The sequence below is a fragment of the Rhinatrema bivittatum genome, chromosome 1 (assembly GCF_901001135.1).
Source record: "Rhinatrema bivittatum chromosome 1, aRhiBiv1.1, whole genome shotgun sequence".
NCBI classification, from domain to species: domain Eukaryota; kingdom Metazoa; phylum Chordata; class Amphibia; order Gymnophiona; family Rhinatrematidae; genus Rhinatrema; species Rhinatrema bivittatum.
Genome location: NC_042615.1, coordinates 443,540,468 through 443,612,556, shown reverse-complemented (window position 1 = coordinate 443,612,556; position 72,089 = coordinate 443,540,468).

Sequence of the window (72,089 nt, the reverse complement as noted above, 5' to 3'; positions counted from 1 at the left end):
TTCTTTATTACCTTTCACCTGTCTACCAGCTTTTCATCTTCCACTCTCACTCCGCCCAGTCAGAAGAGGAAGCTTAAAAATCTCTCTGGGATAAGGAGACATCTGGCATATGGCCACACTCTGTTAGACAACTGGAAGATTTCATTATCAATGAGGACAGTATAGCTCATGGATTTTTCCTCTTCTTGTCTGGTACCAGTTCTGGCCCAGTCTGCTTAATCAGGATTAGAACTGGCTATATACACAGCAGGGGCCCTCATATGCCTCCAAGAGAAACACTTATTGTGAATCAGAAATAAGTGAGAGCATGCAATGATTCTTTAGTTAGGAAACTGGGATAGAAAGTACTTAGGTTTGTAACTAATGCACACAGGATGTCCTTTACCAGGAGACATCACTACAATGGCACGATGGGCCCACAAGCCCAACTTCAGAATTGACACTGTGCAGTTGGTTGATCAGCTGATTGAGGTGGATAAGATAACACACCAAAGAGACTAACCCTCCCTTATACTTAATCCAAATAATTACAACGATAAGGGATCCTTTTTGTCTTCTTTTCATAACCAATATCACGTTTACTACATGTACATTCTTTAATTACACATCAATTCATAAAACAGCATTATTAGTGATAGATGCATAGAATGTATTAGTTATATTAACTTGAAAATAAGAAAAGTTGTAACAGGATATTGGGGGATGGTATGTATTTTAATGTATCCCGTAGAGGGATTGGAAGTATGAATGTGTGAGTGAATGAGGTATATTTTTATTGGGGTGTATATTTAAATGGTGATGAATTAGGGTATGTATATACATATAGAGGGTGTCTAGAGTGTCATAGGACAAAGGGATATGATAATATGTTTGAAAAGTTGAATATTTAATGCTGTTTTATGAACTGATGTGTAATTAAAGAATTTATATGTAGTAAATGTGATATTGTTTATGAAGAGAAGACAAAAAGGATCCCTTATTGTTGTAATTATGAGGTGGATAAGAGACACCACTTCCTTACCCTTGGTGTCAGAAGAAGGCAGGGGAGGATGTCCCAAACCTGGCTTGATATTCTCCACCACTTTAACTCCAAGGCCAAGGCAAAGGACTGGCCGACTGCATCTTGAAAAATGGTGCCCACCGCCCATTGCCTCTACCGTGTGACAGGGGCAGCAGTCACATATGATAGGGGCAGCAATGGCGCTGGTAGTGCCTATCACATGATGGAGCAAAGGGTGGCCTGTACCATTTTGAATAATTCAAAAACAAAAATAAATCCCACCTAATCACAACTAATTAATATTATTGTGGAAATGACTGCATAATTAATCAATTCAGACACACAAAATATAAAATGATGGACAGTGGTTGTTTCATATATTAATTTTCAAAAGTACTATTCAGGTTACCCAATGTATAGTTTTGTGTAATCATTAACTTACCAACAACCACCTTATATTCTTATTAAATGCAGAACCACAAGAACATGATTATATTCCCAAAAAAGTATATTTTTGAAGTATTTCATTATGCACTTAAAATTGACTGAAAAAGTCTTCAATATAGTTTTCTGAATACGCTGATAATCATGTAGCCGCACAAACACTATAATGCTGATTTTTATATCAACGCTAAAAATGTTTTTTTTTAAAAAGAAGTTATTTAAGCCATGACTGGTTGTAAAACAATCCCGAATTATTACAAAGTTCTCCTTCAACCTCTCTCAAAATACTTAGCTCAAATAATGGCATTCACTAGTCCCAGAAACAGGAGGTCACTCCCGGGTCCCCACTAGACTACCAGGGACATTTTGGTGAGTCCTGAAGGGCTCGCGAGGGTGGGTAAGGGGGTCAGCTGATGGGAGTTGAATATTTTATTAAAAGGTGTGCGCATGGCACTTAGGTGTACATCTTTGGTTCATACACCACCCAGACCACACCCCACCCCTTTGTAAAATATTTGGAGATGTGTGTGCTGTGGGAGATACATATATATATCTGGGCAGCTTTTAAAATCAATCCACTTGGCATGCATGACTTATTTGCATATCCCCTAATTAATGCGCGCACTGGGCTTTTAAATTTCACCTCATATTGAGTGCTCTCTGGCTAAGCTAACATGCACAAGTCTAGTCGGAAACATTTCTGTCCTAATTATACCAGGAGGAAGTTTGGAGTGTAACTCTTTCTGAGTATATTTATTGGCAGTCTTTTGCATGTAAGTCCCCCAGAAAATCCGTGAAAAATTATGTGCCTCTTTCCCTGAATATTTTTGCTGCTCGCCAGCTTCCTGAATATTGAGCTTTATGTTTGCAATCTTCTTGCTGTTTGACAGCATCTTGGCACTGATTACTATTTTCCATGCAATCTTACCAGAGTAAAATGATGCAAATTAGTTTTACTGCAGTATGATAAAGAATATCATAATGGCCATTTTATTTTCTTTCTTTTTTTTTTTTTTTCATTTGGAGTAGTATGAGATGTTATACATCTTTATTCAGATGTATGACTTCATCACATAAACACTACCTCACTTGAAAAATCTCCTGTTACCTATGTTTAGTCAACATTTAAGGGCTTGTTTATCCAGCATTAACAGAGATATGGATGGGGAGCACTAACACTATTTTTTTTCTCGGTTTAGAACTGTGGGCTGTGTTAGTGTCAGTGTTAGTACTTTATTCCCTAAGTACAAATTGCTGACCATTAAGACCGGCTTGTCCTACTCCCTTATCATAATATGGAAATTCAGATAGAACAAGCAGTTATATCAAAATTAATGGAACAAGAAGGGGAGTGCTGGTCGCTAAGTGGTGCATAATGATATCTATCAACCCCAATTGGCTGCAGAAGAAACTGCCAAGGGCAGGTTTAGGATGGCATTGGCTAAAATGCCATTCTTTGATTTGTAGAATTCTCCTTTTTTGTGTGTGTGCTTATAGTACTGTTTAGCTTTGCAAACTTCGAGTCCCACTTTTTCAGCAATATTAAATATGCATAGTATTATATATAGAACAGAAAACAATTATTACTCATTTTCTATATTACAATGTATATATTAGGAGGGCAATTTTCATACTGTTTGCATATCTGCAAAATCCATGGGTATTTTTTTAACTGTAGAATTTGAAATTTGCTGAAGAAAAACTTTTCTGCACACACTTGCAGATATTTTTTCTAGTAAAAGTAGATGCATACTTTTGAAAATTCAGAAGTAGGTGTGTAGTTCCAAACCTTGCTCTAACCAGACCCCCATGAATGCCTCCCCATACTGTTAGTAAAAATACCCACATAGTGACACTGCATGCACACTTCTACCTGTATGTAGGATGGGCAATTTTGAAAAAGCCTATTTCTGCAAGTCAATACTCCTTTACTCATGGAAATGACTTTGATAATTGCCCTCATAGAATGCATAATAAATGCACTCTGTCATGTATACAATGAGGTTGATATTCAGCTGTGGAGTAGCTAGTTAAGAGGGTCATTTATCAATTTGCAATAGGCCATTATCGCACACGCTACGGCATTTTCGCACGCGATAACACTATAATACACGCGATAAACAGTACATCACAAATTGCATATGCAAATTGGAAATTTGTATTCAAGTGGGAGGAGTTTGGACTGGGTTATTGTTAAATAGGGTCTGCTAGTGCTGCATGCGATTGCATATTACACATTATTACAGGTTTTATCGTGGGAAATAACTACACATTTTTTCTTGACGGTACGGTAAAAAAAGTAATTATCGTGGCTGGTATCATGGATTGCGCTATTAGCGCAGCGAGTATCATGCACGATAAAAAAGCCAGTGATAAGGAATAAACCTAGCAGGCCTTCCTGGCCCAATAAAAAGATCTGTTCTTACCAGGTCAACCTTCCTAAAACCATATTGTTTGTGGCAAGCGTACATGTAGAGGCAACCTTTATGCCTTGTCAGGCTCGTTGCAGATGACAACATGTGGAAGAAGAACAACCTGAACAACAGGCAAGGGCCTACCAAGACATCCCAGGGAAGAACCAGCAGTGCAAGCAGTGCCACGGGCTCAGGCCCCAGCCCAGCGTCCGGCATGCAGGTGGCCACAGCACTTGAGATTCAGGGAGTATATCTTTCTTCAATGAACATCCTTGCTGGGCATGCCAGAGGTATCAGCTCAGCTGTCATGCAATCCTGGAATTATATGAAGAGATACGAGGGGATCTAGATCCAGTCACCAAAAGGTCCCACGTCATCCCTGGCCTCACTGAACTCTTGTCTGCCCTGCATTTCATGGCAAGTGGCTCCTTCCATACCACAGTAGGATGGATGCTACCTGTAAGGTCAGCCTTACCTTACCCGTATTAAACAGACTCCCAAGCCATGCCAGTTCAGAAGTGGGAGGCGGTCTGGGTAAGGCTGCCTGGTCCCAGGCACCAGCAGCACAACTCTAAGCACTCTGGTGTTTGCCGGTGGACAATGTTCATCGGATGGCGCTCCCTTCCTCCTCCTCCCTACTTGTCACCCAGCAGCTGACAGTGTGTTGCTACACTCAGCAAGTACACATCGTATTAGGTTTACAGTGTAAGCTACAAATGTTTGTGTTCACATACCCTTGCACTCCTGACAGAAATAAGGGGGTAGAAAATAAAATCTTGTGTCATGATGACTCTAAGTTTGACCTTATACCATCCACGCTGTATATGAACACTATATTATGTCTTGCTCATGAAAGTACTGAGCAGGTCATATACAGGTGCATGTAAAGGGTATGGTGTATGAAGAAGGTAATAAGAGGCAATAGTGAAGGTCCACAGTAATGAGCTTTTTCTTTGTCTGTGGGTGTCTTCCTTACCAGCATACACGCAGCTTTCATTGTTATGCCACAGCCCATATGGTCTTGCATGCTTAATAACTGCACAACTGGAAGGAGGCAGGGCATTCTAGCATGCAAGGTCATGTGGAGAGCAAACTTTTAACCTTTGGAACCATGAACAAAAAACACACAATGAAAGGACACAACCAGAAATTTTTTTTTCTGAACAGTGACCACTTTATTAGTAAACACATGTAGTGGAGTATTTGAAATAAAGTCAATGTCTTAGGTAATCACATTCTGCAAGGACAAGATAGCAAATAGAAAAAAACATTGTACATTTCATGAACAGCACATTCAGTGTACACCTGTACCTAAATAGATTGAAATGGCATAATTACATATACAGGCTTAGCATCTTATCCTTTATGCACAATCATGATTACAACTAACACAGAAAAAGGAAGTGGCACACCAAGCGTCATAGTAGTGCTGAAAAGTAACAGCTACATGCAGCACTACTATGTGTTGTCATCCCAAAGACGGTCCATGTTGAAAGAGTGCACTAAGAGGGCAAAGACTAAGGGCCACAGCAGCAAAGTTCAGCATGAAGGCAGCAAGATGAAGACCAAACAGGTCAGTATGAAGGCAGCAGAAGCAGGACCAGTGAGTGCTACATCAACACAGAAAGAGCAGCAAAAGACCCAGCAGCACAGAGGCAGGAGGCACAGGAGGAGAACCAGCAGTGTGGAGGCAGGAGGCATCGGAAGACACCCAGCCGTGTGGAGGCACCACTTGCAGGAGATGAGATGAGATGACACATCAGCAGCATGGAGCAGGAGATGGGGCATAATGACAAGAGCCAGCAACATTACCTTACCTACCAACCCTTCAGTAAATTGGCCAGCATTTGATACAATATCCTCCATTGAAATTGTTAATCTCATCAAAAAGATGAAACCTGCTAATCTTCCATTGGATGAGATGCCCATTAAGGGGTAGATTTTCAAAGGGGTACGCGCGTAAGATACATGCGTACCCCCCGAAAACTTACCCCAAACCCCCCCCCTGTGCGCACCGAGCCTATTTTGCATAGGCTCGGCAGCGCGTGCAAGCCCCGGGACGCGCGTAAGTCCCGGGGCTTGCAAAAAGGGGCGGTCGGGGGCGTGGCCAAGGGCACGGTTAGTGATTGGGGGCGTGTCCGGGAACATGTGGGCGGTCCGTGGGCGTGGCCGAGTACCCTGACACAGCAGCCTGTGTCGGGGCCTGCCACGCCGGCGCGCGTAAGTTACTACTGCCCGGAGGCACTAGTAACTTCTCCGATAAAGGTAGAGGGGGGGTCTAGATAGGGCCGGGGAAGGGAAGGGAAGGTGCGGGGGATAGAAAAAAAGATCCCTCCGAGGCCGCTCCGATTTCGGAGTGGCCTCGGAGGGAACGGGCAGCGCGCGCAGGGCTCGGCGCGCGCCAGTTGCACAAATGTGCACCCCCTTGTGTGCGCCGACCCCGGATTTTATAAGATATGCGCAGCTACGCACGCATCTTATAAAATCCAGCGTACTTTTGTTCGCGCCTGATGCGCGAAGAAAAGTACGCGCGCGCGTATGTTTTTAAAATCTACCTCTAAGTACCTTAAATCTGTTCAAGATATCATAGCCAAACCTTTGGCAGATATCATTAACATCTCGTTAGAAGAGGGCAATTTTCCAGATCCTTTAAAGTGTGCATTAGTGAAACCTATTTTGAAAAAAGCTCAGTTAGACCCTGATACTTTAGCAAACAATCGCCCTATCTCAACACTTCCCTTTTTTGGCCAAATTACTTGAAAAGGTGGTTAACCAGCAGCTTATGGATCACTTAGAAGAAAACCAGTTGCTCTTTCCTTCCCAATATGGTTTCCAGAAGTGCCATTATACTGAAACCCTCCTGATTTCATTATCTGACACCATCCAAAGAGGCTTTGACCAGAACATCTCTTATCTCCTAATACTTTTGGATATCTCAGCAGCATTTGATGCTGTCAATCATGAAGCCCTCATTGTAAGACTCCAAGAAATTGGCCTTACAGATACTACACTTTGGCTTGGTTTAGATCCTATCTTATGAACAGATCATATACAGTCAAATTGGGAATGAAAGAATCTGATAGAGTGGATTTTCATACAGGAGTTCCACAGGGCTCTTCCTTGTCCCCAACTTTTTTTAACATCTATATGGCCCCTCTTTGCAGGTTCACAGCAGGTCTCGGCCTAGTACATTTTTTATTCGCTGATGATGTCCAAATTTTATTACCTATCAAAGATTCTCTCCAATCTACATTGAAATTATGGGACATCTATCATAAATCTATTAAACAGCTTCTTACACACATGTCTTTAGCACTTAACAATACTAAAACGGAAATAGTGCTTATTACTAATAAAGTTACTGAAAAAACAGTCAGACATCCTAGCTTGTGCTTCATCATATAATATCCGACGAGAAGCAAAAGATTTGGGCTGTATCCTTGATGCAGAGATGAGTATGAAAGCGTCCACAAAAGCTATCTCTAAAGATGGCTTCTATAAATTACAAATCTTAAAAAAATTGAAGCTGCTATTGCACTCTAATGATTTCTGTATGTATTGCAGGCTTTGATTCTACCAAAACTAGATTATTACAACGCCTTATTGCTGGGAGTGCCAATGTCAACCATTCGACCTTTGCAGCTATTGCAAAATGCCGCAGCACGGCTTCTGTCCAATACTAAGAAATTTGATCATGTTTCTCCTGTTTTGATGAAGTTGCATTGGTTGCCAGTACAGTTTCGAATTCAATATAAATGTCTTACTTTAATCCATAAAGCTGTATACGGTAACAATACTGAATGGTTGAATGCATCACTTTGTATTCATGTTCCATCTCGTAATCTGAGATCAATGGGGCAAGCTTTACTGACAATACCTTCATCAAAACTAGCCCATCTTGGTTCAGTGAGGGAAATCATTGTCTCTGGCAGGGCCTAAGATGTGGAATTCACTCTCTATTGATATCCACACAGAGTCAAATATTAATAGCTTTAGGAAACTGATAAAAACCTGGTTATTTGAACAGGCGATCAACCAAGCTAATTGACTTATAACTGGATTCCCTGTCAGAATATGTATTTATCTTTTCATTTATTATATTAATATTATTTTATTTTATTTTAGGTTGTTTTTGTTTTTTGAAATAATAAGATTTTATTTTTACATTATTTTATTACATAATATGAGTCATTGAAGTTTAGTTTTATGGATAAGTAATAATTTTAGTATTTAGGTTTGACATTTTTTAACATTAGAACTATGGATTAATGGTAGGGTATTATATTTTAGTTTATGTATTGTTAGGTTTAATTGTATTCTCTGTTTTTGCTATACGGAATTCTGTTATTGTAAACCGACCTGAAATTAATTTGAATGTCGGTATATAAAACTGACAAAATAAATAAATAAATAAATAAATAAACTTAAACGACCCTGTAATAAGGGCTGAGGTTCGAGGAGGCCTTCTTAGTTAGTGTGCTGCATGAAAATTCTTGACAGAACACCATCCATTTTGCATGCTGGCACAGCAACTCTGTAGTGAGGACATGCAGAGCAGGTTTCTTCCATCTAGACGGCACAGGAACTCTGTATTGAGGACACACAGAGTAGGTTTCTTCCATCTAGATGGCACAACTCTGTAGTGAGGACACGCAGAGCAGGTTTCTTCCATCTAGAAGGCACAGCAACTCTGTGAAGAGGCTGGCCCAGTCTTGTCCAAAAAATTGTGTTCTTCCCCCTTACTAACCATATAAGTCACATATTCAAGGCCCCTTGCATGTCATGGCTTGCCACTTGGGGGGGGGGGGGGGGTCGGGGGCATGCTTTTTGCGTGCCTACCCCTTCAGCATCTTACCTCACTGGGACTGCTGCGTGATGTTGATTCCAGTGACAGAGCAGAGGACTCTTAAGGCTCCTCTGGCATCCATTGCAGTATTTAGGTGAGAACATTTGTGATGTTGCCGATGGCAGTAACAAGGGTGTTGATGTTTTGAGTGCTGGCAGCTGTATCTTGTTGCAGGATGTGATTCTTCCAGTCAACCAACCTTCTGAGGCCTCGTATCTCTCCATGTAAATGCCTGAGCTCAGCTACAGGCATGCTTGTTGCTGGTACCGGTGCTGGTGCCAGTTCTGCTGGCAGTGTTGGTGCTGCTGGGGGTGTCGGTGCTGGTGTTGGTGCTGGTGTCTGAGGGCACAAGATGGGCATTAACGGGCTTGTCCCTTCCACCTGGCTTGGGGATGGTGGTTCCAGATGCTGCAGTGGTATGCTGGCTCATGATAGATCTGGTTGAGAAGGGTCCCACTCATTATTGCCTTTGTCTATCAATGAAGACAGATTCAGGGAGACTTGAAGTGGGCTTGGTGAGCCCATCGCTTGCAGCAACACCAATGGCAGTGAAGGGTGTGCCTGCTGCTGCTGCTGCTCTTCCTCATCGCTCCACTGCATTTCTGCATCCATAAGTTAGGGCCTCTGTAATTCAGGTAGTGGCTGGCTGGTCCAGTGGACATACCGGCTGGTCCCTGGGGCTTCCCAGCTGGGCCCTGGGCCTTCCTGGCTGGGACCAGCATCTTAGCACTGGAGAGCTGTGGAAACAAATCAGAAGAAACAAAAAAGAAGACATAAGTACATATGCCAGCAAATATCCTTTTTTTATTTGGCATGAGAGGTGTACTTTGCTTCATGGCATAGTGAGCATCTTATACCAAATGATGTGTGCATCTGTTGCACCCTGCTCATTTTGGGGTGAGGTGAACTTACTGGCTGCAGCTCGCGTCGTGTCCAGCTTGTCCATGGGTTGAGCCTCCATCTGCGTCAGTGCGATTGGAGAGGGCGCTTCTCCTCTGGTCTGGGATTGGTGTTTTGCTTGGGCCACCACCTTAGCCTTGAGCTGGGCCTTAATGTCACGGTATAGACGGGCAACCTGCTCTCTGCTTCTTGATACCCCACTCCACCTTCCGATCGACTGTGCAATGTTGCACCATATCTGCCCCTTGGATGCTTTGGAGGTCTTGGCCGCCCGGTTGCCGAAGAGCATGGGATAAATGTGCAGGACCCCTGCAGTGACCAGTTTGTTCTCCTCGGTGTTGAATTTTATGGCCCTCAGATGTACATGTTGTGTTGCCTGGCTGCCTGGTGCCACTTCCGCTTAGGAGAGATGTCCCCCCCTTCCCTCACTCTCCGCCCTGCTCCCCTCTACCCTCCCTTCCTCCCCCACTCCTGCCCATGCTCTACAGACTCCCTTCCCATCTTCCCTCTCTGCCTATCCCTAGCCTGCCCTCCTCCTGCTGCCAAACTCACCTACCTAGCCCGTTCCCCCTCCTGCACCCTCCTATCACTTCCATCTTGCCTCTCTCTACTCTTGCACCTGTTCCTACTCCTACTCTTTCTCTGGCACTCATGCCCTCATCCTCCTGCACCCTCTGTGCTGTCCTCCCTCAAATATCCTGACTCCTCTTCTTGCATCTCTCCCCCTCCCTGACACACTCCATCCTCTCCTCGCTGCACAAACAAACACACACAACACCTCAGTGCACACACACACACACTCCTCCTCACCACCACTCCCTACCACCTCCACCACCACTTCTCCTCACCACCACTCCTCCACACAAAAAAAAGACAGACAAACTGGACGAACAAACAAACATTTTCACTCCAACAAAAAGACTAAGGTAAAGGGAAACAGAGGACAATAGCAAACAAGACAACACAATCAGCAATCACTCTAAACCACCTCCAACTAGCCACCAACAACTAGGGATGTGAATCATTTTTTGACGATTTAAAAAAATCGTCAGATATTTTTTAAATCGTCAAAAATCGTTAGTCGCGATACAATAGAAATTCCCCCGATTTATCGTGAAAAATCATAAATCGGGGGAGAGGGGGAGGGCGGGAAAACCGGCACACCAAAACAACCCCTAAACCCACTCCGACCCTTTAAAACAAATCCCCCACCCTCCCGAACCCCCCCAAAATGTTTTAAATTACCTGGTGGTCCAGTGGGGGGGTCCCAGCGGGATCTCCCGCTCTCGGGCCATCGGCACCATTTTGGCTGCCACTAATATAAATGGCGCCGATGGCCTGATAAAAAAACCCACCCCGACCCTTTAAAATTACCCCCTTAGCCTCCCCCACTCTCCCGACCCCCCCAAAAACTTTTTACACATACCTGGTGGTCCAGGGGGGGCTGCAGGGAGCGATCTCCCGTTCCCAGGCCATCGGCTGCGCTAAAAAAAAATGGTGCCGATGGCCCTTTGCCCTTACCATGTGACAGGGCAAAGGTAGCACCGGCGCCATTTTGAATATTGGCAATACGGCCTGAGTGCAGGAGATCGCTCCCGGACCCCCGCTGGACCCCCAGGGACTTTTGGCCAGCTTGGGGGGGCCTCCTGACCCCCACAAGACTTGCCAAAAGTCCAGCGGGGGTCCAGGAGCGACCTCCTGCACTCGGCCCGTATTGCCAGTATTCAAAATGGTGCCGGCGCTACCTTTGCCCTCAGAATGTCACAGGGGCCGACAAGGTTGTGATAGGGTAAACATTGCTTCATCTCTGACTGTTCCATGATTGGGCTTCACCGTAAATAGTGCCAATAATGTGTAGCAAAAGGGTGAGTCATCTATCAATGGCATCCATCATTAGGGAGACCGTCTGCACTAGTGGCAGAATCACCAGCAGAGGCAAGCCACAAAGGCAGCAGGGGAGTTTGTGCTACTGCAATGATGGAGAGTTTAGTGTTATGGTGGCCATAGTGGCAGCTGTAGTAAGAACAAAGGCATTGCTCACATTGAGCTTTAGGGCAGTGTAGGGCCAAAGCTGGTGTGTTGCTGGATTGATGGCAAATGCCTTGGAGACTGCAAAGCTTCATATGATAGGCAACAGGTAGAGACATTGGAGGGAGTGTGAGAGCGGATTGGCAGTGGTTGGGGGAATGTGAGAGTGGATCAGATGGTACAGTGTGAGAGATGGTTGGCTTATAAGGATGGCGAGAGAGGGGAATGTGAGCAATTTATTTATTTATTTATTTAATAATTTTTATATACCGACTTTTCATGCGAGCATATCAAATCGGTTTACAGTAGTTAGCAAATATTAATTTAAAAATATTTGCATTTCCAAAGAAGAAAGGCAGTAGCTACATAGTTTCATAATGTAAAATAAATAAAATAGTAAACTAAAAATAGTAGGCTAAGTAATCATAAAATTTAAACAATTAGGGAGGCAGAATAGTAAGAGTAGAGGGGATCAATTGGTGAAAGGGAATAAAGTGTATGTGTGTGTGTGTGTGTGTGTGTGAGTGTGAGAGAGAGAGTGTGTGTGTGTGAGTGAGAGTGAGAGAGGTAGAGAGAACGGCAGAGAGAATTGATTCTAGAGATATGTGTCAGAGAGGGAATTGGTACTAGAGGATATTGTGAATTTGAGATGTTACCAGGGATGGGTGGTGAGAGGATACTAGGGATGGTGGCTGGAAGGGAGAGAAAGACAATGATTGAAGGTAGGGAAGGAGTGAGAAGATGAGTATGCAAGGAGAAACAGGAATAGAGCTGAGGGAGGGATACCTTCCTCCACATAATCAAGATTCTCTCTTCTTTTCCAATTGCTAAAAGTTTTAAGACCATGGTAACAACACTTGATGTTACTAGGCAATATGGAGTTAATTCTAATTTTGTGTATTTTTTGTAAAACATATTTTACCACAATATTGAAATAAAAGTACTGAACTATAGCTTGATTTTCTGTCTTCTTTGATGAGTGCCATTGTGTCAGTACATGCAGAACAAAGGTTCTCAACCCTATTCTCAGGGCACACCTAGCCAGTCGGATTTTCAGGATAGCCACAATGAATATGCATGAGAAAAATTTGCATACAATGGAGGCAATGCGTGCAAATATATCTCATGTATATCCATTACCTGAAAACCTGACTGGCTAGGTGTGCCCTGAGGATTGAGTTGAGAACCACTGGTGTAGATGACAATCTTCAAAGCCATTTATGTGGGTAAATTATCTGAAAATTGCTCTCACTCAATCTGGCAAAAAGTAAGCATGAGATTCCATAGGGGTAGATTTTCAAAGGGGTAAACGCGTAAGATACGCGCGTACCCCCTGAAAACCTACCCCAAACCCCCCCCGCGCGCGCCGAGCCTATTTTGCATAGGCTCGGTGGCGCGTGCAAGCCCCGGGATGGGCGTAAGTCCCAGGGCTTGCATGGAGGGGCGTGCCGGGGGCGTATCGGGGGCGTGGTTCCGGCCCGGGGGTGTTCCGGGGGTGTGACAGCGGCCCTTGGACCAGTCCCCGGACCGGAACATGGAGCGCGGCAGCTGGCCCGGCGTGTGCAAAGTTACGCCTGCTTCCAGCAGGCATAACTTTCGTGATAGAGGTAGGGGGGAGGTTTAGATAGGGCTGGGGGGTTGGGTTAGGTAGGGGAAGGTAGGGGAAGGTGGGGGGAGGGCGAAGGAACGGAGCAGGCTGCGCGGCTCGGCGCGCGCAGGCTGCCAATTTTTGGCAGCCTTGCGCGCGCTGACCCCGGATTTTAATGGATATGCGTGGCTACGCGCATATCTATTAAAATCCCGCGTACACTTGTTCGCGCCTGGTGCGCAAACAAAAGTACGCGTGTGCGCAGATTTATAAAATCTGCCCCATAGTGTATGAATTTTTTTTTATTTAAGATTTACAAAATAAACAATAGGAAAATAACTATCACAGCATAACAACCCATTAAAAGAAGTACAACATTCTATATAAACCTATATTGCTAGTGTTATGATTCTGCACTTACCTCCGCAACACAAGAGCCGCCGACTTTCGCGGCAGGAGACGTGGACTTTAATCTTCAGCGCGGCATGGAGCCACGCCTATCGGGACCCTCTTGCGGCAGGGAATGCCGCCAATGCCCTCTTCAGCCTTGCAGCCTGGAGGCCGCAGTCCCCGGGCTTTCCTGGCAGCTGGAACCGTCCTCGGTGCCTCCAGCAGTGGCAGGAGCCACTGCTGACATCAGGGCCTGTGCAGAGGCCTGGCTTCTCCCTGCACTGCTCCTGCAGCATGGCTGCTGGCCATGGTTCTGCATACTTCCTGCTTCCTGTCTCCTAGGGTGCGGGCCGCTTCTCTTCATGGATTTAAAGGGCCAGCCTCCTGGCCCCACCTGGACTCCTCCTAGGGCATTTCCTGATCTTCAGCCCTATATAAGGGCCCAGCTTCCAGTCCATAGTTGACTTCACAAGGAGTTAGTCTCTTCTTGGACTTCTTGAATTCGCTCCTGCTGGTATTTCCTGTTCTTCGTAGGATCCCTCATTGTTCTTCATGTTTCTGATCTCTTCTGGATTATCCCTTGTTTTCCTGATGTCTCGTGGTCTTCCTGATATTCCTTCCTGGTGCCTCGTCTTCACCTCTGCTTCCTGGACCCTTGGTTCCTCATTGCTACCTTTTCTGGCGTGTCACGTTGTGTCTCATCACCTCGTGGATTGGGCCTGCCTCTTTGTCTCCCAGCACTAGTCTCTGGAGGGTCATCTTCACTTGAAGCCAAGTCTCGTCTTGGTCCCATGTTTCATGCCTTAAGCCAAGTCTCTCCTTTGCCTCCTTCCCTTTGCTCAATGCCAAGTCTCATCTTGGTCCCTTACCCTGGAATTTGTCTCAGCCCTCGGATGTCCTGGTGGCTGCACCGTCCATGCCTAAGACTCTGACTGAACCTGTGCCATTCCAGCGTGGTCTTCGACCAGCCACGGGTGGCTGTGTAGGGCGCGCCTTGGTACAGGCCTCTACTGAATCTTCGCCATGTTCTGGCTTCAACTACCATGTATTCGTCTGGAGTTGCTTCGCACTCAAGCGTGGTCCGCGACCAATCCATGGGTTGTGGGCTGTGTAGGGTGCGCTGCGTCGCAGCCTCAAACCAGTACTTGTTCCTAAAACCTTGATCCTGAGTCTTCGTGCTCAAGCTTCTCATCTGAGTCTTCACATCTCAAGCTTCTCGTCTGAGTCTTCACTCTCCAAGTCTCCTGTCTCAGCCTTCATGTTCCAGAGCCTTTGTCTGCCCTTGTCTCCTGTCCAGCCTGCTGCCATTGCCGTTCCCAGCGGCAGGTCTGAAAGAGCTTGGAGTAGTCGGAGGACCACTCAGCGACCAACCAAGGGTAGTTGGTCTCACTGAGGTATGCAGGTCGGCAGGGGCCTGGGCTTGGTCTCGACCCAGACACGGATCTGACTCACCAGCCTTGGTGTTTCCCTGGAGCTCCTCTCTGGGTTCACCGAGGTCCAAGGGCACACATCTCCTATTCTCGCGCAGCAGCCTCTCATGGCATCTCTTGCTACATCTAGCCAAAGCCTACATGCACATAACAGAAGGCAAGGCCTCTCAAGGCCGCCGCAAACATAACATCTAGATTGTGTTTAGTCCCCACACTTGAAGAATGGTCAAAGTAAGGAAATTATTTTGTGCCCATACTGAAGGAATCACTATCATCACTATAATAATACTGTACAAAGAATCATATTTAATTATATAATATACATATAAGAGAAGATTTTTTAAAAATACGCACGCACCTCTATGTGCATGCGCTACCCAGTACGTGCAATTTTATAACATGCGTGCGCCGGTGCGCGCATGTTATAAAATCTAGGCTGGCGCATTCAGGGGGCGGTAGATTTGGCCAGTTTACATGCAGTGATGAGATCAGACCTTCCCCAGGTCCCTCCCAGTTTGCTCCAATTAAGGAGTGGACTGGGAGGAAACTTTCCTACTCCCCCTACCTTCCCTCTTCCCCTCTCTTTCCCGACCCCTTTTCAGGGCCTAACTTTTTAATTTTCTTTATTTCCGAAATTACGCCAGTAGTTGCGTGCACTGGCAGGCTGCCGGCCTGCGATCCCTTGGCACAGCGGCAAATGGCCACTGTACCAGTCACCTCCAGCTCCGTCCCTCCTCATCCCCTGGACTGCTCCTTTTCTTGGGCCCAGCACTTCCCCGCATAACAGAAGTTACGTGCGTGGCCGGGCCCATTTGAAGAGGTGTGAGGCACGCACAAGACCCGGTCACGCACATAACCCCCGTTTTCCCCACATGCAGGGGATTTAAAATGTAGCCGATAATGAATACTTTATTAAAACATGTCATACATATATCAAAACAAACATGTTACACATATAATTATGAGTGGTTGGTGAGAATTAGAGTTTGTATGCCCGATTTTATAACATGTGTGCGCAGCCACGCGCATGTTATAAAATCAGGGGTCAGCGCGCACAAGGGGGTGCACAGTAGTGCAACTTGCACACACCGAGCCCTCGGGGAGACCAGCTGGCTTTCCCCGTTCCCTCCCCCACCTTCCCTTCCCTTCCCCTACCTGTCCCGTCCCCCAGCCCTAAACCCCCACCCCGTACCTTTGTTGTAGAAGTTACGCCTGCCAGAGGCGTGCCAGCCCATTGCCCGCCCCACCATGGGCCACCCCACCCCGCTCCACCTATTTTTTCAAGTCCCAGGTCTTTGAAAATAGGCCTGGTGCGTGTAACCCCCCTAAGCGCGTAAATCTTTTAAAATCTGCCCCTTAGTGACTGTGGCTTTTGTAGAGTAATGGAACTACAGAATAAAGTCAGCCAACATATTCTTGATCCTAGTGACGGTTCCCCAGACAGCTCCTTGGATGTGTCTCTCTTAATAGTCTTGAGATCCCGATTTGATGGTCAGACTGTGTGCGGGATGGGCAAACATTCACATGAAATGGGACCACATCAGAAGGAGAAATGCCCAGACAAACTTGAGTCGATATGCTGACCTCACAAGGGATAACCTGTCCAGAGTTGCTTCCCTCCATCTAGGCAGATTGAGTGTGTCCTCATGGTTCAGCTGCTCAAAGTGACACCAAACTAGCAGCCGCTGTTCCATCCTGCACCATCTTTTCTCCTCATATGCTCAGCAATAACGACTGCAGAGTTATAGGGAATCAATCAAGTAACAAATCATCGGTGAAAGCGTGGTGGAGTTGGAATGCCCTAGATCAGCAACACACCTAAATCCTGTGATGCCAGTGATGTTCTCATCCACTCACTGCTCGTAACAGCACTATTCTTCAGATGCTGATGACCAACAACCAAATGTCTATTCATTTGGCCCCAAATAATTCTAGCAGAGTGAGCTGGATGTTTCTACTTGCCCGTCCTCTTCCCCCTAATGAAAACTGAACAGGAGAAAGTTAAAAATAGAAGGAAATGCAGCACTATACTTTCTTACGTTAGAGCTGTTTTCAGCATCTGTTCATGGTGGCATTTCCAGTAGTGCATTTTAGGCAAGATCAGAAAATAACATGCATTAATTGTATTTTCAAGTCTACAAGGGTTATTTTCCATAGAAATTTAGGGATTTGTATTCATTTTATTACTTTGCATGCATACATTTGTTATGCATTTAAAATCATATTAATGCACATAAAATTGATTTTACATATACAGTATATGCTGTTTCATGTGCATAACAGTGCAATTCACATTCATAAGTAAGAAACAAAATAAAATTTAAAGAAAAGGCAATGACAAAAAAAAAAGAAAAATTAATATTTTCCTTTACATGTCTATAGAAATAATATCCCTCCCTCCCCCCCAAAAAAAGCTGATGCAGAAGTCTGCAAGTGCTTGAACCCATGGCAGTTTTCAAAGGAAAAGCACAGATTTAGTTTCCCTGGAAGTTTGGTTCAAGGTCCACATTGCACCTAGGAGGACAGTTTGAAACTTGCCCCCTTGGCTGTTTGCTTTTCCCAGGCAATGTGGAATTACCTATCCAACTTTGGAGCTCGGGCATAAATCACTTCTAGAACATGCAGTGCATTAACAGCCTGTTGGAGAAGGTATTATTATTCATTCTTCCTCTTCTGCCACACAGGACCCAGTATCTCTGATAAAGGACCAGGGGAAACGTCTCCATTCCCCTTATTCCTTTTATTATTTATTTTTGGTAATTTAATACAGCTTTAGTGTAGAGTGACTAATGCATGGCCATATTACATACGATAGACACACATTGAGAACTGTTACTGTTGACTTGATTGCCTACCTTTCAAAATGACGATGAGTCATAAATTCACATTCTTTCTGCATAAATCTTTGGAACTGAACAGCAGGAATCCATAAACTTCTGGAGATAATAAACTTGTCAAGAGAAATAAGTAATGGAATTAATAAAAGCAAATGTTACATTCTTAATCCCCAATCTCTTTCTCACTCTGGCCCTAATCTTTCATTTTTATCTCTGCTGGTGCCTGCAATGATGTGGGAATGCTTAATTCTTATGCAACAAATTAACTTAAGAAAGGCACACAAAACAGTTGTAGTTAAAATTTCTGTAGTTTTATGGAGGGGAGGATCATGTTCTGAAAGGAATATGTATTTGGACTATCTTGGTTTTGAGAGCAGTTCTTTTGTTGCCTTGGTTCTGTGTCAGAAAAGTACCAATAGTGTAGCATGGGGAAATGTGACTTTACACTGTGTATGATAAAGTAAAAAAAGAAAAATATTCTAGGTGAAAGGTTGGTGGATTAAAAAGAGTGAGTGACTGATGTAAAGATAATTGAAGTCACGTTCTCATACTACATAGACAGGAGAGTTAAAGCAGAGAGCAGAATTCTAAAATAGCATTTTAACATGCAGGAGTTGATTTACCCATGGCCAGTTTTCTTTTCCAGAGGCCAAATAGCTGCGGAAAAATGATTTTTCCCCATTCACCTACTATCACAAAAGGGAATATGAGGCTTCTTTTTGGTGTGTTTTCAAGCACCCCAAAAGTACTCAAAGTCCCCCCCCAAAAAAACCATAGTAACATAGTAAATGATTTATTTATTTATTTATTTTTTAAAATTTTATACCGGTATTTGGTTATTACTGTCATATTGGTTTACAATACAGTAAGCTTATCTCACTAATAATACATAAAATAAAATAAAAAAATATAGTGAGTCAATGTCTTCATTCGCAGAAATAGACTCAAATTCCCAGCAAGCTCATTCTTTTTTAAGGTAGTAATGTTGCTCCATGCTGGTTATTACAATTAATACAGGTTACCCTTCTTCTTTATTTCTATCTTTTAGCAAGGCATCATAGTGGATAATACATTGAAATTGTCAGCTCAGTGTGCTGCAGCAGTCAAAAAAGCAAACAGAATGTTAGGAATTATTAGGAAGGGAATGGTGAATAAAACGGAAAATGTCATAATGCCTCTATATTACTCCGTTGTGAGACCACACCTTGAGTACTGTGTACAGTTCTGGTCACCGACTCTCAATGAAGATATAGTTGCACTGGAGAAGGTTCAGAGAAGGGCAACCAAAATGATAAATGGGATGGAACAGCTCCCCTATGAGGAAAGGCTGAAGAGGTTCGGGCTATTCAGCTTGGAGAAGAGACAGCTGAGGGGGGATATGACAGAGGTCTTTAAGATCATGAGAGGTCTTGAACGAGTAGATGTGAATTGGTTATTTACACTTTCGGATAATAGAAGAACTAGGGGCACTCCTTGAAGTTAGCAGGTAGCACATTTAAGACTAATCAGAGAAAATTATTTTTCACTCAATGCACAATTAAGCTCTGGAATTTGTTGCCAGAGGATGTGGTTAGTGCAGTTAGTGTAGTTGGGTTTAAAAAAGGTTTGGATAAGTTCTTGGAGGAGAAGTCCATTAACTGCTATTAATCAAGTTGACTTAGGTAATAGCCACTCTTATTACTGGCTTCAGTAGCATGGGATCTTCTTAGTGTTGGCCTCTGTTGGAAACAGGATGCTGTGCTTAATGGACCCTTGGTCTGACCCAGCATGGCAATTTCTTATGTTCTTATGCTCTTATGATACCTTACTCCCAAGCCTTAATGGTAACAGAACAAAAGGTCTGTTACACTTTGAACACCATACATGAAGGATTGCCATGAAATCCAGCTATCCATGGGTGCTGTAAACAAATCTCTGGTCAAATAGTGTTCAGGAACCATTTTTACTGCCGCAGGGGGCCAAACAGTTCTCTGGGGCTTTCAACTCTCTTGACATCTTTTAATCAGAAAATCTTACTCCTGAGCAAACATGTCTTGCCCCCTAACTCTCAGAGGCAGCATTATTTCCTAGTCCTGCTCCTTTCCCTCAGTGTCACTTCTTTCAATGCTGCAAATCCCTTAGCCTCAATTCATACCTGCCAGAGCAGATCCCGCTCTCCCATCCCTCACAGGTTTTATAGCCAGCTGGGCAGTTACTTCACAGACCTCCTGTCTCTGCCTGCCTCTTTGCTGACTGCCATCACTTTTTATACTCTGCCTGCCAACTCCCCTGAATCTTGGAACTTCTCACTTCCAGTTAGCATCTTTAACAGTAAGGCAATTAATAAATATAATAGATAATTAAATAAATCCCTGCTCTTTTTTTTTTTTTTTACTTTAGCTTTCTCTTTGAAACTTTAGTCAGGTGACTTTATGTTGCAGTGTGGAGGCAGTGATCACAACTCCTGGGAGAGAGTCCCAGCCACTGTTCCCTCTAAGATAGATTATTGTAATTCTATTTTATTAGGTCTCCCTGCATCACATACCAAACCGCTACAGATGGTTCAGAATACAGCAGCCAGAATTCTGACTAACTCTAGGAGAATTGACCACATCTCCCCAATTCTCAAAGAACTTCATTGGCTTCCAATTCACTACAGAATCATGTACAAGGCCATCACCACCATTTACAAAGTCATACATCACCACGCTCCGCTATACTTACAAATTCCTCTCAAAAAGCATACCTCCTCCAGACCCATCAGAGAGTCTTATAAAGAATCACTTCATGTTCCTCACGCCAAAACCTTTCAACACAAAACCCTCAAAGACAGAGCATTCTCAACAGCAGGACCACCACTATGGAACTCTATCCCATCTGACCTGCGACAGGAACCGTGCCTACCGACGTTCAGGAAAAGGCTGAAAACATGGCTTTTTAAAAAAGCTTATCCAGACCTCAACTGATCCTTACCTTCCAACCATTTATCACCAGACATTACAAACTCTCCATTAACAATCTCCTTCACTACTGCAAATCCACGTCACTGTATTTAATTTTTATGCATCATTGTAAATAATGTTTGCTTTCAGTTAATCTCCTTCTTCGCTCCCTTCTTCTCCCAGTTGTGCACCTCCCTGTTTTAATGTAACTGCAATTTTCTTACCATGCACTTGTTATAACTTCAGTTCGCTGTATATATCACGCCCTGTTAAATGTAAACCGGCATGATGTGATACCTTTCATGAATGCCGGTATAGTAAAAACACTAAATATATAAATTAAATAAATAAGCAGTGTCAGGAACCTTGCACACATGGCAAAACAGCACGTGCACATGAAATCCTGCTTTAGTTTGCATTTTGCTGGCTCATAGTGCTGAAATTTGAACTCGGCTTATAAAAAAAATTGCACAAGAGAACATTTTTGCACATGTAGCCGCCTTTCAAAAATTAGAGGGAACAGCTATCGATCAACAGTTGTATTTACTATTCTGGCTCCAAGTGCACATATTCTGGATTTGGAAGGAAACCATGGTCTGTGGTCCCTGGCAAAAGGACTGTTACTGAACTAGCTGGGCTAGAGAGGGTGGTAGAGAAGAAAATTGAAAATATCTGTAGGATAAAAAGAACAAAAAAAATCTACTCAAAAATCAAGTTCTTTTGACATAGGACAAAATACCTGAATTTGGAGCTACAGTAGAGAAATGTTTCCTAATGCTTTCTAATAGGATTGTTATATCATTGCATTATGTGATTTTTAACTTACTTGAATTACTTGACTGCTTTTTAACTCATTTTTATGCAACAGTTGACAGAATTCTGTGCAGTGCAATATGTTAAACTGTCAATTAGCAATGACTTATATTGTTGGAGAATTAACCTAACTTTAGCTCTGATTAAAGCTTTTCTCTCATTCTATGGGGAAAATGCTTAGTAAAAAGAGCCCACTTAGTAGCTGACAAAGGCCTATTTTCTAAACTTGAATTTTAAGCTATAGCCTCAGGCTCTCTGATTTCAAGGTGAATTGAACTGAAATGGAATTGCAAAGGCTCTTCTCTCTATGATATCAATTAGAGTGGATTCACAACAGATTCGCCCACCCCTAAAAAGGTACTTTGATGTGAATTAATGCAACTCAAACTGTAATGAAGGCTGCAAGTGTTCCCAAGTTCTTGGGCTGAATTGTCACTAAATGCTTCTTGGTTCTACTCAAAAACTCTGAAATACAAACTTGTGATTTCTAATCAATAATGCTCAACTAAACAGGTAAAATAATTTGAATACTGAGGTGGTCTTTAATGCAATTTGCCATGAATACAGCAGTAACAGAAACAGCTCTATTCCCAACTAAGAAAGTTCCTTATACATTGTACATGAAAAGCAGCAATTAACCTTAGGTTGAAATTTTTAACTAGGTCAAATTCATCCAATAATAACAATAAAGTTAATCAAAAGCAGATGTTTCTTCTCCTTTTTAACAAAAAACTTTGAAAGTTCTACATAGCTGATAACATCAATAAATATAGGGGTAGATTTTAAAAATTTGCGTGATCGCATACTTTTGTTCGCGCACCAGGCGCGAACAAAAGTATGCTGGATTTTATAAGATACGCGCGTAGCCGCGCGTATCTTATAAAATCCGGGGTCGGCGCGCGCAAGGGGGTGCACATTTGTGCAACCTGCGCGCACCGAGCCCAGCGCGCGCTGCCTGTTCCCTCCGAGGCCGCTCCAATTTCGGAGCGGCCTCGGACGGAACTTTCCTTCGCCCTTCCCCCACCTTCCCCTCCCTTCCCCTACCTAACCCACCCCCCCCCCGGCCCTATCTAAACCCCCCTTACCTTTGTTGGCAGACGTAAAGCTGCGCGCGCCAGCGAGCTGCTACCGCGCCATCACCCGATCCGTGGGCTGGTCTGGAGGCCTCGACCACGCCCCCGGGCCGTGCCATGCCCCCAGGCCCGCCCCCGAAACACCACGTCACGCCCCCGAAACGCAGCATCATTTTGGGCACGCCCCCGGCACGCTCCGACACGCCCCTTTTACAAAGCCCCGGGACTTACACCCGTCCCGGGGCTCTGCGCGTGCCGGCGGCCTATGCAAAATAGGTGCACCGGCGCGCGCAGGACATTTAAAATCCGCCCCATAATGAGGTAGGTTTTGCATAGTGCAAAAAAATGTCTGGTCCTGTAAGGATCTATTTTTAAAATGAGATTTAGAGGACTAATTAGGCTATCATTTCCTAAAATGATTTTTCAGTGAATTCAATGTGAGTGCTAAACTTGTCAATCAAAATAGGTATTTTGGGGACATGGCCAAACACACGCCTAGGACTTAACCAGACAGGTAAAATTATCAGTGCTTTCTGGGCATTCATACTATGATCCTTAACATCAACATTTACATAGTAACATAGCAATGATGGCAGAAAAAGACCAAATGGTCCATCCAGTTTGCTCAGCAAGCTTCCCATGGTAGTAAATGCCACTCCGTGCAGGTTACCCCCATGATTCTGTTGGTAGTAACTGCCGCTCCGTGTAGGTTGCCCACATGATTCTGTTAAGGGTAGTAATTGCCCTCCATGCAGGTTACCCCCAGGCCCACTACCCCTATGCTTTTTTCATTCATTCCCATCCTCTAGCCTTTAGTGATCCACAGTGTTTATCCCATGACCCTTTGAAATCCTTCATGGTTTTAGTCTTCACCGCTTCCTCTGGAAGGTCATTCCAGGCATCCACCACCCTCTCCATGAAGAAATATTTTCTGACATTGGTTCTAAGTCTTCCTCCCTGGAGTTTCAAATCATGACCCCTAGTTCTACTAAATTGTTTCCAATGGAAAAGGTTTGTTGTTGACCATGGATTATTAAAACCTGAAAGTATCTGAAGGCCTGTATCATATCACCCCTGCTCCTCCTCTCCTCCAGGGTATACATATTCAGGTTCTTCAACCTCTCCTCATAAGGCATTTGATGGAGACCACCCACCCTTTTGGTCACCCTTCTCTGGACTGCCTCCATCCTGTCACTGCCCTTTTGAGATACGGTCTCCAGAACTGAACACAGATATTTAGAGCAGGTATTTAAGTAGCAACATGAATAATCTGTTTTTTTTTGTTTTTTTTTTTTGGCATGGAGTTAGCAGTGGTATAGGAATTTAATAGTGTTTTTGGAGATAGGTGTGGGGGCTGTTGAGTTATCAGAAGGAGAATAATTCACCTTTTGTGGGTCTAGACACATGCATGACAGAGGAAATAAAGCCAGCAGCAAAAGCAGAACAGGAGGAGGAGAAGGAAGTAGTGTCTTGCAGGGTCTACTGGGCCAGAATTCATTTTTAGCACCAATCTGAGTAGCAAGTGTTCAATAGCATAGGTTTGATAAAGAAAAAAAACTATTTTACATCCCTGTCATGAGTTCTAGAGGCATTTTAAGAGTCCAACGCAGAGAAGTCATGCCTTGCTTGTGGATTTAAAAGCACAATGCAGTAGCCGATCCAGTAGGCTGTGTAACAGTGAAGACAATAGGAATCGGATGATGAAAACAAGCCCTTTATTTAAAATGCCCGACTCTGGCCGAGTTTCACTCTTTTGCACAGAGCTGCCTCAGGGGCAATTAATTGAACCAGGACTTGGATGGGTCAACATTGATGATATCGCATTGATATTCAGCGTAGTTGCTCGTTCATTTGGATTTTCAATTCATTGAATATTATTGACTTCACTGCTGGTATCACATGGCAATGCTGTGTGCATAAGAAAAAGTTCTTCTGATTTTATACGAACTCAACTACCCTGAATATCAATGCGATATCATCAATGTTGACCCATCCAAGTCCTGGTTCAATTAATTGCCCCTGAGGCAGCTCTGTGCAAAAGAGCGAAACGGCCAGAGTCGGGCATTTTTAATAAAGGGCTTGTTTTCATCATCCGATTCCTATTGTCTTCACTGTTTAAAAGCACAATAGCAACCTTAGCTTTTTTTTCTGTGTATCTCACTGAATGTCAAATATTCTTTATATATCTTCAGACACCTGGATGTCCTTGCTGGAGACAAGTGCCCCTCCCCCAGTTTTGATGGGGGGGGGGGGGAGTATACTGCTAGTTTAAATGAACTGCAACACAAAAGGGCAGAGTTATATGAGCCATCAGGGATTATCAGGTCCCTGCTGTGAATTCCTGTAGAGGTATAAATCAAAGCTCTCTGGCTAAGGATTTGCTAAGGACAGGAAATGTTAATTCCCTGCTTAATTCTGGACCCTTACTGACAAATTGCAATCCAATATCACTATAAAGAAAAACAGTTACATAATTTTAAGGCTAGGACTCATAAAATGGGAATTTATTTTGGGAAAAGTGAGACCAGGTATTTAGAAATGCTTTTGCCAGCAGGGAGATCCTTACCCTGAACTGTAAGGGGCAGTTGAAAATCTTGGGGAACTGCTTTTAAGGAAAAAGAATAAGGAAAAAAAAGATGGTATGTATTCTCTTCAACTCACTTTTAGGCTTGTGACTAAAAACAAATCTGGTTATCTGGTTTTATGTGTATGTCAAATCGAAAACCATTGTCATAAATATTCAGTAATGAAAAGAAACAGATGTTGTACTATGACCACCACATGGTCTGTATTAAGGGAAAAGAATAAGACCTTTTCTTAACGATGGGTCCTACGTTTTGACATTAAGGTTGTTCCAGCAGGTTGAGGTCATTTGGAGAGTGTCTATTCAATATAATGGGGATTCTTCCAGACCAGGAAGGTCACCAAAAGGGTAAGGGTAAGGGTACATCTCCTTAAACAATTTATAAATAGTATTAATAAATAAGGGGTGTGAGGGTCATTGAGTAGATTGACAGACTAGTTACTAATAAAGAGTATAAAATATTTTCCTCACGAGGATCTGAGGGAACTGAAGATGGGAAGTATGAGGGAGTGTATAGAAAACTACCTCAGACTACCTTAAAGGACTGTGCAAAACTATCTCACTTGGTCCTCCTTAAGATTGAGACCCACAGGGAATCCTGGTTGAAGGGAGGAGCCCTTCACCAGAGTATAAAACCTCAGGGCCTAAAAGGGTTAGATGGGCCCTGGGAAGCAGGGAGAGACAATACATACCATACACCAGAACCTGTTATGTCTAAAGGTGAGCTGCACTAAATGTTTTTGAGACCTGAAGTTAAGGTGAACTGCACTAAGGGGACGATTCAATATCACACACAGTAAAACAGGCATTCATATTGAGCACCAATTTTCCTAATGCATGCACAGCCACCTCTCCTGGACACCTGATGTAATATTTAAATGAGCTGGTGTGGCAAAAAGGATGCCTAAGGTATACATTCTGTGTCCCTGGCACTCAAAAGCATTGGGCACCTGTTTGCTGCAGGCGCTCAGTAAAATTGCTGTGGACCTTCTTGTTTCCGGAGGGTCTTAGTTAAACTACTCTGTTTTCCATTCAGGCAGCAAAAGATATTTTAGCCATGAACAGTGTGGACTTCAATCCCCATGGATCATGCAGTATAGCAAAAACCTCAGTAAAGTCTTAAGGCTTTCAGGATTTGATTTTTTTGTCTTTTCCACCAGAGCCAGAGTCTGCAGTCATAGGCTCCATGGATCAATTGCGCCTTGAAGTGGGAAACCCCTGTGAGTAAAAGCCATGAGGAATGACTTATCGTCACCTCCGGGGCTGGCATTAAGTTTGCCACATTAATGAGAGTGCGTTGTGTGCCAGGGGATTTTCTGCATCATGGGTTATAGCTAATAGGAATGTGCATTTGTTTATAATGAATTAAGCAATTTCAATAAAATTGCCTAATTTGTCCTGGTTCGGGAGACCGAATCCCGAAACGGATTTTCCACAAAATTCGGGAAAAATGTGTTTTTCAAGATAGTGCGGGGGGAGGGGCACATTTATTAAAAAAAAAAAAAAACCCCAACCCAACCCTTCAAATTTACTTAATTGCAAACCCCCCCCCCCCAATCATCCCGATCCCCAGGTTGTTTCCGAAAACAAAATGAAAAAAGTTTTTGGGTTCGGGAAGTGGACAGAAATGGTCCACCCCAAACCCGAAAATGAACCAAAAAAATCCTGTGCACATCCCTAATAGCTAATTGCCTCATCTACATTTAATTAACGTGTGATGAGCCCTTTTGGCTACTCATTTGTTTGGACTCGTATTTTGTACCCACTCATCCCCTTATTGTATTGGATGTTAGTCTAGTGCATCCAAAGCAGGTGTCCAACCACGGGTTAACCTGGACGCTAGGCTGAGCACACGTTACTTCATCGGTCCCTAAATGGTTTTTGAGGCCTGAAGTTAAAGTGAACTGCACTAATTGTTTTTAGGATTGGAGTTAAGTTGTGCTGACATTTTTTTTTGTGTGTTTATTTTTCCCTGAAAATAAAGTGCACTTAAGGAATAACCAGAATCTACCTCCTTTTTCAGATGGCTGTTCCCAAGCTGCTGCACTCAAGTTACCACATATGTTGGTAGCAGTGGGATGGGATGTCTTTCCTAAGCAGCAAGCACAGCCAAGAGACCACAGAAACAGCATAAGAACATAAGAACATGCCATACTGGGTCAGACCAAGGGTCCATCAAGCCCAGCATCCTGTTTCCAACAGTGGCTTATACAGGCCATAAGAACCTGGCAAGTACCCAAAAACTAAGTCTATCTCATGCTACTGTTGCAAGTATTAGCAGTGGTTATTTTCTAAGTCAACTTAATGAATAGCAGGTAATGGACTTCTCCTCCAAGAACTTATCCAATCCTTTTTTAAACACAGCTATACTAACTGCACTAACCACATCCTCTGGCAACAAATTCCAGAGTTTAATTGTGCGTCGAGTGAAAAAGAACTTTCTCCGATTAGTTTTAAATGGGCCCCATGCTAACTTCATGGAGTGCCCCCTAGTCTTTCTATTATCCGAAAGACTAAATAACTGATTCACATTTACCCATTCTAGACCTCTCATGATTTTAAACACCTCTATCATATCCCCCTCAGCCATCTCTTCTCCAAGCTGAACAGCCCTAACCTCTTCAGCCTTTCCTTATAGGGGAGCTGTTCTATCTCCTATATCATTTTGGTTGCCCTTCTCTGTACCTTCTCCATCACAACTATATCTTTTTTGAGATGTACTGACCAGAATTGTACATAGTATTCAAGGTGCTGTCTCACCATAGAGCGATACAGAGGCATTATTACATTTTCCATTTTATTCACCATTCCCTTTCTAATAATTCCTAATATTCTGTTTGCTTTTTTGATTGCCACAGCACACTGAACTGATGATTTCAATGTTTTATCCACTATGATGCCTAGATCTCTTTCTTGGATGGTAGCTTCTAATATGGAACCTAATATTGTGTAACTATAGCATGGGTTATTTTTCCCTATATGCATCACCTTGCACATCTACATTAAATTTTATCTGCCATTTGGATGCCCAACTTTTCAGTCTCACAAGGTCTTCCTGCAATTTTTCACAATCCGCTCTGAATAATTTTGTATCATTGCAAATTTGATTACCTCACTCGTTGTATTCCTTTCCAGATCATTTATAAATATATTGAAAAACAGGGGTCCCTGAGGCACTCCACTGCCCACTCCCTTGCACTGAGAAAATTGTCCATTTAATCCTACTCTCTGTTTCCTGTCTTTTAGCCAGTTTGTAATCCATGAAAGGACATCACCACCTATTCCATGACTTTTTACTTTTCCTAGAAGCCTCTCATGAAGAACTTTGTCATACGCTTTCTGAAAATCCAAATATACTACATCTACCGGTTCACCTTTATCTACATGTTTATTAAATCCTTCAAAAAAGTGAAGCAGATTTGTGAGGCAAGACTTGGGTAAAGCCATGCTAACTTTGTTCCATTAAACCATGTCTTTCTTTATGTTCTGTGATTTTGATATTTAGAACACTTTCCACTATTTTTCCTGGCACTAAAGTCAGGCTAACTGGTCTGTAGTTTCCTGCCTCGCCCCTGGAGCCCTTTTTAAATATTGGGGTTATATTAGCCACCCTCCAGTCTTCAGGGAAAATGGATGATTTTAATGATAGGTTACACATTTTTATTAATAGATCTGAAATTTCATTTTTGAGTTTCTTCAGAACCCTGGGGTATATACCATCTGTCCAGGAGATTTACTACTCTTCAGTTTGTCAATCAGGCCTACCACATCTTCTGAGTTCACCGTGATTTGGTTCAATCCATCTGAATCATTACCCATGAAAACCGTCTCCAGAACAGGTATCTTCCCAACATCCTCATTTAATCTTTCCACAATGGCCTTATCTTCTCTAAGTGCCCCTTTAACCCTTCTATCATCTAATGGGCCAACTGACTCCCTCGCAGGCGTTCTGCTACAGATATATTTTTAAAAGTTTTAACTGTGAGTTTTTGCCTCTACGGCCAACTTCTTTTCAAATTCTCTCTTAGCCTGTCTTATCAATGTCCTACTTTTAACTTGCCAACACTTATGCTTTATCCTATTTTCTTCTGTTGGATCCTTCTTCCAATTTTTGAATGAAGACCTTTTGGCTAAAATAGCCTCTTTCACCTCGCCTTTTAACCATGCCGGTAATCGTTTTGCCTTCCTTTCTCCTTTCTTAATGTATGGAATAAATCTGGACTGTGTTTCTAGGATAGTATTTTTTAACAATGTTCACACCTCTTGCACACTTTTTACCTTTGTAGCTGCTCCTTTCAGTTTTTCCTATTTTTCTTATTTTCTCATTTTAAAAGTTTAGCACGAGAGCTGTGGATTTGCTTACTGTTCCCCTTCCAGTCATTAATTCAAAGTTGATTATATTATGATCACTATTGCCAAGTGGCCCCACCACCGTTACCTCTCTCACCAAATCCTGTGTTCCACTGAGAATTAGATCTAAAATTGTTCCCTCTCTCATTGGTTCCTGACTCAATTGCTCCATAAAACTGTCATTTATCCCATCAAGGAACTTTATCTTTCTAGCATGTATGAATGGTACATTTACTCCAAGCTTTTTTTCTTTTCCTGGGGCCTCCAACTTCCACTCCTCCAGCTTTGCTCAACAGGCTAAGGGGGCCATCCTCAACTGTATAGTAAGGGATGAAGTAGTGAGTAACAGTTGGATAGGCCAGCAGGTTTTGTTTCCCCAGTTTCCTATACCTGGAGAGGAACGTAACTTCAAGGCAGCTCAGTAAGCAAGGAAGATGGAGCAGGTGATCCAGGTCCTTGTTACTGGCCAGCAGCAATTACAAAATGCCTTGCAAACATTAATTAATCAGTAGCAGGCTTTGCAAGAGCAGGTGACACAGCAGCATATAGTTCTAATGCAGGTAGCCCAAGCTGTGCAAATAACCATAACCAGTCCACCTTCAGTGTCACTGACACTCCTTCAGATGAACCCAGATGGCTTCTTGAAAAGCTTTGAGCATGACTGACAGGTTGGCTAGAGAACAGATGGGCTACCTATCTGGGGAATCTACTCATCGGAGCTAGTCAAGATGCCTATAAAATATCTAATCCAGAAGGGAGGGCCACCTACTCAGAAGTTAAGGAAGTCATTCTAGGGACAGCCAGCTCACCCCAGAAGTTTGCTGACAGCGATTTTGACAGGGAGTCTACAGGCAAGAGAAAACTCTAGGAACCTTTTCCACAGGTTTGAAGATGACACCTGGAAGTAGCTGCATTTGGAAGGGAGAACTGGAATTGAAGTAGCAAAAGTTGTTCTGCTAGAAAGGTTCCAGGATGGCTCCGACCTGCCCATGTGACAATGGGCTTGCGATACCTGAACCTTATGGTTGAAAAGGCCCTGGAAGTAGTGGAGGCCTATCAGGCCCAGGCCATATCTGAATCTCCATGTTTCTGAGAGAAATCCCTTACCTCAGATAGAGGATGGCAGAGTCCTAAAACTCAGAAGTCTCGACTATCAATAGCTCAGGTCTGGCTGGACTTTTCACCTCACCTGCAATCCTCAGTCAGACCACCATGCTTTAGTTGTGGAAATAGGGGCCATTTCACCAGGAACTGTCCCCGCAGGGAAGATGAGGCAATGGACATTAATGCTATGACCCCACACTTTTGTAACTTCATGGATGTCTCCAGCCAGGGAGTTTCTATATTTGTGATCTTGGTTGAGCTACATGGTGTTCCAACACAAGCAATAGAGGACTCTGGGAGTGTGAAAACGCTCATTTGGTGAAGCAAGTCCAAATTGACTATGACAGGGTAATGACCCTAGCAATCATTCATGGAGACCATAAACAATATCCCACAAACTGGGAATGACTGAATACCCCAGCCAGCCAAGATATGGTTGAGGTGGGAGTACTCCCTTGGCTACCCTACCCTGTGAACTTTGGACGGGACTGTTCAAAGTTCATATGTCTCAGGAACAAGCTTACCTGCAATCCTCAGTCAGACCACCATGCTTTAGTTGTGGAAATAGGGTCCATTTCACCAGGAACTGTCCCCGCAGGAAAGATGAGGCAATGGGCATTAATGCTATGACTCCACACTTTTGTAACTTCATGGATGTCTCCAGCCAGGGAGAATTGGAGTTTTCAGAACTCTTTCCATTGGATGACCCTGATCTTTTTCATAAACACTATAAGACTCCTATGTCTGGAGGCAACACTGACAGGACAAATATACCTATGTTGCTACTCTAGAGACAGCCAGGGAGGAGAGTTCAAATTTGAAGGGAGAACAGCCACCCATCCAGCATGTATATGTGGCCCCTTGGAGTGGGAACCACGGGGTGATCCGGGAAACTTCAGAGGGAGAATGAATCCTTTAAGTGGAGCCAGGATGATATACAAGGATAGAAAGGCACTCACTATGTGTGACATAGTGAGGGCCTTTGCCCTCACTATGTCACACATAGTGAGGGCAAAGGCGATTGGCGCCATTTTGAGACTCAAAATCGCCGTCCAATGCCAATACTCAAAATGGCGCCGATCGCCTTTACCCTCACTATGTCACACATAGTGAGGGCAAAGGCGATCGGCGCCATTTTGAGTATTGGCATCTGACGGCCAGCGTGCAGGAGGTCGCTCCTGGACCCCCGCTGGACTTTTGGCAAGTCTTGTGGGGGTCAGGAGGCCCCCCTAAGCTGGCCAAAAGTCCCTGTTGGTCCAACGGGGGTCCGGGAGCGACCTCCTGTACGCCGTCCATCCGATGCCAGGACTCAAAATGGCGCCGATAGCCTTTGCCCATACTATGTCACAGGGGCTACCGGTGCCATTGGTCAGCCCCTGTCACATGGTAGGAGCAGAAGATGGCGCCGGTGACCATGTGACAGGGGCTGACAAATGGCACCGGTAGCCCCTGTGACAAAGGCTATCGGCGCCATGATGAAACCAGCATCGAGGGTGTGACTGAGTTCCCGGACCCCCCGCTGGACCACCAGGCAGTTTTGGTAAGTCTTGGGGGGGGTCAGGAGGGTGGGGGGTTTAAATTTTTATTTAGGAGGCCGAATAAAACATAAATCTGTTAAATACGTGGGGAGTCGCGATGCGTTTCGCCTCCCCACGTATTTAACAGATAGGATAAAATAAGTTGCAGATTACAAATACGTGGAAAACGGATGCACACCTCTACAATCCAAGACAAGAACCTGGCAAGAAACAAAAGAGTAAATAGATCACATATTGCTAATGCTCTGAAGTGACTTTTCCCAAATCCACCTGTTTAACAACAGAATATGGGCTTTTCCTTCAGCACAGCCAAACAGAGGATTCGCTGTTCCAGTGTCCTGTGGGATACTCGCCCAGCCGGGCTCAACATCTACTACTCACTACTGCCAACTCTAGTGGTTTCCAAAACTGTTTAAATAAAGATTCAATCTGTGTTTTTGTGACCAGAGTCTGGCCTGACACCGTGGTCTCTCACGGGACTTCCCCCCTTGGGCATGGTCAGCTGCCACAGTGTCCAAGGATCCACCCAAACACCAATACCCATAACAGTCTGCCCCTATGTGTGAGGTCAGTATACTGTAGGTGTGTTAATGTAGTGTACCACTCCCCTTTGGGAAGGCTCTGTATGTTTACAAAAACCCTGAGGCTGCTATCCAGCTAAGAGTGATCTGGCTACAATTTAGCCAGAAACATTGAGAATGTTCATGGGGCATGTGGTAGGCATTCCGGGGAAAAGTGGAGTTAACCAGCTAACTTAGGCCTGGATTTTCTATTGTTGCACAGCTTTGTGAATCCCACGGTAACGGGGGGTGGGGGGCGATGTGGGGGGTGGGCCTACGAAAGCCGGCAGCGATCGCACCACCGCGGTGTTATCGCTGCCGGCTTTCACACCCAATAGCGCCACCGTGAAAGGTGGCGCTATTGGGCGAGCTACTGGTTGCAATAACGGGTCTTACCTTATCGCCGCCAGTGAAGTTACCGCCGCGTCCGCCCCCGCCCCCGATGCCCCGACTCCTCCTCTTCCTGTCCCGACTCCACCCCGACTCCGCTCCTATGAAGGTATCGCATGCGCGTGTGATATGGATAGAAAATGACCCCCTTAGATATTTAAAGTTAACTGTCCAAAAGTTAGCCGAATATATTTATCCAGTTAACTTTAAGATAACTAGGTATATTCAGCAGTGCTCCCATGCTGCTGAACATCCTGATTAAGTTAGCCAGATACGTGTATCTGGCTAAATGTTTGAGCCGTTCAGCGGCTGAATATCGACACCCCCACCCCCACCCTGTCCATGAGGCATTGGGGGAGTTGAAAATCAACCTTAGACTAGGGCTGAGGGAGCACTTGCTGAGTCTGTCCCTTCACAGGGACTGGACCTAAAGAAGTGATACAATTTTGGACAAGGGGGTTTCTGAAAGGAGAAAGAAGTTTCAGAGCCCAGGGGAGGTGAAATACTGGGTAGCAAAGAGTTTAGAAGAGAAGTAGTTTTTATTTTTAAAGCCCACTTGAAGGGCCTCAAAAAGGAGGGATTCCACCAGAGAAAGTGCAGAGGATTGTCTTGCAAGGTTCCAGAGAGAAGCAGGCTGCCCAGGAAAATCTCCAAGAATGCTGACTAACTAGATCCAGCAGCCAGGGACTCATGAAACAACAGAGAAAGAGAGAGGAATGGCAGGAGGAAAATTTCATCACCCAAAAGATACTTGGAGGGCCCAGGCTGGTAGGGTACCTTTTCCAACAGTGGACCTGTTTGTGAGGTTGTGTGGAGTGCATGAAAGAGACTGAGATCTGTTTATTTGTAGTATGGGACTTCTATGCTGCTGGAGTGCACTGCCATCTGTTGTACTGTTGAGGACTTTGTGATTTTCCTGCCATCAGTTTAGTAAATTATTTTACTTTTGACCAACAGCTTTGGAGTAAAGAGTGCGCCTTTGGTGTGACCAGACTCGTATGCAATGAAGCCTCAGATATAACAAAATTGTAAGTTGTTGAATCAACAATTTATCCAGCTAAATTTTCAATGCAGTTTGTTTATTCATTTTCCAGGATCTTTCCCGTGATTGAGAGGCTTTGGGAGGTGTACCTGATGATGAGGGAAAAGAAAGTCCTTCTCACAAAGGGGATGGATTTGGAGGAAGTTGATAAAGGATGCTTCTACGAGCACTAGGGAGGAATGTTACTGTGGCCATTGCTGGAAGAGATCTTTTGGATTTGGAGTAGTGGGATGAGACTCCCACGAGTCAAGAGGCCTGGAATGACAAAGGCTAAGGCTTGCAGCCTGCTAAAGCCTCTAGAGTGGTTCTGAAGTTGTATGCATCTGACGACTGAGTATATTGGGGAAGATGAGAAAGGGTTCCTGGGAAGAAGAAAATTCTTGTACAGTTTGGGGACGTCTCCGTCTGCATGGGGAAGCCCACAATTTGAGTTAAAGACCAGCCAGTGGACTATTCATTGTTCCTGGGTTCTGTAAGGCAATTAGCCCCTGTGAGGAGCTGTATCAAAGCACTGAAATATGCTAAAATCTGAGGTGGATAAAACTGTGAATACAATAGCAAAAGTTGCTAGTGACTGAGTGTGGCACAAGCTTAACAAACGGTGTTTTTTTTAACATTTGGACTGTATACTGATTTTCTTCTGGACTGTGATTACTTTAAATGTGATTCTTAATCTATTCTTTGTCTGTTTTAGAAAACATTTTTAGTGTGGACCTCTATTTTTTGCTCCTGACTGAATGAAAGGTCTCCTACTGAGCCTCCCAGCTTTACTGGTCCCCATTGGATTTGAACTCTGATTTTGGTGTTCTGGGGTTGCAGCAAGGCTGGTTTCCACCTCTTCTGATGATGTCTATCCACAAGTTTCATTAGAATTGATTCGAAAGCCTTAGCTTTTGAAACTCAAAGTAGTTCGTATTGCTTCCCCATTGACTTTAATGGGAAACAAAAAACAAATGTAATGAATAAAGAATTTTTTTTTCATTTTAAATGAACCAAAATGAATGCAAGTTACCTACAAAATGAATAAACAAACTGAAAAGAAAATGTTGCCCTTGCACATCTTTATTGCTATGTAATTCATTTTCCTTTTCTTCTGCCTGCTGCAAAACAGATTTATGTTATAACTTTTACATTCACTTTTCCACTTTTTTTAAATAATAAAATCTATAGTTTATTACGGCTGTGCTTGAGGCTGTTTATATCACAGGTAAGTGAGAGACTGGGTAATCCCAGTAGTCTGAATGCATGGCCTATGGGAAATGGGGCACTCCAGAATTGTGGAATCACAGTGTCCCCAGAAGAAACCCTCAGGAAATAGCTTTGTAGGCAAGGTAATTGCCCAAAAGCAAGCAGAACTCCAGTTAGGGGGTGGGTGATTGCCAGTACATGGCACTCACCTCTGTGCATGCAAAAATTGTGCAGTGCCTATTAGGACCACCAAGTGGGTGGGTGTTAGGGAAGTGCAAAAATGTTATAGACACATACTATGTAGGTTTTTAATCTTGTTTCCATTCTCCATTACATACTACAATACATATAAACCTCATTGATCATTTTATTGATAATTTTGTAACTATCTGCATTGCTGCAAAGTAGGGATGAACATTCATTAGAAATGAAATAGGAAATGATAACAAAATGTCTTATTTCATTTCATTTTCAAAACAAAACAATTGAAAATCAGATGAAATTTTGTTGGTTTTCATGTTTTGTTTTAAACTTCTCCCCTCAAAAAAGTCAATTGATGCTAAGGCTGAGGCCCAAAGCAGAGCTGTGATTTACACCAGAGAGTGACACCATCGCCTTGGCCTAGGCCTGAGGTTAGAGCCTCGCCTAGGTATAGGCCACAGCCTGAAGCGGGAGCCACAGCCTACACCTGAGTACAATGCCGGGATCTTGACCAAATCCTGGGCCCAAAGTTGAGTCCTTGGCTGAGAACTGAGCAAAGGCCAAGGCCCCAAAATCTTTGCTGGGGCTGTTAAACTTCCCGGTCCCCATTTACCTTGTCCGTCGGAGATCCGACAACATGTTCTAGGCTCAGGCCTGACACCGAGGCCCGGTCCTAAGGCCAGATTCTGATGCCTGGGCCTTGTCTCATGCCTAGGCCCAAAGCTGGGGCCCAGCCCAGAGGCCGAGTTCCAACACCTGGATCTCAGCCTAGGCCAAGGCCTGAGCCTGATACCAGGGCTCAGTCCAGTAGCTGGTTCCTGTTGCCCTGGGCCTTGGCTCAATGCTGGGGTATGGTCCGAAGGCAGGGTTCTGATTCCTGGGCCTTGGCCTAGACCTAGAGGATGGAATCCAGGCCTCATATGCCTCCTTTAAAATTATGACACCATTTTGCTGTACAGCTGAGGGCTAGACATTGGGTCCTGGCCTCTGGACTGGGCTCCAGAGTCAGTTCTAGGCCCAGGCATTGGGACTCAATCTCCAGACTGGACCCTGGCATCAATCAAAAGGACACAATACTGAAACCCTCCTCATCTCTCTCCTTGACCAAATTCACATCGGCTTTGACAAAGGTCAATCATTCCTTCTAGCCCTTCTTGACATATCCGCAGCGTTCGATACCGTAAATCACAATACTCTGCTAAACCGGCTGTCAGATATAGGTATCACTGGATCAGCTCTCAGATGGTTCGACTCCTATCTTAGCAACAGAGGCTATAAGGTTAAAATCAATAACAAGGAATCCTCTCATACCAATGCCCCATTCGGAGTTCCTCAGGGTTCCTCCTTATCGCCCACCTTGTTCAACATCTACATACTCCCTCTCTGCCATGTACTCTCAAATCTAAATCTTAAGTTCTATATATATGCTGATGATGTACAAATTTTAATCCCCATATCCAGGTCACTTGACTCAACACTCAAATTATGGAACTCTCATTTACAAACGATCAACCATCACCTTTCAAGCATTAACCTGGTACTCAACACTTCCAAGACTGAACTTCTGCTAATAACACCAGAAGGCAGTCCATTTCACAACCAACTGCATTCTAACATACAAATATCCCATGCCCGAGATCTTGGAGTTATAATACATAGTCACTTGAACTTAAAGCAGTTTATAAAACACACAACAAGAGAGTGCTTCTACAAGCTACAAGTACTCAAAAAACTCAAACCGCTCCTATTCCACCATGACTTCAGATCTGTACTTCAAGCTATTCTTTTCTCCAAGATAGACTATTGCAATTCCATATTGCAAGGTCTACCGATCTCCACTATAAAACCCCTCCAGTTGCTCCAAAATGCAGCGGCGAGAATTTTAACAAATACAAATCGGAGAGCGCATATCTCCCCCATCCTAAAAGATCTCCACTGGCTCCCTGTAAACTTCAGGATCCTTCACAAATCGCTGACAATTATCCACAAAAATATTCACCATCAGGCTCCTGTTGATCTTTCACACCCGCTCAAACTGCACTCGACGACCAGACCCTTAAGAGATGCCTACAAGGGATCCTTACATGTTCCCCCAATCAAATTTGTACAGCACGCAAACATCAGAGACAGGACATTCTCTACCGCACGACCCTCCATCTGGAACGCTATACCCCCGGACCTCAGGCAGGAAACCTGTCTACTAACTTTTAAAAAGAAACTAAAGACATGGCTATTCTGCCAAGCCTTCCCAGCCAATAACACAACAGCCTGATTTATTCAAAAGTCATCACGAGATTCTGCCTCTACCTCCCTCCCATACACCATTGTGTATAGTAATTTATTGTATATAGTAATTTATCTTTGTTCTCCCCCCTCTTTTTTTCCTTCTCTCAGTTAAAGCAACCTTGTTAGAATGTAACTTTTATGTTCCTTCAAATTGTATGGTGGGTTTAGTTCTGCTTCGTTTGATGTAAACCAAGTTGATTTGATCTGTATCAAGAAAGTCGGTATATAAAAGCCTTAAGTAAATAAATCAGATCTGCCCTGGGCCGAGATCCAGGCTTCGGGACACAGCCTCTGGACAAGGCCCCAGCGTTGGTCCTTGGCATTAGCTAAGGCCTTGGCCCTGGTGCCTAGCCTAGGTTCAAGCATCAATAGGCCCTAGGCAGAGGTTGTGGTGACCCTACCATGGCCTAGGCTTATGCAAGGACAAGGAATTGGCCTGGGCCTAGGTCTCATCAGCAGATCCTCCCTAGACTGGGTAAGTGGGGGCCAGGGAGTTTCCTGATTCTGGCATTTTTCCAGGTAGGAGAGATGGGTGATATGGATGGGCAGACCTGGGTTTTTTTAAATTTGTTTTTGGATGAGTTTTTAAAAAAATTTTTTTTTGTTTTTGTAAACTAAAGAAAATGAAATAAACATTTAAAAACAAAATTCATGATTAAAACGCACCATAATAATGAAGTTAAATAACTAAACACATTTTTTTTTTCAAACACGTCTCTACTGCAAAGTGAATTTTACTCATGGAATTTTCACCAAATTTTAAACTTAACTTGAATGTGCAAATTGCTTTGAAAATTGCCCCTGGAAAACTCATACACATACACATTTGTGCCTGCTTATTTGTGTGGATATTGTTTTTATTGAAAACATGTGGATACCTCAGAAATGTGAAAGTATGCATGCAAGTACAAAACGCTCCCTAACTTTGTCTTTGGGAATACCTCTGCACACTACGGATAAACTTACGTACATACAAACCATGTGCATATAACGTTACTAGCATATGGGAGCAACTCTTTTCTGAAAATTCATTTGCATGGTTAAATCACTATTTTTCACATTGAAATAGCTTTTAAAAGTACCCTCTGAATGTGAAAGGAGAGTGGTTATATAAAATACTGTATAAATTAATCTTTAAATGAAAAATATATATTTTTAATACATTAACATTCTATCCTCATTGAAGAGAAAATGCATTAAAATTTCATTTTCCTCTGGAGTTTCATATAATTTTATTTTTCCACCTTTTCTTTATCCTGCACTGTAATATTCCTCTAGAAATTGACTCCTTTACAGGTTTCCTATTTCTTTTACTTAAATGATTCTTTTAAAGAAGTCTGATACATTGAAATCTACGGATGTGCAGGCAGAAAGATTTTGTTTCATTTTTTTTTTTTCGTTTAGGTGGGAGGGAGAGGGGAATGGAATTTGTGTCATTTAATGTTTTTGTTTTCTGCTTTGGCAAAAAAAAAAAAAAAAAAAGTAGAAATATCCTGCTCAGTTCCACTTGGTTGGCCCTGAGACCCGTGCCATTTTGAAAGTATAGCCGACAGGGCATCAGTACCTAAGGTTTGCTCCGGCTCCTTTCTCCATTTGAAACTCCCAATGGGATAAGTAAAGGGACAAGAGGAATTGGTTGGGGGAGGTGGGGGGGAGTGCAAGAGAGAAGGGAGGTAGCTAGCATGCACTACTAACTATTACTGAAACAAAATATCTAAACATTTTGGTTTGTTCCATTCAAAATAAACCCGAAATGGTTTTAACCCATTCAGGTAAAAAACCAGACAAATGGTCATACTTATTGTAATCAATATTCTTCTAATTTGTATTGTGAGAGTGTGCATGTGTGCACTAGTATTAAGGGAGTAATTTTCAAAATGGTTTACACGCTCAGTTTTCAAAGGAGTTAGGCAAGTAAATGTAACATAAAATGTAATTCTTCACCCGGCACAATATGGTTTCCGTAAAGAACACACCGAAACCCTCCTCATCTCGCTCCTTGATCATATTTACACAGGCTTTGACAAAGGACAGTCATTCCTCTTAGCCCTCCTCGACATCTCTGCAGCTTTCGATACTGTAAATCATAACACCCTACTAAACCGGCTATCAGATATAGGAATTACAGGATCAGCTTTTAGATGGTTCGACTCCTTCCTTAACAATAGAGGCAATAAGGTTCAAATCAAGAACAAGGAATCCTCTCACACTAACGCCCCATTTGGAGTCCCCCAGGGCTCTTCCTTATCGCCTACCCTATTTAATATTTACATACTCCCTCTCTGCCATCTTCTCACAAATCTAAAACTCAAGTTCTATATTTATGCCAACGACGTTCAAATTTTAATCCCAATATCCAACTCACTAGACCCAACACTCAAGCTAAGGAACTCTCATCTCCAAATGATCAAGCTTCACCTCTCAAGCCTCAATCTGGTGCTCAACACTTCTAAGACTGAACTTTTGCTAATCACTCCAGAAGGTAGTCCCTTCCAACACCATCTGCAAACTAACATACAAATATCCCACGCCAGAGACCTGGGAGTCTTCATTGATAGCCACCTGAACCTAAAGCAATTTATAAAAATCACCACAAAGGAGTGCTTCTACAAGCTACAAGTACTCAAAAAACTAAAACCGCTCCTATTCCATTATGACTTCAGATCTGTCCTCCAAGCCATTCTGTTTTCCAAGATTGACTACTGCAACTCCATTTTGCATGGTCTCCCGGCGTCCACTATAAAACCCCTCCAGCTGCTCCAAAATGCAACTGCGAGAATTTTGACTAACACCAATCGGAGAGCGCATATCTCTCCTATTCTAAAAGATCTTCACTGGCTCCCAGTACAGGATTCTCCATAAATCACTCACAATTATACACAAATACATTCACCAGCAGACCCCTCTTGATCTGCTACACCCTCTCAAACTGCATTCGACGGCCAGACCTTTAAGGGATGCCTACAAAGGTTCCTTACATGTACCTTCTATCAAAGTTGTGCACCACTCAAATATCAGAGACCGGACATTCTCTATCACAGGCCCCTCCATCTGGAACGCCATGCCTCCGGACCTTAGGCAAGAAACTTGTCTACGAACTTTTAAAAAGAAACTAAAGACATGGCTATTCTGCAGAGCCTTCCCCGCTTCTTGTCCAACAGCCTCACTTGAATTATGCCAGCAATTATGTAAATAAATAACATTCCAGCAATTATGTAAGGAAATAAACACTTAATCATGTTACTAGTTACCACGAGGATGGCTCGTTGCCCCTCACATATTCTCTTGTATATTGCACTTTATCTTCGTTCCCCCTTTCTTGTTTACTACTCCCAGTTAAGGCACCCTTGTTATAATGTAACTTTATACTTCTTCAAACTGTCTCTTGTTGTTTGGTTATATTTACTGCCTAGTTCGATGTAAACCAAGTTGATTTGATTTGTATCAAGAAAGTCGGTATATAAAAGCCTTAAATAAATAAATAAATAAATAAATAAATAAATAAATAAATGTAACATACTATCGTAGCAATTTTCAAAAGCACTTTACCCACATTAAGTGCAAATTAACGTGGGTAAAACCTATTGATAACTCGATTGCATTTAGTGCAGCAATTTTCAACTCCCCACTTCACAGGTAAAGTGCATTTACACTTCTAAATACTGTTTTAAGTGTATAAATGCTTTTGAAAATCGGGCCCAAAATACATAATTCTTCTCAGTAGGAGGGAAGGGAGAGTCTTCTGAGGTGGGATCTTTTTCATTTGTCCCCACTCTTGGCCTGTTTCACCTCTCCCCAACTGTTTCACTTACTTCTCCCCTACCCCTCCCATTTTTTACTTTCTACCTGGACTGGATTCAAGCATGGGCAGCATAGGCACATGCATAGGCTGACCAATTTGCTAGTCTCCCAAAAACTAGGAGTTCCCCTACTGCTTCCTGACTTCCGGGGGAGAAAATCCTAATTCGTGGTCCTGTGCCTATAGGTGTCATAAACTTTTATCTGGCCCTGCCTCCTACCATTACAGGTAAATGAGTATAGAAGTTTCCATACATAGATTGACAGCTAGGGCCTCTCCCCCAAATTATTTTGCCCTGTCTCTCCCTCATTCCTGCTCTTAACCCTACCACTTTATCCATAAAGAACCTACCATTTTCTCAGTAAAGATGCATTCCCTCAGAGTTCCATTAAGTTTTTCTTCCTATAACCATGCATACAATTCTAATGGCTGTCGTGGAACTCATGAAAAGCAATGTACGTTGTTTTGTTTTTTTTGTTTTTTTTTAGTGAAGACGTGATGGTGGTAAAATATGTGGCATAAACAAGATTCAGAAGAGCATCTATAAAATCTTTGCTACTAATGGACCACTTTAAACAATGGACTGCACTTTAATGAAATGGACATAGCCAATTAATATATGCTAAGTCAAACAGATGTGTCTTCTACCCACTAGAGGCACCACATTAAAATATGTGCAAGCCTGATTTATTTTCTACTGTTGCTTTAGACAAGACCCGGTGCATATAAACACAAAAGGCACTGCTATTTTCTATACAGATCTGATGTGTCTTCACTTTTAACTCAGAACCATTTCTTGCAGATATACAGTTGAAAGCTCAAATACACACAGTTCTTCATTGTACATGCATCTAATTTGAGACTTTTAGGTGTGAAAAGGAGAAATATCACTTCATACCCCAGTCGATATTATTACCAGATTGACTTTTTTATCATAAAGATATATTTGTTTTGCATTCACGCAGCTGACTGCTTGCTATTAATAACCAAGCTCTGCAAAAATGAGCATAAAACTGTCTTGCTAATGGACTCAGCAAAACATTAGGGCTGTTGGTTATAAACCTTCCTAATGCACTCAATAAATAATAGCATTTTCATTTAGAAAAGGGATTGTGTATTTCACCACTTGAAAAATAGCGTGCCCTAGATTCCCGGTGAGCCTGATTATTCTCCAAGCTCTAATGTGGCATGAACGTATTGAAGACTTGGTGCTTTATGTGATACAGAAAAATTATTTTATTGACATTTGACCTCTGTGTGATCATTTTTATTGCAAAAACGTCAGACAATCTAGCAGAAATGTAAAAAACTGGAATTCATTATCTTTTACTATTTCTATATGATATACACTAGTATTCCCAGTGGTATATATATATATATATATATACAAAAGATGTGTAAATATCTCAAATGAAATCAAATTGCATAGCCGAAGGGAATCAGATTTTACAAATGTGTGGGTGCACATATGACTGTAGGCATTATCACTGGCATACAGTCTGCCTGTTGAAATGCATTCTATGTAAGTCAGTGGGAGAAAACACAGTTCATGACAATGCAATAAATAGATACACATAAATGCAATGAGGGCCATATTCAAATGACTTATGGGCTAGCTAGACAAATCTGTGGGATTATAAATATCCCTTGGCTGAGCAGGTAGTTTGTCCAAGCAAATCATTACACATGCAAAATTTCCCTGCATTACCAGCAGCAGAGTTGGAGGAGGACCCCGGACCAGGGTTACAGTTTAGTCAGACAACAATGAATATCAGCACCCTTTGGCTAAAGTTAGTTGGGCAAATCTGAATGCATCCGATGCCTGTTCTAAGGTGATCCAGATAATTTCATCCAGCTAAATTTATCTGGGTGCACTCAAGCGGCAGGCTTATTCAGATAAGTACCACTGAATAGATGGGTAAAATTACCAAGGTAACTTTCCTGCTCAACTGCCAACTGAATATCAACTTCAGTATAAACTATGCATAATCACTGTTAATTATTTTGAACTTTGTTCAATATGCATCCAAGAGAGATATGATAAAATGTAATTTTACATTCCAACTACTTATACAGCTTTGAATGCACGTGCGAGAGTGACAACAATTAAGCTAAAGATGTGCCATTCCAAAATTAGTGATTCCTGGAGCATGATATATGAAAATTCTGCTTAAAGATTTGTGATTCATTTGAAAAATTGGGATCACCCAGATTGTTTACTGTGAGTATGCTGAGGGATTTCATGGTCCTATTCACTTCTGCTGTTTTATCTTTTTACAAAAACGGGAAGGGATTCCCCAGACTTACTCTGCTACATGGGATATTTTCTATTTGTATACATAAGTGTGAATGACTGAAAGGATTTATTTTGGTTACAGGACATACAAATCTCATTACTGGTCAGTCTTCCAGATACGGATCGGATTTTGTTTGTATTAACTTGATTCCACTATGCTTGAAAGAAATCAGGTTAATAAACGTTTGCTCATCTCTAATCATCTCAATTAATTATGTTTGTTAGTAAATATAATGCATATTGGTTATATGCAACATTAAATTATTTTGAGGCCAATATTCAAAATCCCAGAAAACAGATAACCTATCTGGCTGAACTTAGCCAGATAAGTTATCTGGGATATTCAATGAGATAAACTTCACAGTGAATATCCCTTATTAAAGTTAACTGGTTCACCACAGCATGGATGTGCATCAATTTGAAATGAATGTATAAAACATAATGAAGTGCACCCTATACATTTAAATCAGGGACTCAAGAATGAAACATATTATTTCTCACATTAATTTATAGGGGTGTGCACTGATAAAAGTATTGTTTCCAGTTTGATACAGTTATATGCCCATTTTCATTTTTTTTTTATTCAAGAGGGTTGTTTTTTGTTTTAGTGCACACTGTTGTGGACATTGCCTATGTCATTAAAACTAAAGTACATTCATATTCATTTTTGTTTCCCATTTATTTATATGGCCATTTGAAGTATATGGCTCTCCTCTGTCCAAATAAATAAGTGGAAAGAACTATAGCAACCAGCCCTTCCATTTCTGACCTCACCACCTTAATAGCACTGAATCAGGGCACATTGGCAAGGAAACTACAAAAATGGCAAATTACAGTGAAGCAATTTTCTAAACTGCCTAATGCTGCTATCTGGATCAAATAACTCTGATCACTCTCACCACAAGCTCTGAGCATGTGAAATAAGCACTGTATTTCCTCTCTCACTTTTGGTAGAGAAGGGCATGTGCTTAGAAATACTCTCAGTTTAAAAAAACAAACAAACAACATTTTTTATTTTTGACACTAGAATAAAAGGGCTGCTTCAAATCTCTTTTCTCCACTGGTCTCACTCATTATGCCAGTCAGCAGAAAAAGGAAGGCAGTGGCACATTATTTCTTCCCTGGGGGATGGTCTGGGTGGGAGACAGTGTGTTGAGTAGAATCAGTTTCAGTGATTTCTTTTTGTTTCTGGGCACCAGTGAAGTGAGCACTGAGCAGTACACAGTGACTGAAGTACAGAGTCCATACCAGGCTGCCAGTCTTTTCAGTTGGTGCTTAACAGTGGGGGTCAGGATGGGGCTACTTTGCAACTCTCATGGTGCTATAGTGTTTTGATGCCAGTCTTTGTGCTGCTTCAGATGTTTATTGGTTCCTTGAGTTTTTCCTGCCTAATTTGATGCTCTATTACCCCTTTATGATGCCTTAGGATGTTGATATTACTCTTTGTGCCACTTGGCTTCTTTTGCTGCCTTCAAGGGTTCATGCCACTGTTGTTACTGCCTTCTTTTGAAGCCTGACTCTGCCTTGGAGAACTTCTCCCACTGCTAGTACCCCATTGGCCCATTATGGTGCCATAGGTTCTTCATGTCACTGTTATTGCCACTTTGATATAGTCTTGATCTGTTGGCACACTTTAACACTTCTGATGATGTCTACCCATCAATTTCATTATAAATTATTACAATATTTGATAGGTTGCATTGCTTCCCCCATTGATTATAGTGGCAAATAAATGAACTAATATTTTTTTTATTTTTGCTTGAAACTAAGGAAACAAATCTAGGTGCCCTATGAAATGAATGAACAAACCAAACTAAATATGTTTCCTCTGCCCATCTCTAAACAGTAGCTGGAGAATTTTAAATGTTCCTGAATAATTTTATGAAAATCATGAGTTAAATGTAAAGTTATTCGGCTATGGTTAACTGGATAATTTTAGTCTAACTTGCTATAATCAAAAGAATATAGCCAGTTAAGTGGTGCTGCATCACTCATAAAATTTCTTCAGTCCATGTCCCCAGTTCCTTATTGGTAGTGTAGGCTAAGTCGAATATGAAAGCAGAATGTCCCCTTCTTCTGCCTCCTCCTTTGTTCCACTTTTGTAATGTGCAGAGATGCAGATATCCCTCCTTGGACTTCCCTCTCTCCCTCCCTCCCTCTTCTTCCCCTTCAATTTCACCAGTAACACCTGTACCATCCAGAATATTATGTGTGTCTACCTCTCCCTGTTGGCAAACTAGTAGGAGTTGGCTGAGGCAGGGTCAGGTAGCAGTTCTAGTGGGGGAGGATCAGTTGGGTACAGGTGAGTTGTACTGCACTCCCAAGTGATGGATATGAGCCATAACTTGGTCAATATCTTCTTGGGAGCAATAAGTAAGAAGAAGGAGGGCTGACAATGTCACCATAGAGACAAAACAATTGTTCCTATTTTGTTTTGTTTTTTGTTACAGTCAGGGTTTCCAATATGAAAAGGCAGTAGAAGATGAGAGTTATCAGGGGATACAATGCTTTGAACATTTGTTGCACCTGGCAGTGAAGGACACCCTAATGGGGGGGGGGGGGGATGCAGTAACATAGTTATAAAGGAACTGATAGAAAGATGCAGGAAAATTATGGGGCTTTTTCTCCTAATTGTAAAAGGTGGGGCAGGAGCTTCATGAGAAGTAAGAAACAGTGGGGGCACATCTGCACCAGCTCATTCGAGATGTAGGCACCAGGTGGCATTCCATCTATCTAATGCTGCATAGCTTAGTAAAGCAATAGACAACTCTTCATGACTGGAAAGCACAATAGGTATGGATCACGTGGTGGGATATCATGATTGGCTACAGATGATGCATAGTGCACAAACCTTGAAACCCTTTATGGATGCCATGGAGAATATAGTTTCACAAGCACCATTCTATGCAAGATCATCTTAGTAGTCAATATCCTTGAGGAAAAGTTAAAGGGTATCCAAAAGGAGCAGGGACTGGCATGATAGATCTTGCTGCTCATGGATATCTTGCAGTGGCAGATGCAAGATAGATTCAAACCCATCACCCAAAAAGATACTTACAGGCTAGCCATGCTATGTGACCCATGAGAAAAAGAGAGCTGGAGCTGGAGTGAAGCTGGACAGGTTTCTTTAGCTATGCTCTAGAGATGGAGCAGATATAGAGCTGGGATTGCTGGAGCCAGAACAGGATGGAGGTCAGTGACAGGATGCATGGAGAAAGCCTTGTTTGGCACAATTGTCTCATCATTTATTTTGTGTGCCAGTAATATGTGTAGAAATTGAGACTCTTCCCTAAAACAGAAGATATAATCATTGTTTGCAGAAGACTGAGTTTAATAAATGCTGAGAAAATCATTTTGACAAACCATAACTTATCCTTGAGTATGCAATAAAGAGGGGAATATTGAGATTAAGCAATTTAACGAGGGCCAGAAAAATAAAAACAAATCTTTGCTAAGAAAGTTTGTTTCTGTTGTTTTAGAATGCAATTAATGTCATTCCAATTGATGGCAACATATCCTTTGACATAATGGGAACAGAAGGCTGGGGGCCAGTTCCGTATTTACTCTCCGTCGGCCCCTGTGACATAGTGAGGGCAAAGGCGATCGGCGCCAATTTGAATACTGGCATCCGAAGGCCGGTGTGCAGGAGGTCGCTCCCTGACCCCCTGCTGGACTTTTGGCAAGTCTTGTGGGGGTCAGGAGGGTCCCCCAAGACTTGCCAAAAGTCCCTGGTGGTCCAGCGGGGATCCGGGAGCGATCTCCTGCACTCGGGCTGTCGGCTGCCAGTAATCAAAATGGCGCCGATAGCCTTTGCCCTTATTATGTCACAGGGGCTACTGGTGCCATTGGTCAGCCCCTGTCACATGGTAGGAGCACAAGATGGCGCCAATGGCCATGTGACAGGGGCTGACCAATGGCACTGGTAGCCCCTGTGACATAGTAGGTCAAAGGCTATCGGTATCATTTTGAAACCGGAAGCCGAGGGTGTGAGTGCAGGGGATGGCTCCTGGACCCACCGCTGGACCACCAGGGAGTTTTGGTAAGTCTGGGGGGGGGTCATGAGGGTGGGGGGTTGTAGTTAATTTAATTTTAGCAGGGAAACGAATAGGAATTAACAGATAAACATATCGGGGGGCCCCCTTGCTGAATGCAACGTATCTGCCCCCCCGACGAATACGAATCCCGAATGCAACGTATGGCGTCTCTCTGCACATCCCTACTCACTATGCTTCTTCCCTACTGGGGTGCTTTGACCCCAAAATAAAAAATAAAAATGTAAAATATATAAACAAATACAAAATGAAAAGAAAAATCTTCTCCTTCCCTGATCTAGAGGTCTTGGAATTCCACAGCCTTGCTTCTGTTGCTGCCTGACCTGCTTCTATTGCCCTTGCCTGCTTGTCTCCTGGTTTAGCACTTTGATGTTTAATTTTAATCCCAGCCTGATCCTCCCACTCTTTTTCCTCTTGTGGTAATACTGGGGCACCCAAAAGCAAATATTTTATGTATTAATAAATACCTTCTCCAGCTAAGTGGTTAGGATAATTTTTGAGATACCACAACATGTACTATTTTCACATTACAAGCTGAGCGAGAGAGAGAAATGATAGACTCTTTATAAGGTTCTCATTTATAACACTGTTAGAGGGGCAACTAGTAATTTGGAGTGAGGATTTGGTGGTGGCCTAGATTTTATTTTTTGGGGGGGGCAGTTTTACATGCACAGTCAGAGGTAGGAACAGCACAGTACACATCAGTGAAGATTTGATATGATTTGTAGTGAGGAAAGGTACACAAAGATAAGATTTGAAAATTGTACTCTCCACCTAGCTTGATAGCAGCTAGGTAGAGAGTGCATCAAACTAGGTCTAGAGTACATTCTACAAATCTCATCTTTGTGTACCTTTCCTCACTCCAAATCACATCAAATCTTCACTGATCAGTACTTTGCTGTTCGTAACTCTGACTGTGCATGAAAAATGTCCCCCCTAAACCTAGACCACCACCAAAACCTCACCTTGAGTTTCCCCTCTTACATGATATAAAAAGTTGACTAATATGTGTGCTACCCTAGAGTCTCTCTCTCCCTCTCTCTCTCTCTCCTGCCCAAAACATGTGTTATGCAACTCTAAGCACCCTTCATATTAATTTACTTCTTTTGGGTATTGCCAGGTTCTTATGGCCGGATTGGCGGGGGTTCCGGACCGCCGCTGAACGACCTCCTGCAGTCGATCTCCTGCCGGCGCCATTTTCCGTACGGAAAACGATTCGCGGCAAGAAATCGCTTCCTGAACCCCGCTGGACTCCCAGGAACTTTTGGCCAGCTTGGGGGGGGCCTCCTGACCCCCACAAGACTTGCCAAAATTCCAGCGGGGGTCCGGAACGACCTCCTGCGTCGAATCGTTTTTGTCTATGGCCGCCGCCATTTTGCGGCGGCCATTTTGCAAAATGGCGCCGGCTGAAGACAACAGGATTCAATTGAGGGGGCCGTTCCGGACCGCCGCCGTTCTGGACAACCGCTGGATCCCCAGGTTATTTAAAGCATTTTGGGGGGGGGGGTTCGGGAGGGTGGGGGATTTAATTTAAAGGGTCGGGGGTGGGTTTTAGGGGGTTTTAGTGTGTCAGCTCACGATTTTAACGATTTTCACGATAGTTTACACACCCAAACAGCAACAATACGATTCCCTCCCCCTCCCAGCTGAAATCGATCGTTAAGACGATCGAGGACACGATTCACATCTCTAGTGCATACCTTACTTTACCATGACATACAGACTCACATTTCTACCTGTTAAAGAGCAGGTGTAAATGTCTAAGCAAGCATTTATGTATATCCTTTTGAAAACTAAAAGTATGCATGGAAGTGATTTCCCTTCCTCAACTCCACCCCTGGGAATGACTCATGACAACATTAGTTAAAGTACTCGCGGAATCACTTCTGTACATGCTTTTATGCACACAACCCCCAGGGTAATTTCACAAAGCCCATTCACACATGTAAAACAGCATTTAATGTGCATAAATGCTTTTGAAAATTACTCCCTATAGATGAAATATAGAATAGGAGGTAACCTTGGCATGCACAAAATTGTTGACACCACTGAACATAGAACAGAGACTAATGACCTTAAAGCCTGCGTCTAAGTGCATTAAGATGATACTAAAATGCCTGGCTTGGAAAGAAGGAATAGTAGGCCAGATTGACAAAATAAAGAGTAGCAAATCACCTGGACTGGATGGTATGCATCCTAGGGTTCTGAAGGAACTCAAAGATGAAATTTCTGATCTATTAGTTAAAATTTGTAACCTATCATTAAAATCATCCATTGTACCTGAAGACTGGAGGGTGGCCAATGTAACCCCAATATTTAAAAAAGGCTCCAGGGGCGATCCGGGTAGCTATAGACCAGTGAGCCTGACTTCAGTGCCAGGAAAAATAGTGGAAACTATTCTCAAAATCAAAATCGTAGAGCATATAGAAAGACATGATTTCATGGGACACAGTCAACATGGATTTACCCAAGGGAAGTCTTGCCTAACAAATCTGCTTCATTTTTTTTGAAGGGGTTAATAAACATGTGGATAAAGGTGAACCGGTAGATGTAGTGTATTTGGATTTCTGAAGGCGTTTGACAAAGTCCCTCATGAGAGGCTTCTACGAAAACTAAAAAGTCATGGGATAGGAGGCGATGTCCTTTCGTGGATTACAAACTGGTTAAAAGATAGGAAACAGAGAGTAGGATTAAATGGTCAATTTTCTCAGTGGAAAAGGGTAAACAGTGGAGTGCCTCAGGGATCTGTACTTGGACCGGTGCTTTTCAATATATATATAAATGATCTGGAAAGGAATACGACGAGTGAGGTTATCAAATTTGCGGATGATACAAAATTATTCAGAGTAGTTAAATCACAAGAAGATTGTGATACATTACAGGAGGACCTTGCAAGACTGGAAGATTGGGCATCCAAATGGCAGATGAAATTTAATGTGGACGAGTGCAAGGTGTTGCATATAGGGAAAAATAACCCTTGCTGCAGTTACACGATGTTAGGTTCCATATTAGGAGCTACCACCCAGGAAAAAGATCTTGGCATCATAGTGGATAATACTTTAAAATCGTCGGCTCAGTGTGCTGCAGCAGTCAAAAAAGCAAATAGAATGTTAGGAATTATTAGGAAGGGAATGGTTAATAGAACGGAAAATGTCATAATGCCTCTGTATCGCTCCATGGTGAGACCGCACCTTGAATACTGTGTTCAATTCTGGTCACCGCATCTCAAAAAAGATATAGTTGCGATGGAGAAGGTACAGAGAAGGGCAACCAAAATGATAAAGGGGATGGAATAACTCCCCTATGAGGAAAGGCTGAAGAGGTTAGGGCTGTTCAGCTTGGAGAAGAGACGGCTGAGGGGGGATATGATAGAGGTCTTTAAGATCATGAGAGGTCTTGAATGAGTAGATGTGACTCGGTTATTTACACTTTCGAATAATAGAAGGACTAGGGGGCATTCCATGAAGTTAGCAAGTAGCACATTTAAGACTAATCGGAGAAAATTCTTTTTCACTCAACGCACAATAAAGCTCTGGAATTTGTTGCCAGAGGATGTGGTTAGTGCAGTTAGTGTAGCTGGGTTCAAAAAAGGTTTGGATAATTTCTTGGAGGAGAAGTCCATTAATGGCTATTAATCAAATATACTTAAGGAATAGCCACTGCTATTAATTGCATCAGTAGCATGGGTTCTTCTTAGTGTTTGGGTAATTGCCAGGTTCTTGTTGCCTGGTTTTGGCCTCTGTTGGAAACTGGATGTTGGGCTTGATGGACCCTTGGTCTGACTCAGCATGACAATTTCTTATGTTCTTATGTTCATTAGGGCCTTAACGCTAATGCTAGGGCCCTAATGTTAAATGATAAATTACGCTGCTACTCCCTTTCTTGGAGATTCTATTTATTTAGTTGTATCTGCATTTTAGACTCACATTTTACCTTACATACATAAGTCAGTAAAGTAGTAAATTCCTCTTTTTATCATTTATGAAATAATTATCTGTAATCTAAGATCTTTCCTAGAAACAGGATTTAATTACAGTGATTCATGCTCTAATTACATCATGCCTGGATTACTGTAATTCCTTGTATACAAGCCTTCCAAAATAGCTTGCCAGTTGCAAGTAGTGCAGAAGAATACAGCACAATTGGTTTTGAGGTCCAGATCTTGTGTCCATATTTCATCTATTCTAAAGGCAATACACTGGCTTCCTGTTGTTTAAAGGATTGAATTTAAAATATTTTTAGTCTTCAAAATATAAAACACTAAGGGGGTCATTTTCCAAAGGTATCACGTGCGATACCTAGATTGAGTCAGGTTCTGGGCAGCATCCGCTCCGGAAGGGGACGGACGCTGCGCAGACATCATTGATGGCGAAAAGGTAATTAGCCTTATCACCGTCAGTAATGCGGCCAATAGCACCACCTTTCACAGTGACGGTATTGGTTTGCGAAAGCCGGCAGCGACAGCACCGCGGTGGTGCGATTGCTGCTGGCTTTCGCAGGCCCGCCCCTGCTTCGCCCCACCCCCACCCCCCAGTTACTGCCAGATTTTCTAAGTTCTGTGAACTTAGAAAATCCAGGCCTAAGTTCTGTATTTTCTGCAGTCCTGTGTGCAGTGATATGTTTCAGAACTCAATTTGCACTCTTCTCGACTTTCTCTCCAACTTCTGATGAAATTAAATTAGTGGATACTTCTAAGAAGTAATTTTCCTGTGCAGGACCATCCTTCTGGAATTTTATTCCAGTGGAGCTTAAATTTGTAATAATCCCATGACTTTCAGGAAATGTGTAAAGCAAGGCTGTTTATAGCAGCTTTTGGGTAAGCCATATTAGGTTCTGATGGTTATGATTCCTCTTCTTAAATTTCCCAAAGTTTTAATTACATTTAATTTTTATTTATTTCGATTGTTTTATAATTGTGGTCTTAAATACTTTTAATAACTGATATTTTTATTTTAAATTCCTTGTAACATTTAAGCTTGTATTTGATTCTTTGTATACTGTTTTGTAGCTTATTTTATAGGAACAGTTTAAAAATACAAAAATAAAGATACAATGAGTTGTTTGAAGTTTAGCTTTAGAGCAAGGTGACCTTTTGCACTGGAAAACACTATTTCCTGGATGTCCTAGATAGCTAAAATTACAAATTTATAATTGCCTATGGTTTTGTGTGTTTTTCTTATGTTTTCTATCTTTAGTTTCAAAGGTATAACATAGAAATAATGGCAGAATAAGTGTTTAGGTTGTAACTGCTGCTCCATGTAGTTACCCCCTTGACTTTCTTAAAAGCACAGTACAATCATTTCAATGTGCTTTTGGGCTGCTCCATGCAGATTATTGTAATATTTGATTCCATCTTAATGTCAATAAGGGATCCTCTGTCTTTATCCCACACTTTTTTGGCTATCACCTTTGTTTGTGCCATCTCCTCTGTGAGAGCATTCTATGCACCCACCACCCTTTCTGTCCACAAATATGTTCTGATGCTGTTCCTGAGTCTGCGTCCTTGTCACTTCAAGCTATGATCCCTATTTCTACAGCTTCCTCTCCTTTGGAAAAGGTTTATTTATGCATTAATAAATCTTATAATATCTTTCACGTATTAAATGCTTGTGTCACATTCCCCCACTCCTGTCTCTCTCCTTTAGGTCCTCAAAACTCATTTCATATATATTTTGGTTTTGACCCCACAGCATTTTGGCTGCCTTTTTTTGGACTGGCTCTAGCCTATCTCTATCCCTTTTCAGATATGGCCTCCAGAATTGAAAACATTATTGTATGTGAGGTCCATGAGGCCTGACAAATGACCGGTTCAAGGGCATTATCATCTGCTTTTTTCTAATGGTTATGCAGCCCAGCATCCCTTTGGTTCTTATAACCTTAACCTTATGTGCAACAAATGATGGAGGGATTTTCCCTATTTGTAGCAGGGTCCTGCTCCCAAATTTATTTAATGAGTTCAGAATTTAAGTCATGCAGATGACGAAGTGGATCTGAGTGGAGATAGCAGGAGTAGAAGTAGCTCACCACTTTTTAACTGACTGGACCAGGAGGCTACTATCCTTTACCCTTCATGAACTTTGGCTTTAATATTATCCCTTAGTGCTGGCACCATTAAAGTGTAAAACAGTCACACATCACTTTCAAATAACCAAACTCTTAACTTTATTCTGGTTTTAATGCCCGACACTAATAACAGGTATAGCATGGAGTAAGAATACTCATACTCAAAAATCAGCATTCATGGGATACAACAGTCTGCAGTAAAATCTCTTTCTAATGCATACTATATGGTACTCCTTATGACACAGTGTACCAGTTCCTCAGCCTTCACTAGGAAATCATTTAGATCTCCCATTCTCACCATTTGACAGGAATATAAGGGTTACATTTCCCACATTAACAGTTTTCTCACTTCTCCTATAGAACATTCATTTTCCATATCTCTACCTAGTCCCAACCCACATGGGACCTGTACCAGAGTCCTCTATTCCCCTTAAAGTTTACTCACAATACTTCTTCACTTCACAAATCATTGATCCTTTATTCTACTCCTGACCTTGCAGATTTCCCTTGGCTTCATCTTGGAGAGCTCCTTATCTCAGATCATCCTTGCTCCTTACTCCGAGCCATTTTCCTCATACAAAGTAATCACCAACTCTCTCCACTCTAAACTCCTGGACCTTTTCTCAAGAGAAGAAAAACCTTCTTCCACTGCATGGTCTTGGTCCTTTTCCCTTCAGGGGAAAAGCCTCTGTAGGGCCCCACTTCATACTAGGGTGGTCCCTGGACCCACCAGCCCTCACGCTGACTAATCTAGGCCACCACATCCTGGAGTTCCCTTCCTCTGCCAGTTCCATCCTTGAAAAGGCAGGATAAAAAGGGGCAAACTCTTCCACTTTTATGCCACCCACTACACTACTTTCTACCAATCACACACCCTGGACACCCACCACCCCTTAAGCCAAGGAAGATTAACACATGCTGATACATTAATCACTTCCCACAAAATGCCATCCATTGGTCATTTAATAGTAATACAATTACAAATTCGGGGCAGGAGCCTGCTCACACCCCGAGGTGAGCCACGCGGAGAGGGCCGAGTCACGACGACATCAATTCCAGCAGAAAATGGAAGCGATCTGGGGGGGGGGGGGGGAGAGCTGCGTGGTGAGTTGAACCACGCCCCTTTCAGACTCTGCCGGCCTATCAGGTGCCGGCTAGGGTCCCTTTAAAAACAGCGGCAATCCCGGCGGCGTCCCTTTTCGTGTGACCACCCCTCCTGAGTCTGGCCTACTTCCTCTCCTCTCCGCTGAGGCTTGCACGGCCGGCGCAGCCCATTCGGGGCAGGAGCCTGCTCACACCCCGAGGTGAGCCGCATGGAGAGGGCCGAGTCACGACGACATCAATTCCAGCAGAAAACAGAAGCGATTTGGGGGGAGAGAGCCACGTGGTGAGTTGAACAGCACCCCTTTCAGACTCTGCTGGCTTTTCAGGCGCCGGCTAGGGTCCCTTTAAAAACAGCGGCGATCCCCTTAGGTCGCGCTCCTTCGTGAGCCCCAGGGCAGGGGCCCTCTAAGCCGCTTGCAACCTCTCCCTTAATACTATTACACCAGATTTTCACAGGCATCCAGCATTTCTCCAGTCTCCTCCAGCCTCTCTTAACACTCATCTCTTCCAGCAATCATCCAGCACCCATCTCTTCCAGCAATCATCCAGCACTCATCTCTTCCAGCAATCATCCAGCACCCATCTTTTCCAGCAATCATCCAGCACTCATCTCGTACAGCACTCATCCAGCATCCATCCAGCCTCACCCAGAAATCACCCCCTTTTCTTCATAACAACAAAATCAAAATGACATCAGGATTCCCAATACCCATCCTAAACCATAGTCTCCTCACCACGGGCAAAGCTTTCATGCAACCTCGATCATGCTCCATCAAGTCTCTCATCCCAATCATGACATCACCTTTTACTCAACTCCTGGGCCTCGCGTTATTCTCCTTAACACTCTTCAATGCTCAATACCTCACCAAGAAATCACTTATCCTCAATGATTACCTTCTTGACTCAAAGCCTGACATCTGCGCCATAACGGAAACATGGCTTAAACCAACAGACACAGCCCTGATAAATCAACTCCCCACACATCTTTACGCCATTTTTTCACTCCCCTGACTCAAGAAAAGAGGCGGCGGCCTTCTCATAGCAGCCAAAAAAGAGCTGAGACTATCCCAACTCCAAACCAAAATGGATTCCAAAATTGAATTAGGCCTTTTCAAAACCAACCAACTCCAAATCCTCCTCACCTACGCTCCACCAGGACTTCTTGACTCTGACGCCTCCCCCATTATAGAATTTATCGCTAAAAACATAAATCTGGACTCCCCCACCATGATCCCAGGTGATTTCAACCTCAATGTCGATAATATCCCACGCACCACCAATTGTGAGGCATTTCTCACCTCCCTCACAGCTATGGGCTTCAAGCAGATCATCAACAAGCCCACCCACAAAGCTGGACATACCCTGGACCTTATTTTCATAAACTCCGGCCTCACACACTCTTACACCCCTGAATGCACCCCGATACCCTGGTCGGACCACACATTAATCTCCACTACCTTCACAATGGAAGAAACCCACAATATACAACCCATTCAATCCTCTTTTCACTACAGGAGAGCATGTCCATCCGATGTCCTCAGCAATCACCTAGCCAAAGAACTTCCTCACTTTGACCTCTCAAATCCCAATTCAGCTCTCCTTTTTTGAAGTAATATCACAGAGACAGTAGCAAATACACTATGTCCACTATCAACCAAAAAAATCAACCCTACCGCGCACAGAAAACAACCATGGTTTACAAATAAACTACGAAACCTCAAACAAAATCTCAGACAGAAAGAAAACAAATGGCATAAGGCCCCATCCACCAGCACACTATCTGCTTACAAATCTGCCCTCCACCTCTACAGGAATTTAACCTTGCGATCAAAAAGAGATTTCCTTGCACAAAAGATCCACAACCTCGCCTTCGACGCTAAAGCATTATTCTCCTACATATCCAATCTAACACAAACCAGCATCCCATCTATCCGCAACGACCAAGCACAATCCAAAGCGAACGAACTGGCACTCTTCTTCCAAAGCAAAATCTCAAACCTCTTAACTCTTCTACCCTCCATGTCCACCCTCCTCTCCTAGCTGATATCATCTCCCAAATAACGAGATTTCGCTTGAATCAGTTGAACCCACTACCGCTCTGGAGATTCAAACTCTGCTGAAGAAAATGAAACCTCCACGCACCCTGACGACCAAATTCCAACTAAAATACTCTTGCTGATACCTGACACCATCTCCAAACCTTTGGCAGATATCGTAAACTGCTCCTTATCTCAAGGAATCTTCCCAGATGCCCTTAAACTCGCCTCTCTCAAACGTCTTCTAAAAAAACCTAACTTAGATCCCAATGAACCTAATAACTTCCGCCCTATTTCTAACCTACCTTTTATAGCCAAGATAATGGAGAAATTAGTCAACTCACAGCTATCGGAGTATCTCGAAGACCACAAAATACTCCAATCTACCCAATACGGGTTCCGTAAGGCACGAAGCACCGAAACCCTACTCATCTCTTTGACTGACCACCTCATCATGGGATTGGACAAAGGACAATCCTTCTTACTAATCCTTCTTGACCTCTCCGCGGCTTTCAATACTGTAAACCATTCCATCCTCCTCGACCGACTAGCAGACATCGGAATAGCAGGAACTGCCTTTAGTTGGTTCAAATCTTTTCTCAATAACAGAGGCTTCAAAGTCCAAATACACAATAAAGAGTCCCCTCGCATCAACTCCTCCTAAGGAGTTCCTCAGGGCTCCTCCTTGTCCCCCACTCTTTTCAATATATACCTACTACCTCTGTGCCAACTGCTAACCAACCTAACACTAAATCACTTCTTATACGCTGACGACGTTCAAATCCTGATCCCAATAACAGAATCCATTACAAAAACAATCAAATACTGGGAAAATTGCCTCAAAGAGATCAACCTCCTCCTCTCTAGCCTAAACCTTATACTCGATCCAGCCAAGACTGAAATCCTCCTCATCTCTCTGGATGACAGCAATACACCTCAAAAGTCACTCAAAAATAACTTTGTCACTCAAGCTAGAGACTTAGGAGTATTAATTGATAACCATCTGAATCTAAAAACATTCATTAACAACACAACCAAGAACGGCTTCCATAAACTGCAAGTACTAAAAAGAATTAAACCTCTTCTTCACTTTCAAGACTTCAGAATGGCCCTCCAAGCTGTTCTATTCTCCAAGATAAATTATTGCAATTCCATTTTGCTAGGTCTACCCACCTCATCAACCAAACCGCTTCAGATGCTTCAAAACGCAGCGGCCAGAATACTGACAAACTTGGGCAGAAGAGACCACATCTCCCCAATCCTAAAAAAATTTCACTGGCTACCTATACGTTTCAGAATTCTTCACAAGTCCCTCACAATTATCCACAAAACCATCCACAATCAAGCACCTCTTAACCTTCAACTCCCACTCAGACTACACACCTCATCCAGGCCGATCAGAGAGGCCTACAGAGGATCCCTACATGCCCCTCCAACCAAAGCGACTCACCACATAACCACAAGAGAACGGGCCTTCTCTACAGCGGGTCCAACCATTTGGAATACCATTCCCCCTGAACTTAGACAAGAACCCTGCCTAATGACTTTTAGAAAAAGGCTTAAGACTTGGTTGTTTCAACAAGCCTTTACATAAATTCACTGATTACCAGAGCTAAGGCCCCCGATCCACCACAATGAATATTTCTAGAACTCGTAGAACTCTCCAAATAACTGACTTCATTTTCAAGTTACCTATGATCTGTCTTCTTCTTCCCCCAGTTTTGTTCACCCCCGTTTTATTGTAACTTTTTTACTTCTTTACTATGTTAATGTATTTAAGGTTATCGTTCCCCAGTTTTCTGTAAACCGACATGATATGACTCTGTCATGAATGCCAGTATAAAAAAAAGCATCAAATAAAATAAATAAATAAATAAATATTCAACACATTTCCCAAGCAAATTAGATCAATCCTGGGTCTCTCCCAACTAGAATATCTTATGAAACTAGAAACTAAACAGAGGCTCAACTTATAGGGGGTCTCCCTATACTCTAAGTTCATTAGCATAAGATTAAGATTCCCAGCTTTATAAGTAGAAGGAAATACTTTCTTATTGCCCCCTTCCTCCCCATGTACACTTACTGTTTTTCTTAAGAGATTGTTAGTAGGGGTGTGCATTCGGATTGACCGCATTAGTAAAACGCAACTCATATTTTTTTTTTACTTAAAAAATTGATTCGACATAAACGATCGGATTTCCCACATATCGAACATAGATATGTTCGATATGTGGGAAATCGCGATTGTTGAGCCAAAATAAAAATATAAACCCCCTCACCTTCCTTAATCCCCCCCCCCCCCCGACTTACCACAACTCCCTGGTGATGGAGCGAGGAGTGAGGACGCCATTTCTGCAATCCTTGGCGAGAAGCATGTGACGTCGGCGGCACGTCGAGTGACGCCGGCGTCACGTGATTCCCGGCTCGTTCGCGCCGGACGGCTCGTTCGGCCCAAAAAGAACTTTTGGCCAGCTTGAGGGGGTCAGGAGGCCCCCCCAAGCTGGCCAAAAGTTCTTTTTGGGCCGAACGAGCCGTCCGGCGCGAACTTGCCGGGAATCACGTGACGTCACGTCTGAGTGACGCGGCGCCACGTGATTCCCGGCGAGTTCACGCCGGACGGCTCGTTCGGCCCAAAAATAACTTTTGGCCAGCTTGGGGGGGTCAGGAGGCCCCCCCAAGCTGGCCAAAAGTTCTTTTTGGGCCGAACGAGCCGTCCGGCGTGAACGAGCCGGGAATCACGTGACGCCGCGTCACTCGACGTGCCACCGACGTCACATGCTTCTCGCCAAGGATTGCAGAAATGACGTCCTCACTCCTCGCTCGATCACCAGGGAGTTGTGGTAAGTCTGGGGGGGGGGGATTAAGGAGGGTGAGGGGGTTTAAATTTTTTTTTTGCACATATGTACATATACCCAACTCATTGGATTTTTTTTATGTCCATATTGGCCGCAAGTGGGACCCCCTTTCGGACATAAAAAATATGAACATAAAATTTTGCTCTGCACATCCCTAATTGTTAGTGGGCCAAGGCCTCATTTCTTGCAGCTCTACAAAGTTAAGTGATCTGTAAACCTGCCTTTTGAGAATACCTTAAATCTTAACTATGACTCTACTGGAGAATCAATAGGGTATTTACTGAGTGTTTTAAGAAAAAATAATTAATTGCTTTCATAACTGTTCTGCTTGACAGTTTGACTAAAATTCCATTTTACAGATCCTTTTCATTTGTAGCTTCTTTCCCCACTTGCTGAGGAAGTTAAATCTATCTTTGAAATGCTAATCTGTCCTACTTAGGTTTCCTCTCTCTTTGCTCTACTGTCACTCATTACACTGCCTGCTGCCTTATATGCTCCTTTAGAGGGTGATTCTATAATATCTGTGCAATTTTGTGTTGCCAAAGTACATAAATTAACACCAACTTTCAAAGTGAACTTGCACACATGAGTTCAATTTGAAAATTATACTTAACAATGCATACAAACCAACCCTCACAGAATTACAGCTACTCTTTGCAAGGTATATGTTATGACTCCTGCCCGCGGAGCTATTCCCCGCGAGCAGGCCTCCTACCTTGCTCTGCTTTCTTCGACGCGGGTGGGGCCGCCGACTTTCGCGGCTTGGAGCCACCCCTTGGGGACCTTGCTTGCGCGGCTGGCTGGCCGCTGAGGTCGTCAGCAGTTTGTTGCTCCGCGCGGCCAGAAGCCGCACTGCCGTCCTCCCATGCAGCCAGAGCCACCAACATCAAGCCGCGTTCCACGGCAGCTGGAGCCCGCCTCTTGTTCTTCACTTGCGGCAGGGAGCCACGAGTCAGCTGTGTCTTCAGTGGCATGGAGCCGCCACCGCTGGGACCTGCCGGCCTGGTGCTGCCCTTAATCTACCTTCATGGCAGAGAGCCGCTTGAGCCTGCTCCTGAGCTATTTGTTCTTCCTGCCTGCTTCTAGGTGCATGGCCGCGTCTCTCTACTGGATTTAAAGGACCCACGGCTGGATATGCCCCGGGCCCTGCCTAAAGACTGTTTCATGTCTCAGCCCTATAAAAGGGCTTCTCCAGCACTTTTGCCTTGCATTGGAGTTACTTGTCTCTAGAAGTCTCGTCTTCCAGCACTCCATCAGGTCTTCGTTCTTCATTGGAGCTCCATGTCTCATCGTGCTTCCTGAGTCTTCATTGCTTCCTGTGGCTTCCTGATGTTCCATGTCTTTATGTCCTGAGGTTCCTAGTCCAGGCTTCCTGATGTTTCACCTCCTGATGTTCCACTTCCTGATGTTCCAAGGATCCACTCCTTCTTCACTCATTCTAAGTCCTCTTAACCCTCCAGCTCCTGTGATTCTCCAGATGACACCTTGCCTCATCATTGGAGTTTCGTCTCAGCTGTATTCCCTTCCTGCTCTTGTCCCGCTCTCTGCGTGGTCCGTGACCAGCCTCTTCAGGTTGTGTAGGGCACGCAGTGGGACAGGGTGGTCTGTGACCAGCCCATTGGGTCCGCCCATATCGGTGGGCTGTGTAGGGCGCCCTGAGAGACAGTGGCAATGTCCGAACCTTCCAAGCTTCTCGTCTCATCTAAGAGTCTTCCAAGTTTCTCATCTTGTCAAGAGTCTTCCAAGATCCTCATCCATTTCCAGAGTCTTCTCGTCTCGTCTTGAGTCTCCTGTGTCACAAGGGCTCCATCTGCCCTCATCAGCTGCTTCTTGCCGATACCTAGCGGCAGGTCCAAAAGGGCTGGGAATGGTTGTAGGACTGTTCAATAACCAACATAATGTTGTTGGTCTTCCAGAAGCATGCAGGTCCAGCAGAGGGTCAGACTTTGTCTTTGGACATGCTGGGTCATGCCTCACGAACCCTCGGTGCTGCCTTGGATTTGTCTGGGGTCTTGCCGAGGCCCAAGGGCACACATTCCCCTTAAATTGGGATCACTCTCCTAGCGGTCCCGAAACACAACAGAATGCAAGGCCTCTCGAGGCCTCCCTAACGTAACAGTATAATTTATCTAGGTTAGTTTATTTGACTACCTTTCAAAATCAAAAGTGTTTTGTTTTAATCCCAACTCTGCACCACCCCCCTATTTTTGTACATATAAAAGTATGCGTGAAATTAAGTTATGCACATAATCCCAGCAACATTTTATAACAAGCAATTTATGTACATATCCTCATGTTTTATATGTGTTAATGGCTTTGAAAAGTATTCCCTTAGAAAGCAGAGAACTTTTAAGTGATGCTTAAAACTACCACCATTTTGGAAGGAAAACTATGAGAAAATGAGAAAAATAGAAAAAAAAACAGAAAGGTGCAGCCACAAAGGTTAAGAGTATACAACAGGCATGAACATTGTAAAAATACAATTTTAGAAGTGCAGTCCAGATGTATTCCATGCATTAAGAAAGGTAAAAGGAAGGCCAAACGATTGCTGGTATGGTTAAAAGAAAAGGTAAAAGAGGATATTTTAGCCAAAATATCTTCCTTCAAAAACTGTAAGAAGGATCCATCTGAAGAAAATAGGAAAAAGCATAAGCATTAGCAAGTTCAATGTAAAACATTGATTAGACAGGCTAAAAAAGAATTTGAAAAGAAGTTGAACACATAGAGGCAAAATCTCATATTAAATACTTTTTAAAATATTTTCGAAGTAGGAAGCCTTTGAGGAAGTCAGTTGGATTGTTAGATGATCAAGGGGTTAAGGGAAATTTAGGGAAGTTAAGGCAATTGTCAAAAGACTAAATAAATTCTTTGCTCCGGTGTTTACTGAGGAGTCTCATTTCATATAGCTTTTATTTCAGGCTCTTAACTATTTCGGCAGCCTTTCTAAAAAGTAGCATGAGTGATTAGCTGGAGTCATTTTCAAAGTTATTCTCACTTCTTTCCTGATCTTCTCCATGATCTGCATCAGAAGAAGGAGTGTATGTTAGACCTTCCTTTAAAGCCTGGGATATGGCATATAGCCTGGAATACCTTAAGCCACAGACAGGAAGGGAGGTCTGCTCTGAAAGCATTCTCATTAGAGGCAGATAAGAAGCTAGGCCCAGGGATAACATGGGGTCCACAGGGAAGAGAAGGAAGCCTAGAGAAGTTGAGGTTGCTGGGAATGTTGAGGAGTAGGAAGATCATGGCACCTAACACTTATTTCTTGTGTTGGGAAATAGTGGAGCTTAGGGCACAGGAGAGCACTATAACTTGATAGGAGAAGTTATCAAGGAATGCCAGTACCTTATCTGCTGCATTAAATTTTTCATTAAAAACATGCTACACTTTATTAGTTCAAGTCAAGAGACAGATCATACCTTTCTTCTCTTATTTTATTATAAATTTTTACAATTCCTATTTAAATAATTCCTTGGAATTACTATTCCTATGTTGAAGTATTTACTAATTTTCTTATAATTGTTATTTACCCATTTATATTAATGCTGTTAGAAATTTCTATTTACAGTGTTGTGATCTAACTCTGGAATGACGATATATAAAAAGCATAAATAAATAAATAAAATAACTAACGTTTTACTGCATAGATTCACAATTACTTGGAAAGTACCAAAATATTAAGGCATATTTAAGCTCTAAATTTCATTGCCAGAGGATGTGATTAGTGAATTTGGTGTAGCTGGATTTAATAAAGCTTTGGATAAATTCCTGGAGGAAAAGTCCATAAACTGCTATTAATCAATAGGGAAATGCAACTGCTTGTTGCTGGCATTAGGAGCATGGCATCTATTTAATATTTTGGTAATTTCCAAGTACTTGTGACATGGATTGGCTGCTGTTTGGAGACAGGATACTGGGCTTGATGGACCCTTGGTTTGACCCATATGGCATATCTTATGTTCTTATGTAATTAGATTTTGATAAAGGGAAACTTTATTATATTTATTCATCTATGCACTAAATGATAGGGTGTATGTCAAGGAATCTATACAGTAAAAGCTGAGCTAATAAAGCTTAGCATGTTTTTACTGAAACATATTTTTTTTTATTTATGCATTATAGAAATTATAACAGAAATATTATAATGTATACAAGATAAAGAAATGCTGTTAATTCACAAAATGAATAAATCATTATCATATCATATAACAAATCATATCCATTTTTTCTCTAAGGTAATTTCAGGAGGTACAGAATATACATGAGCGATATAACAACATTTAATGCAGCAGATCAAGGTACTGGCATTCCTTGATAACTTCTCTATCAAGTGAAAGTGGTCTCCTGTGCTCCAAACTCCACTATTTCCCAACACCCAAGAAATAAGTGTTGAATGTCATTATCTCCCTACTTCTCAAAATCCCCAGCAACTACTTTAGGCTTCCTTCTCTTCCCTGGGGTTCCCGTGTTCTCCCTGGGCCTAGCTTCTTATCCCCCTCTAATGAGAATGCCCTCAGAGCGGATCTCCCTTCCTGTCTGTGTCTTAATGTATACCAGGCTATATGCCTGATCCCAGACTTTAAAGGAAGGTCTAACATACACTCCTTCATGAGTAGGTTTATCCCTTTTTACCTCTTCTGATGCAGGTCATGGAGAAGATCAGGAAAGAAGTGAGTATAACTCTGAAAACGACCCCAGCTAATCCCTCATACTATTTTTTGGAAAGGCTACCAAAATACTTAGGAGTCTCAAATAAAAGCTATATGGAATGAGACTTAAGGACTTAAGTATGTGCACCCTAAAGGAAAAGAGAAACAGGTTGATATGATAAAAATGTTTCAATGCCTCAAAGATATAAATTAGGCACATGAAACATTTTTTCAGCAAAAACAATTCTCTAGAACAAGATGGTATGAGGACACAGAATAGATTCAAAAACAGAATTCAAAAATATTTTTTTCATGGAAAGGGTCCTGGATATATGGAATGGAAGAGATGGTGGAAACAAAAATTGTAACATAATTCAAAACAGGATGGGATAAGCACAGAAGATCTCTGGTGGCAATGAGAATGGTAATGAAGCACAAAGTTGTGGTTACAACCCAAAACAGCAGTGGTATGACTGCATTGGACTTTCAAGAAGCCATTGGAGTAACTTGCACAGTGCAGCAGTTCCAACTCGAAATAGATATAGAATGATTGTCCTTGGTCTTCACTAAAGCAAAGAGGTGACCTACGTGGATCAAAGTTTGAACCCTAAATAGTAGGCACTTGCATATGCATAAAAATGATTTCAGTTCATGTATTTGTGTTGTAAGTCACAGGCATTCATTTGGTTTATTTAAAAAACATAATTCTTAGTTTTATTTGTTAATTTTTTTTTTCTATTATAGTCAATGGGATAAGCAATGCAGCCTATTTGGGATTCCATAATTGCAGTTTTCTAATCATTTCCAATGAAATTTGGATAATCATTAACAGATGGGTGAAGGGCACTCCAAGATTATGTCAACATGGAACCAAAAGTTTCATAATTGGGCAAAACAGTACCATTAGTTGCAGGAGTTATCCAAGGCACCATGAAAGGAGAAAAGTAGCAGCAGGAGTGGTCAGAACACGCCAAGGCACTAAAAATAGGGGAAAAGCACAATCAAGAGTGGCATGAAACCCCAGTAGCATCACGTAAAATGAACAATTTCTTGTGACCTTGAGCAAGTTACTTTACCCTCCTTTATTTCAGGTACAAACTTACCCCTAGATGCATCAAGCCATGATATTTTTTCGCAAAAGTGGTCCCATGATTGTGGGGGTGTATGACCACAATAGTGGGGCCCCTCCTCTGAAAAAGCATCTCAACTATATGGTGCATTCTTTTGTGTTGCAGACAAACACCATAGCACAAAAGAACATGGTGAGCCTCCAGCCTCTTGGAACCGCCATCATCTGAAAAGGCTAATGGCTCCAAAAAGTCAAGTTGCGGCCAAATGAGGAGGTTGAATGGGAGTCAGTGATGACCTCCATATCAACCTGGGGCACCCAGTGGTGGTGGCCCCGACACCCCCAAAATTCTTAAAAGTTAAAAAAAAGAACTTTGCCATGATGGCCCTGGCCACCCTTCCCCCTCCTCAAAGCACTCAAGAACATGTGGCCCCGGTACCAATACCTCCCACCCCTTGCCCCCAAAGTCAATACTTCACCCCCACCTACCTGAAGAAACACATCTCAAACTCACACCCCCTGACTCCTCAAATTAACTCATTCAATCCCTCCACACTCCTGGGCCCCTGAAGTAATGCAATCAATCCCACACCCCCACCTAACCCCCAAAGTCCCTACATTCAACTCCCAAACCCTGTAACCACTTCCCCACACCCTCCCCTACCCCAAACACTCCTCCAGAATCCTCTTTACCTTAAATTGGACCCTGCATCAGGCCTGGTATTATTTTCAAATATTGCACTGACCTGACTTGCCTCAGCTATGTGTCTGAGTTAAAGTTTGGGGATCGGAAAATGCATCAACTGTACTGGGTGTGAGGGAGCACCAGGCCCTGATGCAGGATCCAATTTAAGGTATGGGGGTGTTCTGGAAGGGGGTTGGAGTAGGAGGAGGGTGGGGTGTCCTTCACATTTTTTGGGGGTGGAGGGATTGATTATGTTACTTCAGGGGGCCGGGAAGGTGGGGGGTTGATGTGTGTTACTTTGCTGGGGCTGAGGGGGTGGGAGATTGTTGCGCCCGTCGCTGCTCAATGCCCTTACTCTGCCCTCTTTACCTCTGTGGCAACTCCCTCTGGGTCTGATGGATGGCTGGCTGCCGTGGCGTCTCCATGCCATCTCCCTCCGGCATCCCTGGACTGGCTCAACGTTGCAGATCTGCCATGTTGCCTGATGACCTAGGGTGCGCACATGCGCGCGCTCTGACTGAACTACCAGCAAGGGCGCGAACCTCAGGGGCATCCCCCCTGAGATGACGTCATCCGCTTCCAATATTTAAAGGTCTCTATTTTCACTATCAGATTGAGTTAGCAAGGAGTGGAGAAGATACAGATACGGATCCGTCTATGATTCCTCCGAGCTACTCTGCCTCCTTGGACTTACCAGAGGTACCCGCTCCTCGGGGGCCTCGCTCTCTCTTTACCATTCAGATTATAGATAGGAACCGGTACTCGCTCCTCGAGGGCCCATGTTACTGGAAACTGTGAAGATTCTCTACTGCCTGGAAGATATCGCTACTACAAACAACTGTGAGTTACCATCGCTCTCTCAGAGCTTACCCTGGAACCAGGTACTCGCTCCTCGAGGGCCTAAACCATTCCAGCTCCTGAGCTTCCTTGAGACCTTATGTGAGTTTTGTCATCTAGTTCTGTTCATGAACCCTGTCTACTCTGCCTACTCACGTTCTACAGTTTGTCAACAGCTCAGCCATCCTGGATCGCTGTTCCAGTACCTGAGGGACTACAGCCCTGCTGGGTATATCAGCTCACTACCGCCACCTCTGGTGGCTTTATCACCTGTTTAATAAAAGAACTAATGTGTGTCTGTCTCCATACACAAGCCTAGTTGGTGGTCCCTCTCGGGATATCCTCCCGAGGGCGTGGTCATCTGCCACCGGCCCAGGGATCCACCCACAACTATATCTATGACTACTAACTCCTCCTTCTTTGGAGTCAATCATAACAGATTCATTACAGATTGTTAACTCCACATGGAGATTCATTACAGATTGCTAATCCACACGGACATTCATTACAGAGATTGAGTATGTTACTTCAGAAGACTTATGAAGGAAAGGGGTCAGGGTGAGGGTTCAGGAGAGCCAGGTTATGGAGCAATTGATTGTGTTTCTTCAGGAGGGATGAGGGGATAGGGGCTTGAGATGTGTTATTTTTGGGGGGCTAGGGGTAGAGGTTTGAGTGAGGTACTTCAGGGGTGGGGCAGTGGTGAAGGTATTGTCTTTGAGGGTTGTAGGTATGGGTGTATTGGTACCCCCACCTTAAGTTATTGTGTGATTTGGAGAGGGGAAAGGGGGCCAGGGCCACTGCCACACAGTTATTTTTTTTAACATTTTCACATTTTGGAGAAGTTGGAGGCTGCCTCGACTGATAGCCCGAGGTTGAGATGGGGGTCAGAATTGATCCCAGCTCAACCTCCTTATTTGGCCATGACATTTTTTAATTATTATTTTTCTGTGACTTTAAATGTGCAGTGGCAGCCTTGGGCCCCATGTTAGGGTCCTGGGCCTCCCACCTTACATGTAACACCTTTCAAATTGGCGTAGATATTTTAACGTTGCTGACCATCTTCTTGGTCAGCCACAATAAAATATTTACATAAAATTGACTAGTAATATCCTTCTTTGCATGCATTTGCATTATTCATGCATGAAAATCACATGTAAAGAAGGTCATGGTAATAGGGGAGGGTATCTGAATGGAGAGATGCAAAATATCAGATATATCACTCGATAAATGATGTATGTTAGTCCTAATGCGGCTTGATGAATCACCTGGTCAGATTATAAATCCACTTAGAATAAGGAAATAACTACAAAACCTGAATGCAATCTGCTTTGAAATGCCAAAAAGGCTGAATAATGATAAAAAAAAAAAAATCAAAATGAATGGGGAACAAAGTACCAAAATCGTGGAAAAAGCTCCAAGGGAGCAATAGAGGGTCAAATCAGCAGAAATGTGCCATGAAGACCCAAAAGCTCCATGAGAAGCACAAAGCAACCACTAATAGAGGCAAAAACTTTCCAGTGCTCCAAAATGCTGGGCAAACTTCACCAAACACAAATGGTACAAGACCCTAGGAAGGGAGAAACCAGATGATCAGCCAGATCAACCAGGGCTGATATAGTTTAAATATGGCATCATTTGAGGAACAGAATGGTAGTTCAGGCTTATAGTTGATCTTGTGGTATAATCTCAGTATTGTCAATATCATCTGCTTCCTTTACTTCCTTACTAGAGGAAGCTTATGACAAGTGGAATCAAATACTCCGCAGCCACTAGCTGTTTAATGTCTTGTGATTCGGGGAATCTAGGACATGATTCTTCTTGTGAATCCGTTTTTGTAAATGCTGCCTTTATTACCTAAGAAGCACTAATAATGAAGGCCTGCAGTCCTAGTTTTGGGTGCTATACTTCTGTTGCCTTTGCATTTTGTTGTGGTATTATCCATTTAAGGCTAAATAATGGATGAGGTTGAGGAGGAAGTTGTAGCTAACACTGTGCTGCTTCTGCTTACACTACTCTCTGAGGTAGCCACCATTTCCTGCTCTACATCCCTACTCTGCCTCAGCTCTAGTGCTACTGTTCACACCCCCCAGCTACCAGAATCTCCATCATGAATGTAAGACACTAGAACTGGAGAGCAAGATTCCTTTTCACCAATGGATCACAAAATGTAGCAAACATGTATACATGTAAGCATCAGTCTCACTGTTCAGATTGGCATGGTGGTTTATGTACCCCAGGAGATCTTCTTGATAAAACAATTTTAAATGAAATAGTCTTGTGGTGAAAGAAAATTGCCACCAGTAATATCCATATAAAAAGAACATTAAAGGGAAATAAAACAGTTAGTTATAACAATTGATGAAACAAAACTTTATGAAAATTGTGTAATGGTTTTTCCAAAATTTTTATTAAATTATTGCTAAACATTGAAGGCTAATAATTTAAGTCACTCAAGATTCTGCCAATCCCTTCATGGTCTCAAGGAGCCTAGATGCTTACTCTTTGCAAAGCAGAACAGTAGCTCTTTCATCATAGAAAATCCTCTACGATAAAGCTCAGCACAAACAAGAGAGAAAGCTCTTCAATTCTCTGAAACTTGTGTATAAATGCCCCCAAGGAAGCACTTGCCACTTCTCAGATTTAGAACAAGAGAACAAACTCTTGTCACTATCCTTTTTTATATAATTAACTTTTATTTCATTACCAACTTGAACTTGATCTTACTGCTGGGTGGCATTTAGGGCTTCTTGTGAAATTTGTTTTCCAATGAAAATGTTAGTCACATTGATAAAAATGGGTTCCCTTCAGTGTGGCTTTCCTAGTAATCTGTAAGCCTTGCTTTGTTAAGAAAACCTTTTCCATATTCTGTAGCTGAATACAGACTGGTACATTTCTTCATTTTCTGGTATTGCATGAGTTCTGTATTCTTTCTGTAACATTTACCACATTCAGAACTTGCAAATAGTTTCTCATGTGTATGTTTTCTGTTCTGTCTGTATTTCTTCCTTCTGACTGAGGGTTTCTGTGGACAAAACATCCCAGTATAACCAACAAACCAATTGGGTGGGAGAACCAAGCTAGGATTCCAGAGGGGTAGAAGAAAATGAAGAGCCATAAAATAGATGGGCCTTTCTTTAATTTTTCACATATTTTTCTGGGGAAAAGCAAACAGCACTGTGTACCTAATAAACCAACAACATGAAGGCACAAAATTTCACTTGGTGGCACATCTTAGGCATATCAGGTAGGCAGAGCAAAATCAGCAAGACCCATATGGTTCATAAGGGGCATGGCAGGTAGGCAAATATCAGGAAGAGCCCTATGGTGGTATAAGGTGACTGGCAGCTAGGCATGATTCAGCAAGTCCCCTATGGTGGTATAAGGGAATGGCAGGTAGGCATGAGAAAGTAATTCCCCTATGGTGAAATAAGAAACATAGCAGGTCGGTATGTAGCAGCAATTCCTCTATAGTGGAATAAGGAGAATGTCAGATAGGCAAGTGACAGCAAGTGCTCTATGGTGGATTAAGTGGCATAGTAAGTAGGCATGTGGCAGCATATCCCTTATGGTATATTAGGGGGATGGCAGGAAAAGAAAATGGTAGTAAGTTTTCAACAGTGTTTTGGATATAGCAAGTAGACATGTGGCAGCAAGTCTCTTATGGTGGTATAATGGGCCTGGCAGATAGGCAGAACAACAGCAGTAAGACTTCTGCTATAGTTATATTTACATCTGTTCCCCATTTATTTTTATGGCACATAGACTTCAAAGGACTATAACATTGAATGGATAATGAAACAAATGGAACAAATAGAAATCATTTCTTTAGGGGCCCCTCCAGTTGTTTTCAGAGTCCTAAAAAAAACAAAACAAAAACATATGGGGCTCAATTTGTTTTAGGAATTCCATTCATTCTAAACAAATGCACATCCCTACTATTAGCTTCAAGGAGTATCCCCTAGTCTGAGTATTATTTGAAAGATAAATAACCATTTCCCATGTACCCATGTACTCAGTCCACCCCCACTGTTTTCCCTATTTACCCCACTCATTTACTAACGTCTGCTGTATATACACTGCCCTTAGTCATTCTGTTCAGTCTGTGACATACACACTGCAAACTTTTTTATTCATGTTCTATAAGTAAAAGCTATAGAGCCATATCCTGTGAAAGGAACAAAAACCAAATTCATGCTTCCTTCAGATTTCTGTGTCTGAGGTAAAATAATAATTTTCTGCAGAAATATTCTAGACCCTTACTAATGAGCTCTGACAGAACCAGACAATTCATTTCAATGAATAGATTCTTGATAGTATTATTTTTGAAGAACATAAGAACATAAGAAATTGCCATGCTGGGTCAGACCAAGGGTCCATCAAGCCCAGCATCCTCTTTCCAACAGAGGTCAAACCAGGCCACAAGAACCTGGCAATTACCCAAACACTAAGAAGATCCCATGCCACTGATGCAATTAATAGCAGTACCTATTCCCTAAGTAAATTTGATTAATAGTCGTTAATGGACTTCTCCTCCAAGAACTTATCCAAACCTTTTTGAACCCAGCTACACTAACTGCACTAACCACATTCTCTGGCAACAAATTCCAGAGCTTTATAAAGTCTGAAATAAGAGGTAATCATATGCTACTTTGATCTCTTTTTCGAAACAGAATCCGTAGTTGATGCCAACCTTATGGATTTAACAGCTGCGCTCACC